Raw genomic sequence first — 70961 nt, 5'->3', positions numbered from 1 at the left:
ACACCACAAACACCCAGCCCCAGCCTTCTCACCCTCGGGCTCGGCCTCCGTGGGCTCTGGCTCCTGGATCACACTCACTGAGTGAATGACTACTGGGGACAGTGGCCTGGGCGGAATCAGCACCCTTCCCAGATTATCCTCTGTCCCTGCTCCTGGAGAGGAGGGCGTGTCCACCAGCTTCCTCTCAGTCTCATGAATGGTCTTCTGCAAAGACAGGGACCGGTAGCCGGCCCAGAGGCATCACAGCCCTGCCCTGCTGTCTTCACTGTCCTCCTGCCCAGGCCCCCTGCTGCTCCCAGATAAGACACAGACCTGTGCATGCACAGCCCTGCACCTGGGATGCAGTGACCCATCCCTGCAGGGCTCGGGATAAAACTTGGGCAGAAGGGCACAGCCCCCGCACACCCCGTCCCACCCAGCCAGGCTTGACCTGGGGTGTGAACATGACCTGCCCACTGGACATTGACCCCTCATCAGCCTGCTCCTGCTCGGAGTGGCCCCACCCTACAAGACCCCTCTTACACAGACACACACACACACACACACACACACACACACAGGGAGGCGACCTGGGGCTGCACAGTCAGATCAGAGTGTGTGGGGCTGGGCTGGCCGGCTCTGGGCCTCATGGTGTCACCTTTCGGTCCTTCCGGCCAAATGGCCAGAGGTGTCGGGGAGCCCTGACACGACATCCCCAGCGAGGGAAAGTGTTTGCAGGGCGCGCTTTCCTCAGCCTGCAGCCTCCGGACTTGGGGATGCAACACGCAAACATGTTCTTCGTTCGAGGATCTCCAACGAAATGAGCTGGGCAGGGGGCTGGCTCTGGAATGTGGGTGCCTGGTTACCTGGGTTCCAAATTCTGTTGGGGTCCGTTGTCAGGGAAGTGAGGTCACCACTGCCTGGGGCTCCCTTGCCCGACTTCCTTCTCCCACAAGAGCCCCCAAGGGCCCCCCTCCCCCAGCTGCTCAATGCTCACCCTTCCCCCCATGCCCCATCCATACAGTGACACCCACACAGCCCACCCACAGCCCCCGCAAGGCCTGGGTGCCGCCGGTGTCCCCGCTGTGAGGACGCAGAGCTGGGTTCAGACCGGGCTTCTGCTCGTGACCAGGGCCGTGACTCTGGACAGACCCTGTGCCTCTCAGGGACTCCCCAGTCTCCCCATCTGCACAGTGGGGTGTTCTGGCTTCTACTTCTAGGGACACCATCAGGGGTAGGACCTCTACATACATTCCGTACCTGCTATCACAGGAGGCTGGGGCACACACTTGGCAATGCGAGGATGAGCCAGGGGCTGGGCGGGGCATGGAACACAGCTCAGAGCGGCTGGGTCTGCTCTGGGGTCCAGGCAAAGCCACCCCTTTGTCCCAGGCCCCGTGGGAAGGTTGCAATGAACGGATTCCGACCTTGTCCTCTCACGACACAGACTTCCAGGGGCTCCCATTAGGTTGAGGCTCAGGTCCCTGGAACTCGTCTGCATCCATGTGCGGGGCAGTCTCCACAGTGGCTCCCGGGCATTCCCGAATCCTGGTCACACATCCCTGTGGAATCCCTTCCCCTCTAGGGTGGATGGCCTGTGTGACTGCGCTCTAAGGAAGAGAATGGAGCAAAATGATGGGATCCCATTTCCAAGCTGATGGAGGAAAGTCTGTGACTTCTCCTGGTTCCCTCTCTCCTGTGTTCAGTCTCTGTCTCTGTCTCTGAGTGTCTCACAGCAGCAGGATCTGCGGGCTCCGGGGACGATGTGAGAAACCCTCAGAAGTCTCCCTTGTCCCTGTTTCCCTTTCCTGTCCTGGTGCTCAGTTCCTTCCTAAGGCCTCCTCACCATGCCCAGAGCACTGACTCTGGAACCTCCTCCAAATGGGAACCCTGAGGCTGCACCTAGGAGGGTCCTGACCTTGGTCCCCTGAACAGTGGTCAGTGCTCTGCCACGTTCTGCATACCCAGGTCCTCAGCCCCCCAAGCCCCCAGGCTTCCCTCTGCTCAGAAGGGCCTCGAGGGAGTACAAAGCATTTTCCCAGGACTGGGAGCACAGTGGGTCAGGGACGGAGATCCAAGGCCAACAGGCTCTTCTACAAGCCTGTGGGATCCTGGGGACAGCCTGTCTCTACAGCCCAATTGACCGTAGAGTAAGCTGAGCTCCCTCTGCAATAGGGGGTGTGTGTCTCTTCCTGCTTCCAGGTGCCCAGGGAGGTGATGGACACCGGACCCCAGACCCTGTCCTCTCCCAGTGCCCTGGCAACCCTCCTGGGCCCCTTGGGGACCCCCTGACCATCAGTCTGGCGTGTCTCTCCTCCCCATGCTATGGATCTGGGGTATGGCCAGGAGTCCTGATGCCCCTGCCCCATGGCCCTGCTGTCTCCGACCTCTTTCTTCTTTCCCCCTTGTCACCCACCTCGCTCCCAGGGTGTCCTTCCCTTCTGACCCCCAGCTGGGCAGTCAGAGTGGTGTGTGTGTGTGTGTGTGTGTGTGTGTGTGTGTGTGTGCACAGGTGCACATGCCTCTACCTGCCTGGGGATGCCCAAGGTCATGTCCCCACATGGGATGGAGTGGGGCTATCCCCAAGGATCTGAGGGGCTCTCTCATCCCCAAAGCAAACCTCATGGGTGGGTTGATGCTGGCCTAGGACTGGAGAGCAGCCCTGCTCCTTGGACTCTGCACCCCTCATTTGTCCTGGGCCAGTCCCTGCCTCTCTGGACCTCAGGTTCCCAACTGTCCCTGAGGGTTGGGCATGGAAATGCTTGAATGTGGCCACTCTTCTGGGGTAGGTGGAGGACAGGTGCACCAGGCACACAGGCCTCCCCACTGAGAGGGTCAGGTGTGCACAGGGGACCTGCACACAGCATGTGTATCATGACCCCGCCCTGTGTCGGACATGCACAAGACCCATGGCTCCACACCTGACTGGTCCCCCATGTTCCCTCACCACCGCCAAGTGCTCTGTGGCCCAAAGTCTGCTGAGCTCCAGAACCATGCCCACCCCAGGCAGCAATTCTCAGGGTGCAAGACCAGGTGAGCTGGACATCTGGGGACGCAAAGGTCACTGAATACCCCCCGCCCCACCCAGCTGGCCTGGAATGCAGACTCCTTCCCAGGGTCTAGCTAAGTGCATGGCTGGGCCAGGGGACCTGGTGGTAGCAATGGAGGCTGACTCAGGGCAGGGAGAAGATCTGTCCGCCCCTTCCCCTTCTCCTCTCCTCATTCTCCCTCATCTTCCTGGCAGGACCCGGGACAGAGGTCCAGCCTGCCCCTGGCTGCAGCCCTGGCTAGAGTCAGAGGGGTGGGAAGGAGGCCAGGGAGGAGGCGCCCACCACCAGGATGCCCGAGTGTGAGGGTGTTGTTACCGTAATGAGGGACCCCGTGGGCATTCAGGGATTTCAGCCATTTTCAGACATGAGCTGGGGCCCCAGGACTTGGCCCCTACCCCCACCCCCCACGAGGCCCTGCATCCTCCCCAGCCCAGTCCTTGACAGCAGCCAGTCCTCCCTCCAGCCCCAGGAAATCCAGCTGCTTGGGGAGCTGCAAAATCATTACAAGCTGGAGCCCGAGCAGCCCTATGGGGCCTGGTTCCGGGTCCTGGAGCCCCACAGTGAGGAGAGGTGAGGCCAGGCAGGAATGGGGAGAGGGCAGAGTGGATTCTCCTTGAGGACCATGGCTCCCTGGTCAGCACAGACCCTGTTGCATGCTGGCCCCTAGGGCACCCAGATTCCAGCTCCCGGGCAGGCCTGGGAGGGAGACCAGAGTGTGGCTCCTGCTAGCTCAGACGTGTTGCTCTGTCCTGTAGCTACCGCCTGTCCCGCCAGCTGGACTCCCCCTCCTAGTCGGCCAGCAACACCTTCAGAGCCAAGAAGAACAGGCCCTTATCAAACTCAGGGGCAAGTGAGTGGCTGGGCAGGCGGGGAGGGCTCACTCTGGGTTCAGGGAGTCTCTGGGTGGGCTAGCGGGGGCTTGGGAGGGCTGGCCTCCAGCTTCTCTGCAGAGCAGCCCTGTGAGTGGAGCCATTTGCCTCCCCTTTCTGGGCCTCGCTCTCCTCCTGTGTGCAATGGGGTGATGCTGAATGATCATTCCCATGGCAGGAACATGTGGGGTGCTGGTGATTGACCTACGCTGGGCACAGAGCCTGGATTGCAGACTGCTGTGGGGGATGGTGAGCAGGGTCACCAGTGAGCACCCCTCCTTCCAAAAGCAATCTAGCCCCTCCATGCAGCTGCCAGGCCCCTGGCTGGGAGCCCAGGAGCAGTGGCAGACCACACTTCTGACACGAGGTCCATGGGTGGCTGTTCTTCAGGAGTGGGGACACAGTGGGGAGCCCTGGGAGCACGAGGCCAGCCCCTCCCTCTGAGGGAAGGAGAGCAAGGAAGACTTTCCCTGGGGTCCCGCAAGGCCACGTAAGAGGGGAGGAGGCTGCCCCCATGCCCAGACTGCCCTTCCCCAGCACCCACTTACCTAGTGGGGAGGGGCAGGTGTCCTTGCTGCACACAGTAAATCTGGACTTGAAGAGTACATGGATATTCTGCTTCGGTTAGAACCTGAGCATTGTGGGGGGGGGGGGTTGGTTCTTTCACTTGCTGGGCTGATGAGACACACACACTCTCCAGGACTCCTCCTCGAATGAAGAACTCTTGCAGGGTCCCGGGTGTCCTGGACCTGGGGAGGGGAGAGGGGCATGTCCTCCCAAAGACGGGATGGTTTCGGGTCGTGATCCTGGGCCAGGGCCAGAGACAGCCCCTCACTGCTCCCGACTGTAAGGCTGAGGGGATCTTTCTCAGGCACAGCGATGCCCACTGAACGTGGCATCAGAAAGGACACACACCTGGACCAGGTTCTGCCCCAAGACAGTGACTGCCTTCCCCAGCTCTGGAGGAAAAGGGACATCCTCTGCTTCTGTGGGCGGGGGTCCTCTGTCCCACTAGCAGGCACTGGACGGTTTCTAGTCTGCCTCTGGAAATGCACCAGCACTGAGTGGGCCAATCACTGTCCACACACGAACATGGACAATGTGCTAAGGAAATGCCGGAGGTGATCCTGTGCTAATGGCCTGTGGGCTGGCGGGGCTGGAGGCTTCAGTGCCCTCCAGGGGCTGCGGGCCTCCTTTCCCTGGACGGGAACCCTCCTGGAGTCTTGTCTCTGCCCTCAGGACTCCCTTCCTGCTGGCTTCAGGACGGAGGGAGAGACTGTGGTGTGGCTGGGAAGGCTCCCCCCCCACCCCGGCCTCCTTCCTTCCACACACATCACTGCTCCCCAAGAAGCAGGGGCTGCTGCTCCCGCCTGCCCCGCACATGGCTGGTGTAAGGCACACATTCCCTCCAAGGTCCAGCTGCTCTGGCTCCGTCACATACACGGTGCCCACGGCTGCCTGGCTGGGCCACGAGTCCCAGGAGAGCTCTCCTTTCCTGGGATCAGGGTTCCTATTCCTGGAGAGAAAGAAGTACCATCTGTCCTCTGTGGGAGAAGGTGAATTCCTGGGCCAGGTGGCCCTCAGGTGCCTGAGGACATGGTGGCCCCAACAGCTCACCTGGAGAGAAGGGTGTCAGGCACCCCTGTCTGGGAGAACAGTGGGCAGCACGCATCCCAGGCCGCAGGTGTACTCATCACCTAGCATGCTCGTCCTCGGACTCACCCCCGGGAACTCTGGCCCAGTGTTTTGTTTGTATTTTCAGGAGTGTTCAGCACAGCAGTGGTGGAGAGAGCAGGGAACGGAACAACACTAATGCCCAAGGAGACGAATGGTGGCTCAGTCGGTTAAGCCACTGACTCTTGATTTCAGCTCTGGATGTCATATCATGGTCGTGGGATCGAGCCCCACATAGGGTCTGTGTTCAGTGCAGCATGGGCTCACGATTCTCCTTCCACCTCCTGCCTCTCTTGTCACTCTCATGCCATGTGCGCTCTCTCTCTAAAATAAATAAAATCCTTATTAGAAAATGAAATCTTACAGAATGTACTTTTAAAAAATTGTAAAAAATCATAACATTAATTTTGCCATTAAATTTCTAATTTAAATTTTAGTTAACATACAGTGCAATATTGGTTTCTGGGGTGCAATTCTGTGATTCATCATTTAATAGGACACCCAGTGCTTACACAGCAAGTGCCCTCCTTAATCCCCATCACCCATCTAGCCCCTCCCCCACCCCCTCTCTCCAGGGACCCTCAGTTTGTCCTCTATCATGAAGATTCTCTTATGGTTTGTTTCCTTCTCTCCTTTTTTTTCTTTTCCCTGTTCCCACATGTTCATCTATTTTCTTTCTTAAATTCCACATATGAGTGGGATCATATGGTATTTGTCTTTCTCTGACGGGCCTTTGACTGTCTGCACCCATTAAATCACAGCTTCCCCCTTTTCCCCCTTCCCTGAATCTCCTGGTTACTACCAGTCTAGCTTCTATTTCTGGAAATATGGCTACTTTGGAGAGCTCCCAGCTGTGGATTCCTACAGTATGTGTCTTTCTGTGAGGGCTTATTTCACGGAGCCTCGTGTCCTCAAGGTTCATGCATGTTGTAGCAGGTGTCAGGATTTCCTTCCTCGGTAAGACTCAGTGATATTTCATTGATGCATGGACCACATTTGGTTTATCCACTTATCCGTTGGTGGACATTTGAGTTGCTTCTGCCATTTGGCCGTTTGTCTATTGTGAAGAGTGCTGCTGTGACATGGGTGTGCAAATATCTCTTCCAGAACCTGCTTTCTAGTTCTTTTGAATATATACCCAGAGGTGGGATTGCTGGATCATACTGTACCTGCATTTTTAGTTTTTGAGATGCTTCGATACTGTTTTCCATAGTGGTACACCATTTTACAATCACACCAGCGGTGCACAAAAGTTCCACTTTCTCCACATCTTTGTCAACATTGGGTGTTTTCTGTTTCTGGTTGTCTTTTTTTTCCCAGTAGCCATCAGAATGAATGTAGATGATATCTCTGTGGTTTGGTTTAGTCTTCTCTGCTTATTAATCATATTGAGCATATTTTTTTATGCTTGTCAATTAGATATGTCAATTCAAGTCCTTTGCCCATTTTTAAATCAAGTCATTTGATTGTTTTGTTATTATGCTGTACAAGATCTTTATTTATTCTGGATATTAACTCACCATCAGATATATGATTTGCAAATATTTTCTCCCATTCTGTAGGTTGTTTTTTCACCTGTTGTGTCCTGTGATTCACAACAGTTTTTTACTTTGATGTAGTCCTATTTGCCTTTTATTGTTGTTGTTGCTGTGTTTTTGGTGTCCTAAGAAATCATTGTCCTATCCAGTGTCATGAAGCTTTTCCCCTATGTCTTCTTATGGGAGATGGACAGTTTTAGGACTTTCATTGAGGTCTTTGATCCATTTTTTAGTCATTTCTGTAAGAGGTGAAATGGAAGGGTCCATCTTTGTTCTTTTACATTGGGATATCCAGTTTCCCAACACAGTTTTTTTTTACATTTAAATTTATTTAAATCCATCTACTTAACATAAATAATGTATTATTATTTTCAGAGGTAGAGTTCAGTGATTCATCAGATGTGTATAACACCCAGTGCTCATTACATCACGTGCCCTCCTTAATGCCCATCACCCATTACTTCATCTACCCCCCTTCAGCAACTTTCAGTTTGTTTCCTATGATTAAGAGTCTCTTATGGTTTGTCTCCATCTCTGATTTTGTCTTGTTTTCTTTTTCCCTCCCTTCCTCAATGATCCTCTCTTTTGTTTCTTAAGTTCCATATATGAGTGAAATCATATGATAATTGTCTTCCTCTGATTGACTTATTTCACTTGGCATAATCCCCTCCAGTTCCAACCATGTCGATGCAAATGGTAGTATTCATCCTTTCTTATGGCTGAGTAATATTCCATTGTATATATGAACCACATCTTCTTTATTCATTCATCTGTTGAAGGACATCTCGGCCCCTTCTACAGTTTGGCTATTGTGGACATTGCTGCTATGAACATTGGGGTGCATGTGCCCCTTCTTTTCACTACATCTGTATCTTTGGGATAAATACCTGATAGTGCAATTGCTGGGTCATAGGGTGGCTCTATTTTTAACTTCTTGAGTAACCTCCACACTGTTTTCCAGAGTGGCTATACCAGCTTGCATTCCTACCTTGCATACCAGTGTAAGAGGAGGGTTCCCATTTCTCCACATCCTCTCCAACATTTGCTCTTCCCTGTCTTGTTTATTTTGGTCATTCTAACTGGTGCGAGGTGGTATCTCATGTGGTTTTGATTTGTATTTCCCTGACGGCTAGTGATGTTGAACATTTTTTCATGTGTCTGTTAGCCATTTGTATGTCTTCTTTGGAGAAGTGTCTGTGTATGTCTTCTGTCCAAAATTTTTTTTTACAGATTTATTTATTTGAGAGAGAGAGAGAAGGGGCAGAGGGAGGGGAGAGAATCCTCAAGAAGACTCCTCGCTTGATTGTGGAGGCTGTCACAGGGTGGCGATCAATCTCAGGAAACTGAGATCATGACCTCAGTGGAAATCAAGAGTTGGGCACCTGACTGACTGAGCCACCCAGGCACCCCACGAATAGATTTTTAAGTAATCTCTACACCCACATGGGGCTGGAAAACCTGGGATTAAGAGTCACAGGCTCTACTGACTGAGCCAGCTGAGCGCTCTTAGGAAGCATGAATTAAGATGAATAGATCGGGCATGGAGCTCTGCTATGAGTTTGTCACCGGCACGATATAAGACACCTTTAGTATTTTATTGCTTTGTGCTCAAGGGTTTCTCTCTCAGGACTTAGGCATTCTGGGACAACTTGGGGCATGTGGAAATTAATACTGCCATCCTGCTGTCCTGCACTATGCTGTAACTGAATCCAGAACATCCCAACATGAGCCATGATATCTTCCTTCTAATTTTGCAGTGTGCCTGTGACAAAAATATATACATGACAGAGAAGACATGAAGACCTATCATAGGTTCGTGTTGATTTGATTACAAGAGGATTCACCAAACCCCCTATTTTGGTGTCTTTTTTGTTTGAGGCCACCAAGCTTTTCCACTCTAAGCATTATGTCTTAATAAAAGTCAGGAGGGATGAGAGGCTGAGGCTGACCTCTTTGACAATGGCGTGGATTATTTTTTAACACCTTTCTCCTCTTTTAGACAAAATTATTTTCCACAGTAATTGTGAAATGAAACAATTCCATTTCATGCCTACTCTTACTAAACAAAAATAGTACCACTTGGAATCTGCCCTCCTTTTCACTGTTTTAAATTTTAAACACAAATAAATAGTCCAAGTAGACAGAGGTAAAATAACTCAATTTACGTCTTTTGTCTTTACATCCTCAGTGCTGTCATTGCTTCCTTTGAATCTCCTGTTTCAACGCAAAGATAAGTAGTTTGCCCATGAAGGGGCCTTATAATTGGAAAGGGGTACACTTGGCTGAGTCAGGAGTTGAGGGGCCTGCTGTATCACTGGAATTTCCAGAACTGAAATTATCTGTAGAATATGATGTTTCTTAAAAACAAGTTATAAAAAATGCTAATTTGCTAATATCTATGTTGAAAGCCAATGGTAACCATAACATTTGTTTAGATTTAGAAATTAAACAAACAAAATATTTTTTCTGGAAAGGAATATTTTATCACTGATGTTTAGAGTTGCTGGTTGAGTGATTAATAAAGAGAAGTTGGCTTTTGGTTGATCACTTTTTAATTTAATTTAATTTTAATTTTAATTTAATTTAATTTAATTTAATTTGTTTTTGATGTAGTGTTCAATGGTTCATTAGTTGCGTATAACACCCAGTGCTCATCTCAAGATGTGCCCTCCTTAATACCCATCACCCGGTTACCCCATCTCCCCACCCCCTCCCTTCTGTAATCCTCAGTTTGTTTCCCGGAGTCCAGAGTCTTTCATGGTTTGTATCCCTCTTCTGTCCCTTTCTTGACTGGATTATTTGTTCTTTGGGTGTTGAGTTTGTTAAGTTGTTTATAGATCTTGGATACTAGCCCTTTGTCTGTTTTGTCATTTGCAAATATCTTCTCCCATTCCATGGGTTGCCTCTTAGTTTTGTTGACTGTTTCCTTTGCCAAGCAGAAGCTTTTTAACTTGATGAAGTCCCAAGAGTCCATTTTTGCTCTTGTATCCCTTGCCTTAAGAGACGTGTGTTGCAAGAAGTTGCTGCAGCTGATGTCAAAGAGGTTACTGCCTGTGCTCTCTAGGATTTTGTTGGATTCCTGTCTCACATTTAGATATTTCATCCATTTTGAGTTTATCTTTGCGTATGGTGTAAGAGAACGGTCCAGTTTCATTCTTCTGCATGTGGCTGTCCAATTTTCCCAGCACCACTTATTGAAGAGACTGTCTTTCTTCCATTGGATATTCTTTCCTGCTTTGTCAAAGATTAGTTTGACCATAGAGTTAAGGATCCATTTCTGGCTTCTCTATTCTGTTCCATTGATCTATGTGTCTGTTTTTGTGCTAGTACCGTACTGTCTTGATACTCACAGCTTTGTAATGTAGCTTGAAGTCAGGCATTGTGATGCCTCCAGCTTTGGTTTTCTTTTTCAACATTCCTCTGGAGATTCAGGGTCTTTTCTGATTCCATACAAATCTTAGGATTGGTTGTTCCAGCTCTGTGAAAAATGTTGATGGTATTTTGATAGGGATTGCATTGAATGTGTAGATTGCTCTGGGCAGCATAGACATTTTAACAATGTTTATTCTTCCAATCTATGAGCATGGAATGTTTTTCCATCTCTTCGTGTCTTCCTCAACTTCTTTCATAAGTGTTCTGTAGTTTCTAGAGTACAGATCCTTTACCTCTTTGGCTAGGTTTATTCCTAGTTATCTTATGATTTTTGTTGCTATTGTAAACAGAATTGATTCCCTAATTACTCTTTCTTCAGTCTCATTGTTAGTGTATAGAAATGCAGCTGATTTCTGTGCATTGATTTGTATCCCACCACATTACTGAATTCCTGTATGAGTTCTAGCAATTTTGGGGTGGAGTCTTTTGGGTTTTCTGCATAAAGTATCATGTCATCTGTGAAGAGAGAGACTTTGACTTCTTCTTTGCCAATTCGAATGCCTTTTATTTCTTCTTGTTGTCTGATTGCTGAGGCTAAGACTTGTAGTACTATGTTGAACAATAGTGGTGAGAGTGGGCACCCCTGTCATTTTCCTGACCTTATGGGAAAAGCTCTCAGTTCTTCCACATTGAGAACGATATTTGCTGTGGGCTTTTTAGAGATGGATTTTATGATGTTGAGGTATGTTCTCTCTATCCCTATAGTTTGAAGAGTTTTAATCAAGAAAGGATGCTGCATTTTGTCAAATGCTTTTCTTCATTAATTGAGAGGATCATGTGGTTCTTTTTTTTTTATTAATGTGCTCTATCACGTTGATTGATTTGTGAATGTTGAACCACCTTGCATCCCAGAAATAAATCCCACCTGGTCGTGGTGAATAATTTTTTTAATGTATTATTGGATCCTGTTGGCTAGGATCTTGTTGAGAATTTTGCCATCCATTTCATCAAGGATATTGGTCTGTAATTCTCCTTTTTGATGGGGTCTTTGCCTGGTTTTGGGATAAAGGTAATGCTGCCTCATAGACCAAGTTTGGAAGTTTTCCTTCTGTTTCTATTTTTTGAAACAGCTTCAGGAGAATAGGTATTAATTCTTCTGTAAATGTTTGGTAGAATTCCCCTGGGAAGCTATCTGTCCCTGGACTCTTTTTTGGGGGGCGGGGGTTGGTTACCGCTTCAAATTTCCTTGCTGGTTATTGGTCTGTTAAGATTTTCTATCTCTTCCTGTTTCAGTCTTGTTTGTTTTTAAGTTTCCAGGAATGCACCCATTTCTTCCAGATTGCCTAATTTGTTGGCATATACTTGCTAATAATACATTCTAACAATTGTCTGTATTTCCTTGGTATTGTTTGTGATCTGTCCCCTTTCATTCATGATTTTATTAATTTGGGTCCTTTCCCTTTCTTTTGGATAAGTCGGGCCAGAGGTTTATCGATCTTATTAATTCTTTCAAAGAACCAGCTTCTAGTTTCGTTGATCTGTTCCACTGTTCTTCTGGTTTATATTCCATTGATTTCTGCTCTGATATTTATTATTTCTCTTCTTCTGCTTGGTTTAGACTATATTTGCTGTTCTTTCTCCAGGTCCTTTAGGTATACGGTTAGCTTGTGTATTTGGGATTTTTCTAATTTTTTGAGAGTATTGCTATATACTTCCCTCTTAGGACCGCCTTTGCTCTATCCCATAGGTTTTGAACTGATGTGTTTTCATCCTTTTTAATTTGCATGAATTGTTTAAGTTCTTTAATGTCCTGGTTGCCCCATTCATTCTTTAGCAGGATGCTCTTTAACCTCCAAGTGCTCGAGTTTCTTCCAAATTTCTTCTTGTGTTTGAGTTCCAGTTTCAAAGCATTGTGGTCTGAAAGTATGCAGAGAATAATCTCAATCTTTTGGTATCGGTTGAGACCTGATTCGTGACCCAGTATCTGATCTATTCTGGAGAAAGTTCCATGTGCATTCAAGAAGAATGAGTATTCTGTTGATTTAAGATGGAATGTTCTGTATATATCTGTGAAGTCCATCTGGTCCAGTGCGTCATTCAAAGCCCTTATTTCTTTGTTGATCTTCTGTGTAGATGATCTGTTCAGCTGTGAGAGAGGTGTTGAAGTCTCCTACTATTAATGTATGGTTATCAATATGTTTCTTTACTTGGTATTAATTCATTTATACAATTGGCTGCTCCCATGTCCGGGGCATAGATATTCACCCCTTTGTTAGATCATCTTGTTGGATAGACCCTTTATGATATAGTGTCCATCTTCATTCCTTACTACAGTCTTTGGTTTAAAATCTAATTTGTTTGATAGGATTGTTACTCCAGCTTTCTTTTGAGGTCCATTAGCATGATAAATTGTTCTTCACCCCCTCACTTTCAATCTAGAAGTGTCTTTATGTCTAAAATGAGTCTGTTGTAGACAGCATATGGATGGGTCTTGCTTTTTTATCCAACCTGATACCCTGTGTCTTTTGGTTTAAGCATTTAGCCCATTTGCATTCAGAGTAACTATCGAAAGATATTAATTTAGTGCCATTGTATTGCCTGTAAAGTCCTTGTTTCTGTAGATTGTCTCTGTTACTTTCTGGTCTATATTACTCTTGGGGTATCTCTTCACTTACAGAATCCCCCTTAAGATTCCTTGCAGGTCTGGCTTGGTGGTCACATAATCTTTCAGTTTCTGTTTGTCCTGGAGGCTCTTTATCTCTCCTTCCATTCTGAATGACAGCCTTGCTGGATACACTATTCTTGGCTGCATGTTCTTCTCATTTAGTACCCTGAATATACCTTGCCAGCCCTCTCTTGCCTGACGGGTTTCTATGGATAGGTCTGATGTTATTCTGATGTTCCTCCCTCCACACATAAGGATCCTCCTCTCCCTAGCTGCTCTCAGGACAGCTTCTTTGGCTGTAAGATTTGCAAGCTTCACTATTATATGTTGGGGTGTTGATCTATTGTTATTGATTTTGGGAGGGGTCCTCTTTGGCTCTTTGACTTGAATGCTTGTTTCCTTCCCCAGATTAGGAAAATTCTCAGCTATGATTTGCTCAAATATACCTTCTAGCTCTCTCTTTCTCTCCACCCCCTCTGGGATCCCAGAAATTCTGACGTTGGTTTGTTTCAAGGCATCATTAAATTCTTGAAGGCTTTCTTCATGGGCTATTAGTTGTCGTTCTCTCTTTTCCTCAACTTCCTTCCTTTCTATCAGTCTGTCCTCTAGATCACTTACTCTCTCTTTTGCCTCATTGACACTAGCTCTTAGAGCATCCAATTTAACATTTTTAAGTTCAGCCTGATTAGATCTCATTTCCACCCTTTGAGATTCTGTATTGTCATTTATGCTCTTTTCAAGCTTAGCTATTAACTTTATAATTGCTATCCTGAATGCTATCTCTGACATCTTGTATCCATATCCATTAGCTCTGTGGCAGAGAACATTGCCTCTGGTTCTTTCCTTTGTTGTGAATTCTTCCTTTTAGTCATTCTGCCCAGGGAAGGATGGGTGAGAGAATGAACAGAGTCCAAAATATCATCCACAACCCAAGCAGAATGCACCCTAGAAAAAAATCTGAATTGGTTGGAAGCCACCACAGAAAAGCAAACAGCCAAAGTGAAAGAAAACTATAAAAAAAAGGTGGAGGAGGAGAGACTATAATCTCACTGGGTGGACAAAGCAGGGTGATCCACTTGTTCCTGATTGAATTTTGGTCTCTGTGTTAGAAGACACTACATCCCAAAATTGCAAAGAAAGCAAAACATATATATAATTGAATAGAGTGAAAAAAGAACTAGAACGAAGCATATATCTATAAAATATAGATGTGAAATAATAAAAGTTAGAAAGGACTTAAAAACATAAGTTGGCAAAATAAGAATATAATTGAAATGGGGAAAAGGTAAAAAAAAAAAAAAAGAAGAAGACATGGAAAATTTTAGACTGAAGGATAAACGAGTTGTGAGGAAGCATCTGGACCTCAATATAACATTTTCCCTTGGTGCTGGAGTTTTACAGTGTTGTGGAATCCATAAGCTTGTCTTTCACCTGTTCATCCAGTCCACCCTCTGGGGGAGGGGCCTGCTGTGCTGCTTTTTGGGTGTCTTTGCCTGGGCGTAGTTGCCCCACCCTTGTCAGGTGGATGGGCTGAAGGTGAGCTGGTTGTGTGTGTGGATTTTGTTCCCTGGAAGCTTTCCACCATTTTCTGAGGGTCAGGGCAAAAATGGCTGTGCCTGGATCTCTGGCCCAGAGCCACAAGATCATGGTCCCCCCCCCCTTCAATAAACCCTCCAGGTGAAAGGGTCTCCCCTTCTATGTGCACCAAAGTTTGCAGACTCCCATGGTTTGTGTCCACTTCAATCTTCCCTGGGGGAGTCCCAGGGACCATCACTGCACTTTGTGTCTTTGGAACTGTGAGTGGTTGTGGGCTCATGTGAGCACCCTGCTCTGCAGCCGTTTTGCCCCTCCCAGAGGATGGTAAACAGCCCACAAGTTCCAGTCCTTTTCAGAGTGGTCAGGCAGAGAGTGGTCTCCCTACTGGCCCATCTTGCAGTTTATGATGACCAGAGCTTAGAGTCCCTTCTGGACTCGCTGACCATAACCAGTTTCTCTGCTCCACTTTTTGGGCACTGTATTTGTTCAGGCACCCCTGTTCTTTCTGTATCTTCTGGGATCCTGAGACTACAATGGCCCACCTAGAATTCTGTCCTTTTCATCCCCTGAGCCCCTTTCAGGAAGGGATATTTCTCACCGGAGCAGATTTCTAAGGGTTTTCATTTGCTCTCTATTGTTATATCACTTTTTGATAGCCAGCTGATGGAGACTCCCTCCCCCTTCTGTTTATCTTCCAATATCTCCCCACAGATTCATGCCTCTGCACATCCTACCTTGCAAAAAACCAGTCGCTTTTCTGCTTGTAGAGATCCAGACATATTTTCTTACCTCTCAGGCTGATTTTGTGGGTATTCAGAATGATTTGATAGATATCAAGCTAAATTCAAGTGACCAGATGAAACGAGGTCCCCTACTCTTCCACCATCTTGCCTCCCTCTCTACTGTTATGTTTAGAGTCCCTTGTACCATGTGAGGTCACAGCCACTGAATTTGGGGGTTAGGATGTGCACACTTTGGGAGACCATTATTCTGCTACCACATGTCTAACTGTATTTATTTATGCCTTCTCTCACAGCTGTGCCCTGAGAGACATGCACAAAGAGGAGAGGTCGTCTATTTGGGCCACTAGGTTCTGAGGAATCCAAATGAGAGACCACCTGACTTGTGTTGTTGGTGTAAGAGCCCCACTATTAGTCATCTCCCTTCTATTCCTTTCCACACTTTGTATTCTAAATGCCCTTATCTGATTTGTCTCTTCTCGTTTAGAGTCCATCAGGCTACAGATGGTCCTGTCTATGCAGCCACAAATGGAGACAGCCCCTACTGACTTCTACCGAGCACATTTGGACAGACCTCTGTGGATGAAACCCTGACTGCCATTCTTCAACAAGGCCCCCAACCAGCAGGAAGCGGTTAGACCAGTCATCACCCCCTTTCCCTACCGGCAGTTAGGGTCACTTCTTCAGAGGGGGAAAGTTAGGAGTTAGTTGGACAGTTAGGTAGTCAGGGTCAGGGTCCGCAACAAGAAAATATGGAGTCAGGACAGTTAAAATAAAATAGCACTGATATCCTATTCTGCAGCTTAGGACAACCCTGACATTCTGCTCTGCAGCCTTTGCAGGAATGACTTCTGCACAAAGCCCTAAAATAAGACAATTAACCACAAAAGCATTTGTCCATATCACGGACAAGGGGCATTTAAGATCTAAGCCCACAGATGTCAGAAAATAAAAACCCATCAGCATGTGGACATGAACCTAATAGGGAGACAGATATGTGACCAAAGCCCTGGTTGGCACAACTCAGCACACCCTGCTCGCTTAAGAAAGTTCCACAAAAGAGCTTATAAAAACCCCTAAACGTAGAAACTCCGGGTGCAACCCACTTGGGTCCCCTCCCTCTCTGGGAGCTTTGTACTCTTGCTCAATAAACTTTGCTTTGATGCCCACCACCCTTCGTCTGGTCTACCTCTTCATTCTTGGAAGCAGCATGACCAAGAACCCGGGCACTGAGGGGACACAAATCCTGTAACACCATGATGGAGAACATTCAACATCATGAAGGGATCTGTAGATTTATCAGAGATTGTCGGTTTAAATATGGACTAGACAATCATTTGACAGTGCTGTTATTTCACTCAACAAGCTTTCACTGAGGACCTAAGCTGGACTGTCTACTAAGACTATGTAAAACCAATGTACTGGGTTTTTCTAGTCATAGACACATAAATGACAGTGACGTGATGTATAATGTGATATTCATTAGACATATTCATATCTGTGTGTGACCAAGAGAATCTAAATAAATGTATTTCTTAAGAAAAAATAATAAAGAATCATAAAAAAGTGAAGGGCCAATATATTGACACCCTTGTTAAGGAACCTGGATAGAACCTCAGATGGCCTCTATCCAACTCCATATCTTTCTCTTCCCTTTGATGGTGACTTTGTTATAATCTGCATTTTGATATCATTTTTAGTTGTGACTATAATTTTTGACTGTAACTCTAGCCTTATCACCCATATGTGAGTTCATAAACAACTATTTGTTTGTCCTGTGTTTGAACTTATGTAGGAAGATCTAGTCCTTTGTAACTTGCATCATTTCCTCAGCACTTCTGTGTGAGAAATATTGTTTCAGTGTAAGGCGGCAGCAGGGCACGTGGCATGGATGCAAAGTGTTAGTAGCAGCTCATTCCCTCTCTCTTCGGGACACCCAGAGTCCAGTGTCTTTGCCAGTTCTCCCTGTAACTCTCAGGATGGAATCTAACTGGTATGGGAATAACTGAGAAAATTCAAATGGAAGAAGGTGTGTAGCAGGAAGTAGGTGATCTCTTCAGGCTAAATATGATAAATGAAGCCGGAACTTACCAATCTATGAGAAACGGCTAGAACCACCCAACGACTTCCTTCCATTTTTCGGTAGTGATGATTTTAACTATCCTGGTAAGGACAAAACCATTTGGAGCTTAAATGCAAAGGCTAGTTGACTTTAAGTAAACCATGTATGTTTTATTAAAAAGAGATAATTTTTGAAATTGTTTGAGCACATCATTAAAACCTATGGATATAACCTGAAGAGTGTTTTAGAGGATTTGAGATTTTTGTCACCGTTCACCACATTAGAAGTTTGGTAGAATTTGGTTGTCTTCCTCTGTATTCATGCTAAAGATTAGAATGTGCCTAATTATTAGCTCCGTGATCCCATAGCAGTTGGTTATGAATGAAATTAAGAATTCATTAGGTCAACTGGGTGGTGTAGTCGGTTAAGTATCCCTCTCCTGGTTTCACCTCAGGTCATGATCTCAGGGTCATGAGATCGAGCCCTGCTTAGGTCTGGGTGCTCAGTGCAGCTTGAGATTCTCCCTCCCTCTTCCTGCCCCTCCTGCTTGTGCTCTCTCTCTCTCTTCTCTCTAAAATAAATAAATCTTTTTTAGAAATAAGAATTTATTCACATATTTACATTTAAAATTAAGGAACCGATTGCACTCTTACTTATCTATATGTAAATATTTGTGCGCTTGTGAGGACAAAATCTTAAGTGTTCTGTAAAACCTCTGGGTCATTCACAGCTGAGACTAAGTTAGCTGGGGACTTGTAGGCAGCTAGTTGTCCACTGTCCACAATATGAAAAGATAAAAGAGACAGATGAGGTCTCCTCTGGCTTGTCCTTGATCCTCATTCTCCCTGAGGATGGCCATCTCTGGACAGCTCTGTGGCAGGGACTCATTCACAGTGTGGGGCATCTGTTCCCCAGAGACATCAGCCAGGGAAATGGATTTGGTTCTCTGTGCCAGCCCAGCCACAGCTGAGGTCACAGCCCCCTCTCGTGGGCTCATAAGGGTCTCACTGTCACCAGGCAGGTCACTGTATTTGGGAAACCACCGTGAGAGTTTGCAATTGCCTTCATCTCCAACCTCCTGGAGGCAAAGTGCAGGTCTCTGGTACCATGTGAAGTCATGTGAAGTCATCATGAGAAAGTGTCCTTTTGCTTAAGAAAAACATGGGTAGGGCTTCTGGGTGGCTCAGCCAGTTAAGCGTCTGCCTTCTGTTCAGGTCATGATCCCAGGGTTCTGGCATCGAGCCTGGGCTCCCTGCTCAGCAGGAAAGGAGGTAGGGAAATAGCTTAGAACCCACAGAGAATGTGAATAAAGGGGAGTGAAATGGAATTCAGTCTGTGTGTTGCTTTAGGAATGGGAAGTTAGTTTCTTCTCAATTGTGATTGTTCTTGAAATGGAAAAGCTGTATTTTTTTTAAAACTTTATTTTTATTTTTTTCCAATAATAATTTTTTGTTATGTTATGTTAGTCACCATACAGTACATCCTTAGTTTTTGATGTAGTGTTCCATGCTTCATTATTTGGGTATAACACCCAGTGCTCCATGCAATATGTGCCCTCCTTAATACTCATCACCGGCCTATCCCAATCCCCCACCCCTCCCCTCTGAAGCCCTCAGTTTGTTTCCCAGAGTCAATAGTCTCTCATGCTTCATTCCCCCTTCTGTTTAGGGTCCATTGTCTAAAGGGACAGACAGTGGAAGTTCACCAAATATAGAACGAAATTTAATTGTTCATTATAGATGCCGCCAAGTAGTTCCCAGACATTTCATTCTACTGTAGTAATTCATTATACCTGGGCAGGTGCACATGGAAGACAATTGATGCATGCATAGTGGTAATAAACACGCCCCTCAGTAGTAGAATAATAGAGGATGCATATGTGTAAAATTATTCGACTACAACTTCCATGCTTTCCCTTTGGTTCCTTATTATCCGTGAAATTGGACAATTTTTGTTTTCTAGGCTTAAAACTCATTGTCAGTATTTAGAGTTTTTCAATGCTGATCTTCTCCTGTATGAGTTACCAAAAACCTAAAATATGTATGAACTTTAAAAAATGCTATATTGAAAATTACAGCAGGGAAGTTCCATTTTGTGAATATTGTGTCAATGGATCTCTATTTTGACATCAGTGTTCATTAGAAATGATGACATTTCATGTGAGTATAAATATCAATGTGAAAAAGAAAAGGTAGGAAGAACCTTGAATGTTTAAGTAATTGGTGAAATGACAGGTGTGTGTGTGTGTGTGTGTGTGTGTGTGTGCGCTTGTGTGTGTGTAATTGATTTTCAGTGAATGGTTCAGCTTCTTGTAGGGCCTCCGAGAGAGCCCAGGTGAACCTTTCAAGTAGTTGGTATCTGTTTTCAGAACATGGAATCTCTTAGTCCAATAGTCAATCAGGCAAGCTTTGAGGTCTTGAAGAGTTTCAGTCCTCAGCGATGGTGTCGCAGACCCTTGTGAGCAAACCCTAGGGTATGCTCAGAGCCCTCATTAGCTGGTACCAACGTGTGACGATTTCAGACAGCATTTCCCAAAGAAGTACCTCTTGAGTCTCTGTCCTTGTCAGTTCCCTACACTTCCTTACACTAGTTATGTGATCAGTGTGTTTCAGGATAATACCCACATGTGATTTTTGCTCTTTCCTACCAGTCCTATCTGTTTCTCATCTTCTTCTTTTATGGTAGGGGTTGGGAAGCAACCTGTGTGGTGTAGGAAGGGGTGTGGTAGTTGTCTGCCTTCAGAGGATGAAATGATGCCTAGAAATTGTACTGTAGTTTGAGGTCCTCAGCCCTAACTTAGGTCAATTGTCCATCCTCTGAGTGTAAGGAATTCCGTCACTTTACTTGGATGCTCGTCTATTCTCCAAGTTGTCCTCAGTAATAAGGATGTCATCCATCTAGGGAATACTGGTTTGTGTGTATGTTTTTGTTTTAGGAAAGGCCTGGTTGTTCCTGAAAATCATACTGTTCAGTACTCTTTCCTGTGCTTGTTGGCTCTCAGTAAATCTTTTGTGAAGTATTCATTTTTTAAATAGACGGTCTTTTTATGGTTGATGAGTAGGAATTCTTTATTGACAAGTCTTTGTCAGTGTGTGTATTGCAAATCTTTACTTCCCAGCCTGCGGCTCACCTTTTCATTTTCTTAATGGTCATGAGATAAGGAGAAATGTCACATTTTTATGAAGTCCCACTGAACTCTTTTAAATGGTTAGTGCCCCCTGTGTCCTACCCCAAGATTGACATGTTCTACTTTTTCTTTCAGAAACTGTCCAATGTGAAGCTACAATCCATCTCAAATTTCTAAATTCCATTTTTAATAATAGGGTATTTATAGACTATTTTGGATTTTCTATGTATACAATCGTATTATCTGTGAATAGTCACAATTATCCCCTCAATTCTTATACTTTCTGTTTCTCTTGCCTTACAACACTGGTAGATTCTCCGATGCAATGTTGAATAGCGCAGCATTGTTTGAAGATTTAATATACCTTTCTCAATATCTGATAGAAAAAGCAGACAAAACATTGGTAACAAATGTGACCTAATTGACATATATGGAACATTCCATAATAAGTGCAGAATACATTATTTTTAAGTGGTCACAGACTATTTACCCAAATAGACGATATGTTGGGCCATGAATCAAGTCTACAAATTTTAAAACTGAAATTAACTAGATTATATTCTTAGACCACAGGGGAATTGAGCCACAGTCATAGCGAAAAGAAAACCAGGAAGTCCCTGCATGTTTACAAATTAAATGTAACTTTGCTACATATCCTAAAGGTCAGAGAGGGAATCTCAATGGAAATTCTGAACCTTTTCTACATCAGGACTCATGGACAATGCCACTTTATTTGTGAAGAGCATTATAATAACCTAGACAGGAGTTGAGCCTTAAGTCAGAGTTCTGCCTGCCCCAGCCACACCTGGCAGATTTGCCTATGGTCCCCTCCCCAGCTGTCCTTTCTGGCGGCCCTGAGCTAAGGGGGTCAACATGGCCATATGGAAATGAGAAGCTCCCCACTCCTAGTGATGACGGTGCCCTCTCCCCAGCTGCCCTTTCTGGTGGCCCTGAGCTAAGGGGGTCAACATGGCCATATGGAAATGGGAAGCTCCCCACTCCCAGTGATGTGTTGTATTGTCCTCACCAGTCCAACAACATGATTTCTGAGTGAAATATGACACAATAGTGACTTCTTGACCTTCTTTCAGGTTTGAAAATCATCTGTAAGTCATCTATTAGAAATATGGATTCAGGGGCGCCTGGGTGGCACAGCGGTTAAGCGCCTGCCTTCGGCTCAGGGCGTGATCCCGGCGTTATGGGATCGAGCCCCACGTCAGGCTCCTCCACTGTGAGCCTGCTTCTTCCTCTCCCACTCCCCCTGCTTGTGTTCCCTCTCTCACTGGCTGTCTCTATCTCTGTCAAATAAATAAATAAAAAATCTTAAAAAAAAAAAGAAATATGGATTCAATATGTGTTCTTTCTTCTGGAAAAGAAATAGACCCAATAGCAATTATGGCTTCCTGAGCACCTGCTCTTAGGAGACATCATACTGGCTCTTTGTAGCATTCTCCCTCTTCTCAACTAGGATGTAGATATTATTAGGCACATTTTCAGATGGTTAGACAGGGACTCAGATGATACGAGTCACAGAGGATTTTAGTGTCAGAAACCTAAGTGGAATCCCCATAGTGACTCCAAATCCCTTGTTCTTCCATACAGGGTACTATTTCCCTCTTATCTCTGGTCTTCTCGATCTGGAAACCTAACAAGTATCAGGATTTTCTTGTCGTGTGGCCAACTGGAACGACTTCAGCTGGCCTTTTCACCTCTGCCCATGGTGATCATGAAGATCATTATCTCAGTGGAGGACCTCCAGGTGAGATACTCAAAGTTCCCTAGGAATAGAGACAGTATAGTATTTTTCTGGAATTAAAGTCACTGAAATGAGCTATCTTTTTCAGTTGATTCAGGCTCTGGTATGTTCAGAGGGTGCTGTAAGACAGGTCTGAAATAGTATTTAAAAACACTCAGCTCAGCCTCTTCTACAAAGTGAGCTAATGCTTATAAACATGGCTAAAATATTCCCTTACCTGTGATTATTTACTTCCCAGCCATCGCAGTGTTTATATGGTATGATGTGACTTAGATTAGTCAACATTTGCAGAGAAAGAACTTAGTGCATCCAGGGGGCACTTCATGTTGAAATTAGTTTGTGACAACGAGCTACTGTGTTTTATTCTGCAGTCCAAGGGAATGGTGCCAGACATCTCTAAGGCGTCTAGCAGTTCTACAATTCTGATTTTAAGTGGTCTGTGTGCTTCAGAGATTTGGGCAGGAGAAGGGCAGGAGTCCAGAGACTGTGAACACTTCTGTTACCTGTGCTGACCATGGAGCAGGTAGCCTTCCGTGGGCATCATTTTGATTTCTTGGTACTCTTGTGAAAGGTGCTTTTGTCTCAAATTCCTCCATTTAGTAGTAAGTATAATGATAAAAGTAATTTTTATCTTATATCATCTGTGGGCCCTGATCCTGGGCTCCCAGGGAAGCTATCCTTTAACATGTTACCCAGCTCAAAATGACTGGACAAAACCTCAAAGCATGGGCCCTATTTCTGCCCCAAGCACATGTTGTACATCTGCTTCGAGAAGAAAACAATAACCAAAAATGCCAACATAAAGGTAAGAAAAAATAAAGAACCTCTTTGGCTCCCATAAGATTAAAGCCATACTGACATGCACATACTGAAAACATAAGAAAAAGTCTGTCACTTTCTGGAATCTTCTTCCTCATCATGCTGTGTAACTGTGTACATAACAGAAAACAGAACAAATATATAGCCCTGCCCCAAATGTTCCTTCCCCGGAGCACTCCCTTCTTTGTGAACATTGTGTCTCCCAGGCAGCTGTCCTTACTCGGGTTTGAATAAAACTCTCTTCCTTTCTCTCTAAACTGTTTTAAAAAGTTCATTCATGTAGTCAACAATAACAATGTTTTCTATTTAAGTGAAAAAATAAATGTTCCTGGTTCACAACAGCAACAGCACAGAAGGGCGGCTGTTCTCCATCCTGGACGCTTTCCTGCAGAACCAAGCATGTGTATATAGATTCCAGGACAAATGGGGTCATCCTAGAAGGATGCGTTGAAGGTCTGAGAAGCACTAGCCACTCCATGGGTGAGACCAGAAGGTGAAGCTCTTCCGCTTACATCATTTCTTTTTGGGTCTTAAAGTTGCCTTGGAAATGCATGAAACCACTGCATTTCCTAAAGCCCAAGCCTTGGAGGATCTGAGAGCAGCTGACCTTGCCTGGAACCAGGTACACCCCAGCAGGGAGGGCTGGTGCAGAAAGGGAAGGGGCAGGGTTCTGAGGGTGGTCTGCAGCTAGAGGGGTCCCCAGAAGGGGCCAGGTGTACGTGCGGGGCCAGCCCAGGACCCCACCCACGCCTGCACCAGGTGTTGGGGCGAGGAGGTGCCTCGCAGGGTTGCGGGCAGGAGGGCTGGTTGCCCGGCATCCAAGCGGCTTGGGCACCACTGTCCCTGACCAATCACCGTGTGGGGGTGGAGCTACGTCTCAGTGGGCGGTCCCGGAGCTTCCCAGGGTGGCAGACCTGGGGCAGAAGAAGGGGCACTGGGAGAGAGAGAGTTGCCCTGCGGAGTTCCCAGCTGGTGAGTGAGAGCTCTGCGCTGGGGTGGGGGTCTGGGGGGTAGGGTGCGCCTCAGGTGGGAGGCGGGGTTCTGGAAGGGCTCGTGGAGAGGGTTCATCGTGGGGACTCAGGTGAGTTTTCTTTTTCCCTTTAAAGTCTCTTCTGCCCGATGTCCGTCAACTGGCCGTATTCCCCATACCCGTGAACTCCAGGGCGCCCGCTCACCTGAGCTTTTGTGGGATGGGTTGCAGAATTTCAGGGTTTCCTGTGTTCCCCGGGAAGAGTGCGGGTAAGGACCTCACACAGTGGGGTGTCCCCCGGTTCTCTGACACAGTGCAGGTGATGCACCTTGAGCAGTACCCCGAGTTCAGCAGGGTGTGCCCTGTTCCCCCAGGCACAGGTGTGGCAGTAGCAAGCCCCAGAGCCATCCCCCAACTTCAGCATTATGCCCCGTGTATCCCCCAGGTTGGTGGTAATTGGCTCTTAGAATCGTACTGGAAGGTCCTCCAGGTTCCTGCTGCCCCAGACACAGGTGTGGCGATAATAAGCCCCAGAACGGTCCCCTAACTTCAGCATTGTGCCCCGTGTCCCCAGGGGTTGGTGGTAATGAGCTGTCAGGATCATGCAGGAGGGTCCTCCAGGTTCCTGCTGCCCCAGGCACAGGTGTGGTGGCAACAAGCCCCAGCTCCATCCCCCAGCCTCAACATTGTACCCTGTGCCCCCCCCCCCGCCCCGTGCCCAGGGGTTGGTGGTATTTGGCTGTTAGAATCATGCTGGAAGGTCCCCCAGGTGGGGCCCTGGAGGCAGGCGTAACCCAGACCCCACTCTAGTTGTATTTGGAAAGATGAGTTGAGGGTTTCTTTGGAAGAGTAATTCCACTTTCCAGAAAAGGCAAGGTCATTGGTCTATTTAGAATGAAGATAATTACTAGTAAAAAACAAGTATGTGTTGCCCCTTCGCCCAGAAACCGAAGCAGGTGTGCAGGCTATACGTTAGAGATGCCTTCTTCTCCCCAGCTGACAGCACTTCTCTACTCTGGCTCCACGAGACCCGAGGTTTTGAACGTCAGCATCTGAGTCAGTGAGGCAGCTTGTCACAGGACACCAGCGTTCAGAGAAGGCACACGTACGTTTGGCGAAATGTCCTATCTATGTCAGACTGGAGGTAAAACCTTTCATTTTCCCAAAACCTCCTGGGCTTTTCTGTTTTCTCTAGCTGAGCCATGAAGTAAAACTTAAGTAACTGTCAGCATTCTGGATTTGGTGCAAGAATTACTTAGTTTCCCTTAAGGTAGAACATTGCAGGGGATCACATTTTCTCTGTCCATTTATTGCTTACGAATGTATTTTGAACATCTGTTTCCTAGGAAATCTCTTTTATTAGAAAGGGAAGGTGAGATTCACTCCGTGTGTGTTGTAATGTCTAATTTGTTCCTTCATCTAACAGTGTTTATTCACTTGGGCCTAGGATATAGATGTGTGGCCAGCATCTAGAGTTAGGTGGCTTTTTGTCGTCAGATACAGACTTGGATGATGTCATTTGTCAAAGGTGATGTTTCATCATTGGTTAGTCTTTTCATCGAAAGAGTTACAATTAGGGTTGAGGGAAAATTCAAATTTATTCAAAGCAGCCTTTTACTGTTTAAAAGTTGAGCTTGACTTTCTAGTTTTACTAAACGTATCATCTCTATATTTTGAGGAGCTGTTTTCTCTGTAGTTTCTTCAGTGGTGGAGTCAGAAGGAGAGTCTGGGAATTCTTTTGGATAGAGGCATGCTGGTGGCTTCAAGGGGCTTGGCGTCAGGAGCCCTGGGGTGAATTATGCAACTGCTTGCCTGACCCTGGGTGCATCTCACAGAGGTTTTGTTTCCTCTTATGAAATTGCTGGCAGATAATGTTCTGCTTAAAGGGGAACCCTCCCATCCTGTTGGTGGGAATGCAAACTGGTGTAGCCACTTTGGAAAACAGTGTGGGGGTTCCTCAAAAAGTTAGACATTGAACAACCATATGATCCAGCAATTGCTCTCCTAGGTATTTAACCAAAGGATACAAAAATGCAGATTCGAAGGGGTACATGCCCCATGATGTTTATAGCAGCAATGTCCACAGTAGCCAAACTATGGAGAGAATCCCAAAGTCCATGCACTGATGAATGGATAAAGCAGATGTGGGATACATATATATATAATAGAATATGACCCAGCTTCAAAAAGAATGAAATCTTACCATTTGCAAGGATGTGGATGGATCTAGAGTGTATTAAGCTAAGCAACATCAGTGAGGAAAGACAAATATCTTATGATCTCACTCATGTGGAATTTCAGAAAGAAAACAGATGAACAGAGTCGAGGGGTGATGAGAGAGGCAAACAAAGAAATAGACTCAACCTTGGAGAACAAACTGAGGGTTGCTGCAGGGCAGGGGTGTGGGGGGAAGAGTTAAATGGGTGAGGGGTATTAAGGAGGGCACTTGTGATGAGCGCTGGGTATTGTATGCAGATGAGGAATCACTAAATCCTACCCCTGAAGCGAATATTCCATGGCATGTGAACTAACTGGAATTTAAGTAAGAGAAGAAAGGAAAAAGTGTTCTGCTTCATGAAGAGTGAGGTAAAAATGTCATGATTTGGGCTGTACTATTCTGTAGATGATAGTTGTAAAACACCCTGTTGTAGGATACGCTAGTTTCTTATCGCATAAGGAGTCTCAGAAAGTTGCAATGAAAGATCCAGATCTCAGAGCACGTTCATGTTCCACTGATATGTACCAGTTTGCACAGGTAGGAAGGAAGGTGCAGAGAAATGCAACAGAAGGGGAAAGTAGGTGTGAACCTTTCATTAGTTAGCGTTATAGCTTTCTCATGAAAGCCTTGCGCCAGTGTGATTTTGGAAGAAGAGGGGGAATCCTGGAGCTTTGCAGCAGACCGGGGAGTTCCAGGTCTGGGTAAAGCTGACAGGGGTCCCAGAAGAGAGCTGAGTGCATTCTTCAGCACGGTGTGGAAGGGCGGGCTCCAGGGGTGGCTGTGGGTCTCCTGTGTGAGAGTTGTGACAGGTGAGGGCTGTGAGCAAGTTCCTGGCTGAGGACAAGTGAGGCACAGGCAGAGAGCTGGCAGAGAACCTTCTTCTGGGCCACCAGCCTCACCCAACACACACAGCCTCATCGTCTGTCCCTGTCACTCCAATTCAGACTTCTCAGAAGGTGAGAACATATCAAGAACATTCTAAACAGAAGGGAAAGCATGTGCAAAGGCCCTGGGGCAGGACAATTCCAGGTATGTCCAGGAGCAGCAAGAAGTCCCTGTGCCCACAGGAGACAGCTTAGGACATGACCTCAGGGAGGTGACAGAGGGTGACAGAAAGCCATTACAGGGCTGTAACCCCATGAGACTCTGTTTCAGTGGGCCATCCTGGCTCCAGTGTTCAGAACAGATGACAGAGGGTTGAGGATGGCAAGTCAGGTCAATGATGAAGCTTTTCCAGGAACTCAGCCAAGAGATGGGCTCCAGTGTGAACCAGACAGGTACCTTGGAAGGAGTGGTTAGACCTATTCTGGATACATTTTGAAGATGGAGCTCACAGGATTTGCTGATGGGTTAGATATTAGGAGCAGGAGAAAGGAGCAACTGGGGTAACTCCCAGCTGTCATGGGTTGTCCTGAGCGAAGGGAAGGAGAAGGTTTCTGGGGGTAGGAGGTAGTCTGTGTTCCACATGCTGAGGAAGGTGCCTTTCCCGGTGGATCTGCTGAAGTTTGTGTCCGGGAGAACCTTTCACATCTCCTCCCTCAGCAACATTCAAGTGCAAGTATCCCCCACTTTTTAAACGTTCACAGTAAGACACTTGGCTTTCTTGAGAGATCTACGTTATTACCCGGCTTCCGTAACAGGAAGAGACCTGAAGAGGATTTCCCTCTTATGAAAAAAGTCGAACAGTGAGAAACATGTTCAGCATCTGTTTTGGGGAGAAGCACGACAGAGGCGGCGTGCACCCCAACCAGCTCCTTCCGCTGGGAACCGCTCTCCGCATCCAGCCACCAGCACTTTGAATTGTGTCTGTGAGCCTCTGCTGTGCTTTATCTCCATTTATTTTCATCATCCATTAGGAAGTTGTGTCCTGAGGCCTAAGAAAAGCCAAAGAGAAGGAATTTTGGAGTCTGAGCACGCGCTCTAATTTTTCTGTATAAATTAATGGTAGTTCCTTCTTTATACCATTTCTGCTGTGCAAGGTTTCCCAGGAGCACTGTACTTTCAAAGAGCAGGGAAACCTATACCCCATGCTGCGGGGTTAGTTTTAGTCTCCATGCTGGACAGAACATTTCATGACTGTCGGATTTTCTCACTCAAACATTGAGACTTTGACCACCTTCACCCGTTTCTACCACCCCATCCCCGAATCTGGCACCTACCAATCTGCTCTCAGTATCTATACGTTCAGTATTTGTTTAGTCCTCGTGGAATGTACATGAGAGCATCTGGTATTTGTCTTTCTGTGTCTGAGTTACTTGGCATAAGGCCCCCAAGGTCTGTGTTTCCATGTCTGGTTCTTGTGAATAATGCTGCAGTGAACGTGGGAGTGCATCTGTCTTTTTGAGGCAGTATTTTTGTGTTCTCCGAATCAATACTCAGTAGAGCCATTACTGGGTCATGGGGTAGTTGTATTTATTTTTTCAGGAACCTCCATACCGTTTGTCACAGTGGCTGCACCAATTTCCATTCCCACCAACAGCGCACAGTGTCTCCTCGTCTGCACACCCTTGACCCCACCTGGTGTCTGTCTCTGGGACAATTGCTGTTCCAACAGTTGTGAGGGGATAGGCGATTGTGGGTTTGACTGATGTTTCCCTGACGATGATTAGTGATGTCGAACAACTTTTTCTGTCTCTTGGCACCTGTGTGCCATCTTTGGAAAGTATCTATTCACATATTCTCCCCATTTTTTTTTTAAGATTTTATTTATTTATTTGATAGAGAGAGAGACAGCCAGTGAGAGAGGGAACACAAGCAGGGGGAGTGGGAGAGGAAGAAGCAGGATCCCAGTGGAGGAGCCTGATGTGGGACTTGATCCCAGAACTCCAGGATCACGCCCTGAGCCGAAGGCAGACGCTTAATGACTGAGCCATCCAGGCGCCCCTCTCCCCATTTTTATACAGTTTTTTTTGTTTTGATTTGTATGAGTGTTGTGTGTATTTTGGATATTAGCCTCTTCTCACACAAATGATTGCAGATACTTTTTCTTATTGGGTCAGTGGCCTTTTAAGTTTTTGATGGTTTCTTTTGCCGTGTGGAAGATTTCAGTTTGATGCTGTTCCACTTGTTTAGTTTTGCTTTTGTTGCCTTTGCATTTGGTGTCCGATCTAAAGACTCTTTGCCGAAACCAACATCGAGAAAATTAGTACCTGTGTCTTCTTGGAGGTTTATGGATTCAGGTCTTATGTTCAAATCATTCATCCATTAAAAATTCTGTGTGTGGTGTAAGAAAGTGACCCAGTTATATTCTTCTGCATTTAGTGCCCAGTTTGCCTGTTACCGCTCACTGAAGAGACAGTCCTTCCCTCATGGCATATCTTCTGCTGCTGTGTCATAAGTTAGGACCATCTACGTGTGGGTTCGTTTCTGAGCTTTCTGTTCTGTTCCACTGACCTGGTGTCTGTGTTTTTGCCAGTACCATCCTGTTTTGATGACTACAGCTTTGTAATCTAGCTTGAAATCCAGGAGTGTGTTGACTGCAGCTTTCTTTCTCCAGGTTGCTTTGGGTATTTGGGGTCTTTTGTGATTCCATACAAGTTTTAGGACCGTCTTCTATTTCCTCGAATAATGCCACTGGAATTCAGATAGGGATTTCATCACATCTGTCGATTGCTTTGGGTACGATGGACATGTTCACATAATTAACTCTTCCAGTTAAGGAGCATGGCGTATGCTTCCATTTGTTTGTGTCGCCTTCCAAATCTTTGACCCATACATTCTGCCCCCCTCGACACACATGTTTTTCATTTCTTTTCTGCCATGTGTTGAGTGTACCATGTCTTTCTCATTCTTGGTTACTTTTATTCCTCAATTTTTTTTCTTAATGCAATTGTAAATGGCATTGCTTTCTTAATTTCTCTTTGTGAAAGTGTGTCATCAGTATATAGAAATGCAAGAAGGTGGGTCATCTGGGTGGCTCCATCGGTGAAGCGTCTGCCTTCGGCTCAGGTCATGAACCCAAAGTCCTAGGATCGAGCTCCGCATTGGGCTCCCCACTTAGCGATGGTCTGTTTCTGTCTTTGCCTGCCACTCCCCCTGCTCATGCTTTTTCTCTCCCTGTCAAATAAATAAATAAAATCTGAAAAAAAATGCAACAGGTCTCTGTATGTTGACTTTATATCCTACAGCTTTTCTGAATTTCTTTATTCTAACAGTTTTTTTTTTGTGGAATCTTTAGGGATTTCATGTCATTTGCAAATAGTGACAGTTTTCCTGTATGGATTTCATATCTTTCTCTTTCTTAAAAATTATGTTAGTCACCCTACAGTACTTCATTAGTTTTTGATGTAGTGTTCCATGATGCATTGTTTGCATATAACACCTAGTGCTCATTACAGCACGTGCCATCCTTAATACCCATCACCAGGATAACCCGTCCCCCTACCCCCTCCCTTTCTGCAACCCTCTGTTTGTTTCCCAGCATCCATAGTCTCTCATGGTTCATCTCCCCCTCCGATTCCCCCCTTTCACTTTTCCCTTCCTTCTCCTAATGTCATCCATGTTATTCCTTCCGTTCCACATAGGAGTGAAACCATATGATCATTGTGTTTCTCTGTTTGACTTATTTCACTTAGCATAATCCCCTCCTGGTCCATCCATGTTGATGCAGATGGTGGGTATTCATCCTTTTTGATGGCTGAGTAATATTCCATTGTATAGATGAACCACATCTTCTTTGTCCATTCATCTGTTGAAGGACATTTTGGCTCCTTCCACAGTTTGGCTGTTGTGGACATTGCTGCTGTGAACATTGGGATACAGGTGCCCCTTCTTTTCACTACTCTGTGTCTATGGGGTAAATACCCAGTAGTGCAATAGCTGGGTCATAAGGTAGCTCTGTTTTTAATGTCTTGAGGAGCCGCCACACTGTTTTCCAAAGTGGCTGTACGAGCTTGCATTCTCACCAATAGTGTAAGAGGGTTCCCCTTTCTCCACATCCTCTCCAACATTTTTTGTTTCCTGCCTTGTTAATTTTAACCATTCTAACTGGTGTAAGGTGGTATCTCATTGTAGTTTTGATTTGTATTTCCCTGATGGCAAGTGATGTGGAGTATTGTTTCATGTGTCTGTTGGCCATTTGTATGTCTTCTCTGGAGAAGTATCTCTTTGTGTCTTTTGCCCATTTCCTGGGTGTTGAGTTTGAGAAGTTCTGTATAGATCTTGGAAACCAGCCCTTTATCTGTAATATCATTTGCCAATATCTTCTGCGATTCTGTAGGTTGCCTTTTAGTTTTGTTGATTGTTTGCTTTGCCGTGCAGAAGATTTTCATGTTGATGAAGTCCCCATAGTTCATTTTTGCTTTTATTTCCTTTGCTTTTAGAGACGTGTCTTGCAAGAAGTTGTGTCCAAGGTCGAAGAGTTTGCTGCTTGTGTTCTTTTGATTTTGATGTGAGACAGGAATCCGTTATCTTTCTTTCGTGATTGTATTCGAGTCCTCTGTCTTTCTTGGTGAGTCTAGCTAAGTTTGTCAGTTTTGTTTATCTTTCCAAAAAAGGTGTTTCTTATTTTCATTGAATTTTTTGTCTTTTTAGTCTCCATTGGATTTATTTACACATTCCTTTTTGTTATTTCCTTATTTCTACTAATTTGGGGCTTTGCTTTTTTTTTTTTTCCTACTTCTTTAGGTAAAATTAGGTTGTTTATTGGAGAGCATTCTTATGGATTGACGAAGACCTGAATTTCTATGAACGTCCCCCTTAGAGCTACTTTTGCTGCATCCCATAAGTTTTTGTAGGTTCTCTTTTTCATTAGTGTCAAGGTACTTCCAAAATTTCTTTTGATTTCTTCTTTGACTGTTGGTTGTTCAGTAGCATGTTGTTAAATGTCCACATGCTTTGTTAAGATTTTTTATTTATGTATTTGACAGAGAGTGAGAAAGCGAGAGAGGGAATGCAAGCAGGGGCGTGGGAGAGGGAGAAGCGGGCTTCCCGCTGAGCAAGGAGCCTGATTTGGGGCTAGATCCCAGGATCCTGGGATCACGACCTGAGCTGAAGGCAGATCTTTAATGACTGAGCCACCCAGGCCCCCCAATCTCCACCTATTTTTGACTGTCCCATTTTTTTCTTGAGACTGATTTCTAGTTTCTTATCATTGTGTTTGGACAAGATTTGAACCAGAAGGTGAAGAGAGCATTCAGATTAAAGAACTGTTTCCTGGGGGTTTTTCTGAGGGCAGACCATGAGTTCAGTGGGACGGAGGAAGGTTTTGTGAGATGGGAGGGGGGTCAGCCCTTGTTAGAATTACTGCCTACTACCATGCAGGCTGTGTACCACTGTTCACCCTGTAGTCCTGATGGACTTGTGCTTCATTAGAAATACTTTCTAGGAGGTGCAGGGGTAGCCTTCTCTAAAAGAAAGGTGCCATGTGGGTTCATGGCATGACAACACGTCAGCAACCAGGATGTATGATATTGTGGGGGATCAGACCAGGCTTTCTGTGGGAAGTGACAGGAATAGGGCATGGTGAGCTTCATGACCCTAGGCGAGGTCCTGAGTGACCCACTGGGTGTTGGGGTCTGTGGATCTGTCTCATCAGGTGCTGTGGAATTCAGCGACACCCTCCTGTCTGCGGAGTTGTGTGGAGACAGGTAGACATCAGTCTCTGGCCAGGCATGATGGTCGCACTGGACCACCACCAGAGGGGCAGCGTGCAGGGGAGCCACTGCTTGGTTTCCAGGAAAACTGACCAGGGCCTGTGACCATGATTCCTAGCAGCTGCAAGGGGAGAGGAGGCCGGGGGTGGTGCACACTTCCTAGGGCTGTGGTCAGGACTGGTCTGGAGCCCACTGAAGTCAGCCACACCTGGCACAGAAGGCACCCAGTCAGTGTAGCTGTGGGCACTGCTCCCATGGCACTTTCGTGCCGGCTCCATGCTGCCACCTCCTGCTTTTCATCATCATCTTCAAGGTCATGTGCCTCTGCTCTTGCCCCATGGCCTCGGGGTATTGCCCGTCCTCCACCTGGCCCTCGTCCCTGGTGCCCTGTGCAGTCCGATGCCAGGGTAGCCTTCTCGAGATCCATCTCTGGCCCTGTCAGTCCCCTGATGGAACACTTCCATGGATCCCCCATGAGGCGAGGATGATGTCCTGCCCTGGAAGGGGGCTGCAGGTCCCAAATCAGGAGAGCCACGTCTCCCTTTTCAGCGTGGCCTGCCCTCCCCTCAGTCTTCCTCAGGGAAGCTCTCCCCGCTTCCTGAGATGACAGCTCTGAACTTAAAAATGAATGTTATTTTACATATCTCTATGCCTTAGTTCATCCGCGGCATGTCTTTCAAACCCGTTAGTGGATTATTTAGAAGTTCTGAAGGGCTGTCTGCTCAAGGAGGGGATGACCTGGGTGGGGCAGCTTTCCCTCTCATCTCCCTCAGCATGTCCCTGAGTCCTGGAGCCAGCAGTCCCACTGAGGATTGAGGGACCCGAGCCAGCCCATCCTGAGCCCAGGCTGTGTCAGCTGTATAGACTGATGTGTGCTGGAGCGGTGGGCAGCTGGCATGGTCCAGGGGAAGGCAGTGTCTCCTCATTCCTTCCCTCCCTTCCTCCCAGAGGTAGCTCAGAGCAGCCTCCAACCCCTGCATCTCCAGATCCCTTGACCTGTGTCTCCTGTGTTCAGCTGGTGACCTTGGAGTTTTACATGGATTCTACCTCCCATACCCTCTCCCGTAGCGGTTCCTGGATCACGGGAGGGGTCGTACCCTTGTCATTATTTGGTCCTCTTCCTGTCCCACACCAAGCCCACCCACCTTTGCATCTTCCATGTATGTGCTTGGAAGGAAGCCCATCCACAGGGAACCTATTAGCCAAATGGATCCAGGTAATGACCATTGAAGTAGAGATCCAGGATCCATAATAAACCTGCTCTGAAACCTGTCCCAAAGTCTGTGACTCTCTCACACTGAAACAGAAACAATAATAGCTTTCTGGACTGTGAAGTGACATGTGTCTCTACTTCCAATCTTGAATGCATAGGTGCTGAGCCTGGACAGAAAAGGACCATGGCTCCCGTGGGCTGGGACCCACAGTAAGAACTCAGTGAAATCTGAATTCGAGGCATAGAGTGAATAATTATTGTAGAGTGAATCCTCCCAAGTAGGGCTTATGCACATTGCACAGCAGAAGCTTTTTCAAAGAGGATCCTGAAAGAAAATCTTTTTTAAAAATTTATTTTAATTCCAGTAGAGCTAACATACAGTGTTACATTCGTTTCAGGTGTACAATAGAGTGATTCAGTAATTCTATATATTACTCAGTGGTCATCAAGAAAAGTGTCCTCTTAATCCGCTTCATCTATTTCACTCATCCCTCCATCCACCTCCTCTCTGGTAACCATCCATTTGTTCTCTCTTGTTAAGAGTTTGTATTTTGGTGTGTCTCCTTTTTCTCTTTTATTTATTTATTTTTGTTTGTTTCTTAAATTCCCCATAAGAGTGACATCGTATGGTATTTGTCTTTCTCGGACTGACTGATTTCAGTTAGGATAATACTCTCTAGCTCCATCCATGTGGCTGCAAATGGCAAGGTTTCATTCTTTTTCAAGCCGAGTAAGACTCCACTCTGTGTGTGTGTGTGTGCGTGTGTGTGTGAATACACACATCTATCATCTCATTTGTCAATTTTTCTACAGACACTTGGGTTGCTTCCATATTGTGATATTGTAAATAATGGTGCAAGAAACATAGGGGTGCACGTACCCTTTTAAGTTACTGTTTTCCTAGTCTTTGGGTAAATACCAGTAGAGTGATTGTTGGATCGTAGGGTAGTTCTATATTTAATTTTTTGAGGAACCTTCATACTGTTTTCCACGGTGGCCACCACAGTTTGCATTCCCACCCACAGTTCGTGAGGATTCCCCTTTATCCACATCCTCCCAACACCTGCTCTTTCTTGTGCTTTTGATGTTAGCCATTCTGGCAGGTGTGAGGTGATACCTCATTGTCCTTTGGATTTACATTTTCCTGATGATGGGTGATGGTGAACATCTTTTCACGGGACTGTTGGCCATTTGTATTTCTTCTTTGGAGAAATGTCTGTTCATGTCTTCTGCCTATTTTTTAACTGGATTATTTGTTTTTTTGGGGTCGAGTAGTATCAGTTCTATATGTTTTGGACACTATCCCTTTATTGAGTATGATCTTTGCAAATATCTTCTCCCTTTGAGTAGGTTGTCTTATTATTACGTTTTCATTGTTCTTCTGCCATGTGGAAACTTTTTATTTTGCTGTATTCCCAATAGTTTATTTTTGCTTTCATTTCCTTTGCCTCAGGAGACAGTCTAGAAAAACGTTGGTAAGTCCATGTCAAGAAGTTACTGTCTTCCCTCCTGTAGGATTTTTATGGATTCAGGTCTCATATTGAGGTCTTGAAACTGTTTTGTGTTTGTATTGTGTAAGAAAGCAGTCTAATTTCATTCTTTTGTGCGTAGCTGTCCAGTTTTCCCAACACCATTTGTTGTAGAGACTGTCCTTTTCCCTTTTGATATCGTTGCCTGCTTTGTGGAAGATTCATGGACCACATAATTGTGGGTTTCTGTCTGAACTTGTATCCTGTTCCTTTGGTCGCTGTGTCTATTTTTGTGCCGTACTCTCTTGTTAGGATGACTGCAGCTTTGTAGTATAACCTGAAATCTGAAATTGTGAGTCCTCCAGCTTTGTTTTTCTTTTCCACATTGCACTGGCTGTTCAGTATCTTTAGTGGTTCCATATAAATGTTTAGGATTGTTTATTCGAGGTCTTTTATTTTTTAATTTAAATTTAATCAGCCAACTTACAGTACATCATTCGTTTCAGATGTAGTCATCAATAAATCATCAGTCGTGTGTAACACCCAGTGCTAATTGTATCGTGTGGCCTCCTTAATGTCCCTCACCCAGTTACCCCCCCCAACTTCTCCTCCAACAATCATCAGTTTGTTGCGATAGTTAAGAGTCTATCATGGTTTTTCTCCCTCTCTGATGACTTCCCATTCTATTCTCCCTTCCTTCCCCTATGGTCTTCTTCCCTGTTTCTGATATTCCACATAGGAGTGAAAGCATATGATCATTGTCTTTCTCTCATTGACTTATTTCCCTCAGCATAATACCCTCCAGCTCCACCCAGGTTGGTGTGATGGTAAGTATTCATCCTTTCTGATGTCTGAGTAATATTCCATTATATATATATGATCCACATCTTCTTTATCCATTCATCTATCCATGCTCATCTGCACTCCTTCCACACTTTGTCTATTATGGATATTGCTGCTATGAACACTGGGGTGCATGTGTCCCATCTTTTCACTACATCCGTATCTTTGGGGTAAATACCCAGTAGTGCAATTGCTGGGACATAGGGTAGCTTTATTTATAACTTCTTGAGGAAACTCTGTACCATTTTCAAGAGTGGCTGTACTGGACTGCATTCGCACAGGGGTGTAAGAGGGTTACCCTTTCTCCACATCCTCTCCAACATTTATAGTTTAATGTCTTCTTATTTTTAGATATTTGGCCTCATGTGATATGGCATCTGTAGGGGTTTAGATTTGCATTTCCCTGAAGCCAAGTGATATGAAGCATTTATGCATGTATCTCTTGGTCACCAGTACGTCATCATCAGTGAAATGATTTCCTATTTTAATCCATCTCAAGGTCTAAAGCTGGGTAAGGCACTGAAGCTGGATGATGCCATCGGTTGGAATCGTGGAGAATTTTAAACGATCTCTGTGGAGAACAAGTTTAAAGGTCAGTGTGAAGCTACTAATTGGATCTGGGGAGATCTCTGAAAGTGGGGGTTCCCTGGGATGGGCTGAGGGGGGCCCTCTGATTTTCCTGCTATGAATCCTTGCTGCAGCCCCAAACGGATGGTTTCCTGCTGTGGGGCAGACTGAGTCCTCTAGTCGTGCAGAGGTGAGCCCAATGCCTGGTGCATTGGAGGCAGGCAAAGGGGGAGGGGACCCTTAGCAGAAGACCCAGGGTTAGGTTAGGCCTCAAGAGACAGCAGGTCTGAACTTCCCAGTGCTCAAAGAACTCCCAGGCTGACTGAGATGAGGGCACAAGGGCAGGTGAGTGTGAGCCTTGAGGTTTCACCTGGGAGGGCCCACAAATGTTGGGGTTCACCAGAAGGGGCCCTTAAGGGGTGCCCCAATTCTCTTGCCCTGAATGCTCTGTTGTGCCCCAAAACGGTACGGTTTCCTGTGGGGTGCAGGCTGAGTCCTACGGTGGGGCTTGGGTGTCCCCAATCCCCCGGAGTTGGGTGCCAGGACCCTGGGGAGGGGCCCCTCTGTGGCCAACCTAGGGTAAGGGTTAGGGTCCAGGAGCCTGGCAGGGCCTATCTGCAGGCTGTGTGGCGAGCTCCACGGAGGCCTGAGATGAGGGCGTGGGGGAGGGTGAGCATGGGCCTCAGGGTTGGGGCACGGGGGACCGTCGAAGGTCGGGACGGGCTCCGGGGGCCTCCCCAAGTTCTCATGCCCTGTATGCTCCGTAGTGCCCCAAGGGGCACGGTTTCCTGCGGGGTGGCAGACTGAGTCCTGTGGTGGGGTTCCGGTGTCCCGAATCCCTGCGGCTGCGGCTCCAGGCTCTTGGGGAGGGGCCCCTCCACAGATGAACTAGAGTTAGGGTTGGGGCCCAGGAGCCCCGCAGGCCGAATCTGCCTGCTATGTGGTGAACTCCGCCACGGGCTGAGGTGAGGGCGTGGGGTGGGGTGAGCATGGGCTTCAGGGTTGGGGCTTGGGGATTGCCGAAGTTCGCCGGGGGCCCTCCTGGTTCACCCGCCCTGAATGCTCTAAGGCCTCCCAAGGGGCACGGTTTCCTGCAGGGTGGCAGGCTTTGTCCTGCAGTGGGGCTCAGGTGTCCCCAGTCCCCGGGGCTGCAGTGCCAGGACCCTGGGGAGGGGCCCTCCGCGGCCGACCTAGGGTCAGGGTTAGACCCCAGGAGCCCGGCAGGCCTGATCTGCCAGCTGTGCTGCGAGCTCGGTGGCGGGCTGAGGGGAGGGCACAGGGCAGGGTGAGCATGGGCCTCAGGGTTGGGGCGTAGGGGGCCGCCGAGGATTGCTGGGGGCTCAGGGGGGCCCTCCCGGTTCTCCTGCACGGGATGCTCTGTGGGACCCCAAGGGGCACGGTTTCCTGCAGGGTGGCAGGCTGAGTCCCACGGTGGGGCTCAGCTGTCCTCAATCCCTGGGGTTAGGGTTTAGGGGTAAGTGGTTAGGGGTTAGGGTTAGGGTTTAGGGTTAGGGTAAGGGTAGGGTTAGGGTTTAGAGTTCGGGTTAGGGGTTCAGGGTTTGGGGTTAGGGCTAGGGTTAGGTGTTAGGGTTTGGGGTTTCGGGTCAGGGGTCAGGGTTTATGCCTCATGGACTCACTTTCCCCTCCTCCATGTCTCTGGGCCACTACATTGGACAGGAATTACCCAGAGTCACACATGAGTCATGGCCTGAGTTGGAGTGTTTTTCTTCTCTCCCTCAGTCTGGGCTCTAACAGAAGAAGAGTGGGATATCCCTGTGGGCACTGATTGTTTGAAACACAACTGCACTCCAGTCAAGGGCTGTGCAGAGCTTATACCGGTTCCTGATCCCACTCTGCCTGGGCTGCCCCCGGTTCCAGCACAGCCCTGACCCACGAGAGCATACAGCAGACATGTATGGATCCATACAGGACCGGGTGCAGAGGCCTACCTGCTCCTGTATACAGCCTTCTTGTGGGGCTGGTGGGGCCCTCTTGCAACTGGCTGGATCCTTGGTCCTATCTGAGTGATCAGCAGTAGACAGTCAGGTCTCAGAAAGGGCAACCTTTGGCCTCCAACCATCCAGGCAGGCATCTATGGCCCTCCAGCTCAGGCCAGTCTGGATCTTGACCACCCCCAGCAGGTTACTGAGCTGACTGTGCTCCTGGCAATGTAATAGGTCCATGGGCAGTGTAGACAGCGCCATGGGATGTTTCCATTCCTAATATTTGTGTGCTTGAGACAAGCACCTCCTCCCTCACAGCCTCTGAGCCTGCTAAGAGCGGTAATAATCCTCCAAATACAGAGTGTGGCTCTGGGTACAACAGCCATACAACAGACTGGCCTGGCAGTCCTTTGGCCTCCAGTTATAATGCAAATATTTGCCATGCATACTTGTTAGGAATCAAGGATACAGGGGGGCGCCTGGGTGGCTCAGTCGTTAAGCATCTGCCTTTGGCTCAGGGTGCGATCCTGGCGTTCTGGGATCAAGCCCCATATCAGGCTCCTCTGCTGGAAGCCTGCTTCTTCCTCTCCCACTCCCCCTGCCTGTGTTCCCTCTCTTGCTGGCTGTCTCTCTCTCTGTCAAATAAATAAATAAAATCTTAAAAAAAAAAAAAAAGGAATCAAGGATATAGGAACAACTGTGTGTCCCAGCAGGCAGTATCTCACTGAGACTGCATGCATGACCCAGGGTCTGTGGCCTTTGAACAGCCTGCCAAGTGTGGATTCTGTGCTGTGGGATAATCCTTGAGCCTCCCACTGCTTCATTGAGCAATAATTTCCTCACCATCCACACATTTGGTCTCTGCTCTTTGTAAAAGAGAGAGAAGAGACTGGAAAATGAGCTAGTTTGTTCTTTGGGGATGGGTGATTAATGTGGGGGCAGGTGTCACTCTGGGGCTCCCTCCTCCCAGGGACACGAGTGAGGTCTGTGTGCCTTCCAGTCTCTGAGACGAGAGGACCCAGTGCCCAGGGCAGGAGTCTTGTTTCCCACCAACAGCAAAGTTGCTTTTTCAGCAAGTGGAAGAGCGTCTTGCCATCATGGGAGAACGGTAGGAGCACTGGATGGGCAGCTGCAGCCCTGACCCTAAGTGACCCCTTCCTTCCCTGGGCTTCAGGTCCCACAGCCGTGCAGTCCGCCACCAGTGATGTGGAACAGCAGGAGCACTGGACGGGCACCTGCAGCCCCTGACCCTAAGTGACCCCTTCCTTCCCTGGGCTTCAGATCCCACAGCCGTGCAGTCCGCCACCAGTGATGTGGAATCTGCTGCTTTCCCAGCCTGGCATCCATTCTCACGTCCAAGTCCAGCATCTCAGCTTGCCTTTGGGAACCACATCTCACCTGCCTCCCATCCACAGTTCCAGAGGGAAGACCCCACTCTCCACCCACCTCAGAGATGGGCGTATGATCCAAGTCTACCCAACCCCATGCTCTGTTCTCTGGGTGCTCTAATGGCTTCAAGGATGAGAGTGTGACCCAAGCCGGGCCAAAGACACTGAAAGTCATGACTTTACATGGAACCCAAGGGAAAGAGAAACCCTTCCCAGTAGAACGGATGGTGAGTGGGTGTCAGCCTGGAGTTATGGGAGGCCCCAGATGCAGTGAGAGACTGTGCCTGGGAATGGGGCCACCCCAGAGCACTTAGCAGAATGATTGTCAGCCTCTGGACCTGCCAGTCCAAAACCACTGTTAACTTGTCTCTTGCAAGTATTAAGATATTTCTACCATTAAAATATATTAACTTCTTTTACTTCAGTAAGTGTGTCCAGTCCCTTGCCATCCAGAGTGCTAGGTGACACATCAGGATTGACCATCCCTGAGACTCCCCGTGCACGTGTCCTCACTGGGAGGAGCATGGCTGGGGGAGAGGAAGACAGTGAGTGACGTCAGGTCTCAGCGGAGCTCCAGAATAGTTCTGTCCCTGTTCCTTCTCTGCCCCAGAGAGGAAAACCCCAGAACAGTGAGAGGAGAATCAGCACGAGGAAGAGGCCCTGGACAGCTAATTGGTCTGCTTGTTTTTTCCTTATTTTAGGGTCTATTTTGTTAATGTGCATTTTTATTAGGAAATCACCCATTTCCTCTAGGTTTTCAGTCTGATGTAAGAGGTTTCTCTTATTTAACCTTTAAATTTGTCATAAATTGTCACAATTAATGAACAAATGTTGATACGTTATTATTTACTGAAGTCCACACATATCCAGGTTCCCTCTGTTCTACCTTTTCTGGTTCCAGGATCCCATGAGGGCACCCCGTGACATGTGGTCGTCATGTCTCTTTAGGCTCTGCTTGGCTGTGACTTGTCTTGTTTTGATCACCTGGATGGTGTTGAGAAGGACTGGTCAGGCGTTTTGTACATAGACCTGTACATAGACGGGATTTACTTGTTTTTCTCATGGTTAGACGGGGGCTGTGGTTTTCAGGGAAGCGGATCACAGAGGTAAAGTGCTCTGTCATCACTGTACAGCAAGGAACACTTGTCACTGTCTGTGTTAACCTTGGTCACCTGGCTGAGGCTGTGTTGGTCGGGCTTCCCCACCATGAAGTTACTTTCCCAGGTGCCTATGGTGTGTCCTTGTGAGCAGGAAGACACTGTGCAGAGCCCACACACTTTAGGAGAGGGGAGTCCGCTGCACCTCCTTGATGGGTAGCTGAGGGTCTGTCTATATTTATTATTTGGAATTCTGTTAGAAGAGGTCTATTCAACCCCAATTGTAAAAACCTGTGTAATCTGTTAATAAAAAATACAACTGAGCAATTTAAAAGATCACTTTGCCTTACTGAACAATTCATGAATTGGACAGCATCCCATCTAGCAAATAGAAAGGACCTCCTTTGAGCTGCACGGAAGGAAAGGCTTTTAAAAGCAGACAGGGAATTGAAAAAAGGAAATCGTTAGCAAACAATGCATTGTTTAAGGCAGGGTTGCCCTCCTAAGGGGAACAGAAGGGGCCATTCAGTACATATTCCTGGTTGACTGGTTAAAGTTTACATGGAGGTGGGGGTGTGTGAAACTGCAGTTGGGTTAGGCGGTAAGACCTCGTTTGCTGACCTGGGTCTCTTAATGTTAAGTGACTGCATTTGGGGCCTGTGGTTTCTTTTTAACAAATCATTTATTTTTTACCAGTGCTTTCCATTGTCTCCTGTTTTCTGTGGACATCATTCCATCTTTGTGGGGTTTTCTGTGGTACTTCTTTACTTTCTGATACTTCAAGATTATCCTGGCTCCTATATTTACAGTCTCAGTCCTACTATTAGCAATATCTTAGAAGAGCTCTGGCTCCTTTTATTAGAGAATGGTATTAAAGTCTTGCCTGTGGGAACTGAATGTGCTCAGCAGACAATGGAAGGCAATACATGCATGTGTTCCAACCAATGTAAACACACCTAATTAAAGATGTCCATGTGGTACTGTCTGTATCTGTACTGAGCCGAAGAGGAGTTCATGCTGATGTCTCCAACCTGGTTGTATTGTGATATTCTTCCTTGGCTGATCTGTAGCTTTCTACTCCAACAGTGACAAACTGGCTCTCACCACCTGCCGTGTATTTAATTCACTGCCCCATTCCAGATTACAGATGGGGAGTTTTCAGATCTGTTAGCTACCACCCTGATGGGAAAGAGCTTTTTCCTTTAGTCTACAGATTCCACTCGTTTCCAAAGTTTACTTAGGTCAGCATCTTCTGCCATACAGCCTGCAGTGGGTGTTTTTCATACATTTCCAGTACAGTTAGAGTCTTTGTCATTTTCTGTATCCCACTGAAGGGGTAGAAGAAATTTTGCTCATTTCAAGGTTCTTTCAGTTGGATTGGGAATTATACATTGACATGAAACAGATTAACAGGAGGGAAAAAGCCCACAAAGTTTTTTTTTAAAAGATTTTATTTATTTATTTGACAGAGAGACAGCCAGCGAGAGAGGGAACACAAGCAGGGGGAGTGGGAGAGGAAGAAGCAGGCTCATGGCGGAGGAGCCCAATGTGGGGCTCAATCCCAGAACGCCGGGATCACGCCCTGAGCCGAAGGCAGACGCCCAACTGCTGAGCCCACAAAGTTTAATCATGTACACATGATTAAATGACGAAGGCAGGCAGGTTTTATACTTTGTGGACAAAGAGAAAATAAATCTGTGAGAAATTCACAGAAGAAGGAAAACAACCTTGGGAGCTCAATTAGTAAGGAATTCTAAACAGAATTCAGGCTGGGGTAGTAAGTTAGTCAAAAGTAACAAGGGTTGTTTATGCAGCCTTCTGGGCTCTAAATTTCCCATCTCTGGTGATTAGGAAGTCTTTTCACCTCCTGGTACAGGGAGATCTTCATGTGCGGATAGATTTCCTGCTTCCAGGGGGACAGAGGAGGGTTTGAGTGTCCCTCTTACATAGGCTGTCTCTTAAGTAACTTTAATTTAAAATATCTATATGTCAAAGTGGCAGATTTGGGGCAGCCTGCCCTTGGCCCCTACACCACCCTGCGACACTCCCACATCCTAAGTAACTTTATTTCAGCAGCTTATGATTTACTTTTGGGGATGTAAACATGTTTGTTTGTGTTTTTTAAAGATTTTATTTTTAAGATTTTTATTTGTTTATTTATTTAACAGAGATAGAGACAGCCAGCGAGAGAGGGAACACAAGCAGGGGGAGTGGGAGAGGAAGAAGCAGGCTCATAGCAGAGGAGCCTGATGTGGGGCTCGATCCCACAACACCGGGATCATGCCCTAAGCCGAAGGCAGATGCTTAACCGCTGTGCCACCCAGGTGCCGCAAAGATTTTATTTTTAAATAACCTCCACACCCAACATGGGGCTTGAACTCACAACCCCTAGATCAATAGTTGCATGCTCCACCGACTGAGCCAGCCAGGTGCCCCAAAATGTTTGGGTTTTGACAAATGAGTAATGGCAGGTATAAATCATTAAAATATGATGGAATTCACCCCCTGATCATTTTATCACCTCTAGTTTTGCCTTTTCCAGAATCTCCTACAAATGGGGTCACTCAGTATGTAACTTTTTCAGACTGGATTCTTTGACTTAGAGAAATACGTGTAAAGTTCATCCATGTCATTGTGTGAGGGTGATGGTTCATTTCTTTTTATTGCTGAATAGATTAACAGGAGAAAAACAAGTCAAGGTTTAATATCATTCAAATGTCCTGTATTCATGGGAGATACCCAGGAAAACGGAGTAACCCCTTGAAGTGACCCAGCCCTCACTCTAAATGCCATCTTCAACTAAAGACCAAAAGATTTTAGGTGGTGGGAAGGCCAGTTAAGGGATGTTATCAGGTGAGCACAGTAAGTGAGGGAATGGTTGTTACACAGATTTAAGTCTGTGCTTTTTCTTTCAGTAAGAGTTTCTTGAGATTTAGTCATTCTGTTCCTGATACAGAGGGAGACAGGCCTACCAATGGAGCTTTCCTTTATCAGCGTACCTTTCACTCACCAAACAGCAACTTCTACCCAGTTGTCAGAGATTCTCCCATGTCTGCTGTTTCTTAAAATTAATCCACCCAAATAACCCTTGTGCCAAAGAGGCACATTTTGCCTGGCATATTCTGCTTCCTTCACACGGATGCACTCAGTTTGCTTATGGATTCATTACCGGAAGGACATCCTGGCTTCGTTAAGTTTGTAACCACTATGAATAGAGCTGCTGTGCATAACTGCATGTTTTTGTTTGGAAATAGCTTTTCAAAGCTGTGGTCTAAATACCAGAAGTACAATTGTTGGACCTTAACGTGAGACTTATTTAGGTTTGGAGAAAATGGCCAAACTGTCTTCTGAAGGGACAGTTGCTGCCATTCCTCACCTTCCAGCAGTTGGTATTCTTGTTTCTGGAGTTCAGCATTTGGGATAGGTGTGCAGTGCTGTCTCACTGTTGTCTACACTTGTTCTTTCCTAATGATGACGTCGAGCATATTTTTTAAGCTTATTCTGTGTCTGCATATCTTCTTTGTCCAGGCATTTTCAGACCCTTACCCATTATCAGTTCGGATGTTTGTTTCCTTATTGTTCAGTTCTGATAGCTTTTTGTATATTTTGAATACAGATCTTTTACCAGATATATGTTTTGCAAATATTTCCTCCCAGTTTGTGGCTTGTCTTTTAGTTTCTGAGCAAGGTCTTTCACAGAGCAGAAGTTCTAATTTTAGGAAGTTCATGTTATCAGTTTTTTTTCTTTAGTGGATTGGCGTTTGGTGTTGTGTTAAAACTCATCACCAAACCCAAGGTCATGTAGATATTCTTTTATGTTTTCTTTTTGACAGTTTTACATTTTAAATTTATCTACAATGTTGAATGAATTTTGGTGTAAGTTGTAAAGCTTGTGCCTGCATTTCACTTAATTCTGTATGGTTTCTAATTAATTGTTTCTATTTCTGGAGATGTCGGGGGTAATTGGACTCCATTTCAGTTTGAATTTTTAAAATGTAATGGATTCAGCTGGACCCCAGAACGGACAGGTGCCTCCACTGAACTGAGCGCACCGCACCCTGCACCGCCCCCACCGCCCGCAGGGGGCGCCCGAGTCCCGCTCCGCGACCCAGGCGGGGCAAGCGCTTTCCAGGCGCTGGCAGGTGTTCCAAGTCCTCAGGACCATCTGTGCTGACGCCCCCCCTTCCCCGGCTTCGGGAGGACGTGGGGCCTCATCCACGGTCAGGAGCCCGGCCTCTCCACGACCTGCTGTGGAGACTAAGGGAGGACGTGGGTCTGTGTCCACACCGACAGGAGCCCGGCCTCCTCAGGACCCGCTGTGGAGACTAAGGGAGGACCTGGGGCCGCGTCCACGCGGACAGGACCCGCAGTGGAGGACGTGTTTCCACGTCCAGACCCACAGGACCCGCAGTGGAGGACCTGGGTGCGCGTCCACACCCACAGAACCCGAGTCTCCTCAGCACCCACCGCGGGAGGAGAAGGTGAGGAGAAGCCGCCTGAGCCGGGACTGCCGAGGGCTCCGTGCTCACAGGACCCCGCGGAGGAAGGGCGCGCTGTGTAGACGGTGGGGTTTCCGTGGTTTGTGTGCGGTGCCGTGGGGTCCCTGGCGGGGCTGTGCGCGGGGCTGTGGGGTCTCCCCTCTCTGGGCCCGGATCCGCTGGGCTGGTCCGCGGGTCCGTGTTTACGCGCACACGTATCCGGTTCCGGGGGCTCCGCAGGCAGTCTGCAGTCAGGGAGCCTCTGGCCGCCTACCTGGTGCTCGTGCTCCCCCGGCCTCGGCCCCGCAGGGTCCTCCCCGCGTCCACACCCGGTCCGGGCTGTCGGTTTGGCGTCTGGAGGTTCGGTAGCGACGGCGCGCGCTCTGCAGACAGACGGCTGTAGGGAGAGCAGGTGTTTTCACGGCGTCGGTTCTTCCTGAGCGCAGAGTGTCTTCCTGTCTCCGCCTGCCGCCCTCGACGTCTGTCGTCGGTGTCTCCTGGGTGTCCGTCTGTCGTCGGTGTCTCCGGGTGTCCGTCTGTCGTTGGTGTCTCCCGGGTGTCCGAGGGCAGGGCTGTCCGTCTCCCTCGACGTCTGTTGTTGGTGTCTCACAGGTGTCCGAGGGCAGGGCTGTCCGTCTCCCTCGACGTCTGTCGTCGGTGTCTCCCGGGTGTCCGAGGGCAGGGCTGTCCGTCTCCCTCGACGTCTGTCGTCGGTGTCTCATGGGTGTCCGAGGGCAGGGCTGTCCGTCTCCCTCGACGTCTGTCGTCGGTGTCTCCGGGTGTCCGAGGGCAGGGCTGTCCGTCTCCCTCGACGTCTGTTGTTGGTATCTCATGGGTGTTGGAGAGCAGGGCTGTCCGTCTGCCTGGATGTCTGTCATCGGTGTCTCCCGGGTGTCCGCGAGCAGGGCTGTCCCCTGATCAGTATTTCATGGAGGAGGAGGAGGAAGTTGGGAGGGTCATTCTGGAGAAAAGCGGGGTTCGGGGTGATGGAGTGTTCTCACCCACTGAGCTGCAGGGGTGGTGACTTCTTGGAGGAGGTAAAACCCGCGTCTTCCCCTTTGGGGCCTGTGACTCATGAGTCTCTGCTGTGGGGCTTCTAATGTGGGGTCTGTAATTGACAGTTGTTCCTGTGACTGACACTGAGCGGTTGGCTTCCCCGCCCAGCGCCCCTTCTGGCGACCCCAGTCCACTTGACTGAGCCTTCCCTTCATGCATTTTCACAGTTCTAACCAGTTTTTGGTGGAGTGTGTGGAAAATTCAAATTCCAGATCCCGCTGCTTCTCTTGCACCCGAGACACAGGGGCCCCCGATGTCATCCTCCCACGAGTCTCTTGCTAACCTGTGGCCTCCTACACTGGTGAGTGGCCTCTCCGCAGTGGGCGAACCGGGTCTGGGAGGACTTGGCCTCCATCAGGAAGCTTGATGTGGGCTCTGCTCCTGTGACCTGGTGCTGACCTGGTTGTTTGTAAGAGTACTTGACTCTGCGGTGATTTCAAGGTGCAGTGAACCTGTCACAGCAGCACAAATACGCTTTATCTCTACACTCGGACTCCCCAGCTGTCGTTTCTTTACCACACGGGATACTTCAGTGCGTTTTACCCCGAACAGGGACACGCTCCCGCGGAACCACCACATAGCCCTGAATGAGGAAATCATCACGGTTTCCATATTATAATCCAGACCACAGGTCCACTTGAACTGTCGCCACCTGCCCCACTGTCTGAAATGTCCTGCTCCATTCGGATCCAGTTTTCTTCTTCCGGAACTGCTCCCGAGACTTTCCCATATTTGCACAACCCTGATGGATTTAAGGAGCACAGATGGCTCCAATCTGGGTGGCCTCTCTGGATGGCTTATGTCGCTTGGGATGTTTTCAGTGTCCGTCCACGTGGTGACATGCATCAGTCCTTCATGTTTTCACTGTGACTAAACATAAATAACGTTTACCACTTAAAACATTTCAGGTTCACAGTTCTCTGGCCTTAGGTGAGTTCACATGGTTGTACACCATTCTCTAGAACTTTTCTTTCTCCCCGAGGGAGACTGCATGCGTGAAACACCAACTCCCTATTCCCCTTTCCTCTCAGCCCTGAAGCCACGTTCAACTTTCTGTCTCTAGACACCTCATACAGGTGGAATCACACAGTGTCTGTCCTTCTGTGAAAGCCAGCATCCTGTCCTTGTTGCTGATTTCAGAGTAGAGCTGTCACTCTTCAGACTTGAGCATGGTGTTTGCTATAGATTTATTGAAAAAGATTACCCCTTATTCCTGCTTTCAGGAGTGTTTATATCAGCAACAGACATTGGATTTTGGTTAGAACCTTTTCTGCATCAATTAATATGACCACATGTTTTTATTTAAAAATTTATTGTGGAGTATAACATTGCTTGTTTTCCGTATATTGAACAACCTTTGAGATGTTTGTGAAGAGACACTTATGATGTACAATATATTTAAGAGCTCTTGGTTTTGCAATTTTTCTGATCAGGCTTCTTACATCTATTTTAAGACAGGTGTAGGGATGTATTTGCTGATTTTGTGATGATTTCATTGGGGCTGGTATTAGTGGTTAGGATTGGTGTTACGGGTTGTTAGGGTTATGGTTGGGTTAGGGTTAGGGGTCTCCCTGTCCTCTTCTGCACAGAGCCCATTCTCCTCCAGTAACCAGAGTGATCTTTTCGACACATAACATTTGGGCCTCTCTGTGGTCTGCTCCCCTCCTGCCCATCCTTTCCAGCCTCACCTCTCCCATCACAGCCTGCCCCTCTGTGGGCCACCCAGGGGTATGATTGTCCCACATGTGCCTCAGGCCTGAGTCCAAGACTTTGCATTCACTGTGCCCTCTGCCACGAGCACTCTTCTCTCCCCCTGCTTCATGTTTGGCTTGTTTCCCTGTTGGCTGGGCCCCGAATTGCCCCCTGATAACCTGACTCATGTCTGCTGGTTGAGCGTGCCTGTCTGCTATTCAAATGTAGTGCCTGCCTTCCCGATGTGAGCAATTTGCTAACCTGCCCGTGATGGGGCAGGTGTAAGGACGTAGCCTTAGTGTCTGCATAAAAAATCAGTCTCAGAGGGGCTCACCACACTTGCCTGATGATGGGGGAGCTGCTCTCCCTATGGTGGGGAGCAGGTAGTCCCCTCAAAGGGGGACCAGTCATGTGAGGCGGTTGGACAAGACTCCCAACTTCTTGTCTGGGGAGATGTAGACCTGGACCTGGGAGCTTACACCCTTGGATTCAAGGCTGGGGCCTAAGCGAGCTCCTTCTTCTTCCAGAGGTCCTCTTTCCCCTTCCCTGACCATGGGCTGGACCTGATTCCTGACCTGGGGAAGTTCGAGGGTGACCCCTCCTAGGAATACCAGGGGTACTGAGGACCTTGTCAGCAGGATGCCCAGTAGCCTTCAAGGGAGGACCCTACAGGAGGTGGAGACAGCTCTGTGGGGGCCGGTGACATCCCACGCAAAACAAAATGGGGCCGGTGGCCGGCCCTGCTGGTTCTACCCAGACTGTAGGGCATAGAAACAAGGGCTGTGCCCCAAGGTGCTCCTCTCCTGACAGGCGGGGACAGAACTGGGGGTTTGCCCGGGAGCTCAGCACAGGGGGAGTGTTCCTGGCTCCAGCATGCTAGAGCCCATGTGGGGCTGCATGGGCTTCCAACCTCTTAAGCCTTAGGCACCCCTTTGTAAGATGGGGTGCTGACGGCCCCCATCTCTGGGAGCAGAAGGTAGGGAGTCCGCATGGGCAGACTCACTCAGGAGAGGCCAGGAGAGTGGCTATTGCTTAAAGCAGCCCAGGGCCTGTCCCCTTGAAGAAAGTACACAGGTCTATGGCCCTCAGCTTCGGGGTCCTGCTGCCAGCCTCTGGCAGTGACCCTCCTCTCACCCTGTCCCCTGTCCCCGTAGCTATGTGGTCTTCCTGGAGCTTGTCCTGCAGACGGCAAAGAAGCACTTCATGGTGGGACACAGGGTCACCTACTATGTCTTCACTGACCAGCTGGCTGCTGTGCCCCGTGTGCCCCTCTGTGAGGGCCGGAGGGCGGTGGTCCTTATGGTGGACACAGTGTCACCTAGTACGTCTTCAGCGATCAGCCAGCTGCCGTACCCGTGTGCCCCTCCGTGAGGGCCAGTGGGTGGTGGTCCTCAAGGTCCGTGGTGCCTTATGGCGGACACAGGGTCACCTAGTACGTCTTCACCAACCACCAGCTGCCGGGCCTGTGTGCCTCTCTGGGAAGGCCGGAGGGTGGTGGTCCTCAGGGTCTGCAGCGCCCCGCTCTGGCAGGATGTGTCCATGCAGCACATGGCGATGATCAGCCGCTTCTGTGAGCAGCGCTTCCTCTGTGAGGTGGACGACCTGGTGTGCGCGGATGTGGACATGAAGTTCCATGACCACGTGGGTATGGAGATCCTGTCCCCCCCCCTTTGTCACCTTGTACCCCAGTTTCTACTGGGTGGCCAATGAGAACTTCAGCAACGCGCGCCGGCCACAGTCCCAGGCCCACATCCCCAGGCACCAGGGCAACTTTTACTATATGGGGGCCTTTGTTGGGGGGTCAGTGGTGGAGGTTCACTGATTGACATTGGCCTGTCACGAGGCAATGGGGGTCGACCTGGCCAATGGGATGGAGGCCATGTGGCCTGACAAGAGCCACCTGAACCGCAAGCCCACCAAGCCCCAGAGGCCACGTGGGACCTGAGGCTGCTGGGCTGCCCTCCCCCAACTCGGGTCATGAAGATGCTGAGATTCGGGCAGTGCCCAAGAATCACCAGGACATCCAGAACGCATGAGGGGCTTGCCCTGTCTCCGTCAGGGTGGCCTCTCTGAGCGGAGCCATAAGAGCAGATTCCTTCTTCTGTCCTCTTAACTGTGGAGTCCAGCACTGCCCGCTCGGGCATGTCCAGGGCCCCTAGCTGCCCCCATGCACAGGAGGCCTGCCTGGGGCACAAGTTCCTTTCCTTGTGGTCAGTGCATTTCGATGATTTCTGGGTCATTTGCAGCTGCGAACGGCTCCAGTTTTACATCGAATGTTTTTCTGTGTCAATGCTGAGCAACCATCTTTAAAAAGAACAATTGAGGGAAAAGGTTTTCTCCCTGGTTCTAAACAGACACTGCCTGGTGGGCTGGGAATGGCCCTGCAGCAGCCCTGGAGCCAGAACGGGCCCTGGCTGGGTCTTCCTCCCAGTCCCTGCACCTCGCAGCAGCCATGGGCCTTCAGGGTCAGGGGTGTGCCGAGCCACCTCTCTGACCGCCAGAGGCTGTGACCGCTAGCACGGCCTCCAGGAGCATGGAGCCCTCTGGGTTATTTCTGGTTCCTGCCTTGGTTTTAAATGGCTATCTCTGTGCTGGTGTTTGTGAGATGTGGGCACTGGCTCTGTCTGGATGCGCGTCCTGTTGGGATCCCTCAGTGCCCACTGGAGGGTTTGCACTTGTGGACTCTCTCTGCACTATGTGTTAGCAAGCATTCACTGAGTGCCTACTGTGAGCTCGGTCACCAACAAGGGGCAGAGCGTGAGAGCGAGAACCAAGATACAGGGTCCCTGCTCCAGGGCCCTCCTGGGACTCGCGATGGCCCCGTCCTCCTGACTCACTACTTTCCTATTGTGGTGTAGTGGACATATGACTGATCCCGTTAAGCACGTTTCAGGGTACAATTCAGTGGCAATACGTACATTCACTGCTCTGCACCTGCCACCTCCATCCATCGCCACAACTTCATTGTCATCCCAAACTGAACCTCTACCCACGAGACCCTAACCCCCATTCCCCCTCCCCAGCCCCGGCACCCAGCAGCTCCTTCCACCTCTGTGAATTGGAGTGCTCTCCGTCCCTCACGAGTGGGGTCCTCCAGTATCTGTCCTTTAGGGACTGGCTTATTTCACATAACACAGTGGCCTAAGGTCTGTCCCCATGAGCCTGGACCTGACCCACTTTTCCCCCAAAGCAGTGGCTCAGCCCTCTCCTCTCTAAGCTGAGCCTCCTCTTCTCCCCTCTGCTCCCCTCATCTTCCTTCTCAGCCTGAAGATGATCCCAGACAATCTGCAGCTTTGAAGACCTGTTCAGTGCAGATGCCGGACACACACCCCCGGGGCCTCGGGCCTCACCTACCCCATCTGTCCATGTCAGGTGCCTGCCCCCCACCCCCAGCCGGCCACCTGCACCTTCCACAGGTGTCCCCATCTCAGAAGAGGGAAACACCAAGTCCAGACCCTTGGAGACCTCAGTGACTTCTTGCTTACCACCAACTGTAGTGAGGTGGCTACTGGAGGGCATTCGATGTCCTAAACGTTTAAAGGCATATGTGAGTCTCTGCTGCCCAGGGCAATGGGTAACAGTTGGGGCAAACAGAAACCAAACAGATTCACTGGAAGAAAGGCTGAGTGATGAGGAGCGTTAGGGAATAGGGTCTGGAAGCTCTGACTGTCCCCACCTGACCTTCAGATGCTCCCCAGTTCCTCCTGTGCCTCTGGTGTCTTCCTGGAACCCTGACCTGGCTGTTTTCAGACAGCTCGCCCAGTGGTACCCTCACTTTCTGGGGGGGGGTTGCTGAAATCCGCAGTGTGTCCTGCTGCCCCGCCTGGATCACATCGTCTGGGCCATCTGAGGACCCAAGACTGTGGGTCTGTGGCCTGGAGGGATTCTGAGCAGAGCTGGTGGGATGGGAGGGCTGCAAGGCACAGAGACAGGTTTCCAGAAAGCTACAAAGCTATCTTCCTACAGTTTTTGAATCAAAGCCTTGAGATCTTTAAAATGCCAGCAGTGTTACAGCATGGGCCAGAAAAACAAATGTCCCTGTGCACCCAACACCACCTGAACTATTGGCCATTTCTTGTCACTTGAGCTGAGTACAAAGGATTGGGAGTGGGGGCTTGAGGGAGGGGTCCTGGGCCAGAAAACAAATGTCCCTGTGCACCCAACACCACCTGAACTATTGGCCATTTCTTGTCACTTGAGCTGAGTACAAAGGATTGGGAGTGGGGGCTTGAGGGAGGGGTCCTGGGCCAGACTTTGTGTTTCGGGGATAAAGGCCATCCAATCTCGTGCTGGGCCTGAGGCAGGGGCCTGTGTGGAGACCCCAGCTGCAGCCACTGCTGTCTGCTGATGCCCCCTCAGCCCTCCCCAGTGCACCTGCTGCTGAGGGAGCACCTGCCCCCTCCTCCCTGGGGAGGGCTCTCGCCTGCACCAGCGGTGCCTCCCCCCTGCAAGTCACTGCCAGCCTGCAGCCTGGGAGTGTGGATACCCTGATGGCGTCCAGTCCTGGGGACAGAGCCAGTGCAGGTGGGACCTGGTCTCCCAGCAGGCCTGAGCACCAGGCCGCCACGGTGCTCGCTCTCCTTCTTCAGGCTCACTATGCCATGCCCTCCCTCAGGCCCCCTGGGCCCAAGTCCTCCTCTGCTTGGGAACCACCCTCGGCCCGTTCTCTACACGCTGGGACTGGGAGTGGGTCATCTGGACCTTCTAGACTCACGCTTCAGTGCCTGTGACATGGGCAGTCTGGCCTCACAGACTGCTCAGAGGAGACCCAGTGCAGGAAGATGCAGCCCGCTGCAAGGGGAGATGCCAAGTGACCCAGAGTGAGCACTAAGGCCTTGCACAAAGCACGGGGCTCGTGGGGCCCAGCACAGGATGCGGGCACCTAGCCACGGGTCACGGGAAATCCCGGTGAGGGTGGCCCTGGTGGGGAGGCCACAGAGGGTTCCAGAAGAGGCAGGCGACAAGGAAGACAACAGGACAGAGCTTCCCAAGGATGTCGATGGAAGAGTCAGAGGATCACAGAGGCCTTGGGAAGACTTGGAGGCCCTGGAGATGTTGGTTAAGTGCTGTCATTTGGTCAGAAAAGGTCTGTCACAAACCCCCATCAAGACTGGATGATTTACTCTTCGTTGGTTCTAGGAATCAGTGCGTACCTGCCATGAGAACTCACATTGCGTTAAGTCTAGGATATACTTTCTTTTCAAGACTAGATTTTTCTAGAGGAAATACTGAGAGTGGGTCTCTCCATTCTTTTCTTTGTGCAACTGGTCTCTGTTTTCAGGAGCAGATTCCTGGTGCTCATCACTCTTGCTCACCCTCAGGACTGGCCCCTGTCACCACCCACAGTGGATGTGACTGCATGGGTTGGGGGGGTGCTCACTGATGAAGCCCCAGTGCTCAGTACACAGCAGGGACCCCAGATCCTCTGCTGAATGAAGGAAGATATGAGGGAGGATGGGACTGAGGGAAAGAGGGAGGGAGGGAGGATGGAAGGGGTGGAGGAGCAGGAAAGAGGCGGGGGTAATGAATGACGGAGTGAATAATGATGTAGGAAGGGAGGGAGTGAAACCACGGAAGTAGGGTCCCTACATCAGGAGCCATTATTTGGGGTGAGGTCCGTGGGCATCATAGCCCGGGCCCTGGATGGTGGCTCAGGGCACGTCCAACTGTCCTCCCAGTGCTGACCGTCCTTCTCCTCGGACCTGCTGTCATCCTGGATCCTCTCCATCTCCTCCTCAGACAATTCTGAATGTTCCCAGGAGCAGGGTGGCAGGAGGGGAGTCTCAGGAGGGGCTTCCCAGATCTTGTGCCCAGAGGAAGCTGTGACAGTAGCTACAGGGCATCCTTTCATGAGGATTGGGACCGAGGATCCCATCCATCTCCTTGGGCATTAGCGTTGGTGCATAGCCTGCTCTCTCCACCGCCGCTGTGATGAACACTCCTGAAAATACAACTGAAACACTGGGCCAGAGTTTCCAGGGGTGAGTCCGAGGACGAGCATGCTAGGTGGTGGGTGCACCTGCAGCCTGGGATGGGTGCCGCTCACTGTTCTCCCAGACGGGTGCCTGTCACCCTTCTCTCCAGGGGACCTGCGGGGGACTTCTGTGTCCTCACATTCTCCCCAGGGCTGCTGGTTCCCTGACCAGAAACCTGCTGATCTGAACGTGACCAGTGCTGCCTCCATAGGGTTTCCTTTGCCAGAGTCCTTCCCCGGGAGCTCCCGCATCTCTGACACATACTCCCCACGTGCCTATCCTCCCCCTTGGACTTGCATGTGTTTGGTCTCTGTCCCTGTGGAACCCAGTGACTTGGAGTGTGGTTTGGACCAGAGGCAGGGGAAACCTTTCTCTGGCCTTGGGTTGTGAGCAATGCTTTTGCCCATTGTGGTGTGTCTACTAGCTTTCTGCATTTCCCTGGTTTCTGTGGGGGTCACAGGAAGAGCCAGCTGTTTCCTGTCTGAGGTCAGGCTGTGGTGTCCCAGCAGGAGCAGGGGTCTCGGCCCTGAGATTGTGCCCATAAGTCCTGAAGTGGTCTCTGTGATTATGTCTGATCTGTAATCCATCGGGGATTTCAGTATCGAATAAGGGAAATGCTATGTCAGATAAACACAGAAAAAAAGAGTCCCCTTTGAAAATAGGTGGGCAGGCACGAAGGTACCTATTGTGATTCCACTTACAGAAACATCCGGAACAGGTAAAGAAACAGAGAGAGCAGCTTAGGGGTTTTGAGGGTCTGGGCTGGGGGAGAAATGGGCAGGGAGGGCTTCTGGTTCAGGGACCCCTTTGGGGAAGGAGATATTCTGCAGCAATGTTCTCTGGTGGGGTGGCACAACATTGTGAATATACTCAATGTGCATGACATGTTCAATTGAAAACAAGTAATTTTACTTAAAACAAATAATAAACAGTATACAGAACATGAAAAGATAAAGTAACAGTCAATATGTACCAGAGAGAAAGAACATAGGGGGAGGGGATGAAACATTCTGGCGGGATGTCGGGTTCGGGTGAAGGAACTAAGGGTAATTGCACAAGGAGCTCTCCCTGCAGGGCTGTGGGCTCTGGATGTGGCTCTGGGAGCCCTGCAAAAGCAGGAGTAGGGGCAGGGGTTGGGATAGGGGCAGGGACAGGAGCAGGGACAGGTGCAAGAGCAGGGACAGGAGCAAGGGGAGGGACAGGGTCAGCAGCAGTGGCAGGTGCAGGATCCAGGGCAGGAGCTGGGTCCAGGGCAAGAACAGGAGCACAGGCAGGGGCAGGGGGAAGGGGCAGCAGTTCTGGGAGGGGAGGGGGCAGGATCTGGGGCAGGAGCTGGGTCTGGGGCAGGAACCAGAGCACAGGCAGGGGCAGGGGCAGGAGCTGGGCCAGGAGCTGGGTCTGGGGCAGGAGCTGGGTCCAGGGCAGGAACCAGAGCACAGGCAGGGGCAGGGGAAGGGGCAGGAGCTGGGTCCAGGGCAGGAACGAGAGCACAGGCAGGGGCAGGGAAAGGGGCAGCAGTTCTGGCAGGGGAAGGGGCAGGAGTAGGGGCAGGAGCTGGTTCTGGGGCAGGAACAGGAGCACAGGCAGGGACAGGGGAAGGGTCAGCGGCTCTGGCAGGGGCAGAGGAAGGGGTAGCAGTTCTGGCAGGGGAAGGGGCAGGAGTTGGGGCAGGAGCTGGGTCCAGGGCAGGAACCAGAGCACAGGCAGGGGCAGGGGAAGGGGCAGGAGCTGGGCCAGGAGCTGGGTCTGGGGCAGGAGCTGGGTCCAGGGCAGGAACCAGAGCACAGGCAGGGGCAGGGGAAGGGGCAGGAGCTGGGCCAGGAGCTGGTTCTGGGGCAGGAGCTGGGTCCAGGGCAGGAACCAGAGCACAGGCAGGGGCAGGGAAAGGGGCAGCAGTTCTGGCAGGGGAAGGGGCAGGAGTAGGGGCAGGAGCTGGTTCTGGGGCAGGAACAGGAGCACAGGCAGGGACAGAGGAAGGGTCGGCGGCTCTGGCAGGGGCAGAGGAAGGGGTAGCAGTTCTGGCAGGGGAAGGGGCAGGAGTTGGGGCAGGAGCTGGGTCCAGGGCAGGAACCAGAGCACAGGCAGGGGCAGGAGAAGGGGCAGGAGCTGGGCCAGGAGCTGGGTCTGGGGCAGGAGCTGGGTCCAGGGCAGGAACCAGAGCACAGGCAGGGGCAGGGAAAGGGGCAGCAGTTCTGGCAGGGGAAGGGGCAGGAGTAGGGGCAGGAGCTGGTTCTGGGGCAGGAACAGGAGCACAGGCAGAGACAGGGGAAGGGTCAGCGGCTCTGGCAGGGGCAGAGGAAGGGGTAGCAGTTCTGGCAGGGGAAGGGGCAGGAGTTGGGGCAGGAGCTGGGTCCAGGGCAGGAACCAGAGCACAGGCAGGGGCAGGGAAAGGGGCAGGAGCTGGGCCAGGAGCTGGGTCTGGGGCAGGAGCTGGGTCCAGGGCAGGAACCAGAGCACAGACAGGGGCAGGGAAAGGGTCAGCGGCTCTGGCAGGGGCAGGGGAAGGGGCAGCAGTTCTGGCAGGGGAAGGGGCAGGAGTTGGGGCAAGAGCTGGGTCTGGGGCAGGAACAGGAGCACAGGCAGAGACAGGGGAAGGGTCAGCGGCTCTGGCAGGGGCAGGGGAAGGGGCAGCAGTTCTGGCAGGGGAGGGGGCAAGAGTTGGGGCATGAGCTTGTTCTGGGGCAGTAATGGCAGCACAGGCAGGGGAAGGGGCAGCTGCTCTGGCAGGGATAGAGGAAGGGGCAGGAGCAGGGGCAAGAGCTGGAGGGTAGGAACAGGAGCACAGGCAGGGGCAAGGGCAGTGGCTCTGGCAGGCACAGGGACAGTAGCTGGGTCTGGGGCAGCAACAGGAGCACAGGCAGAGCAAGGGGTAGGGGCAGGAGTTTCATCCTTTGCAGGATCAGGAGCACAGACAAGGGCAGGGGCAGGAGCAGGGGCAGGATTTGGGGCAGGGGCAAGAAAAGGAGCACAGATAGGGGCAGGTGTGGGGGCAGGAGCAGTGCCGGGCTCAGGGGCAGGCTCTCCGTCGGCAGGGTCTCCAGCAGGCTCTTCCTGCACAGCTTCAGGCTCTCCGTGGGCAGGTGCCAGGTCACCCGCTGGCTCCTGGTCTCCTGCTGAAGTTGCTGCAGGCACCACCCCTCCCTCTGGAGCTGCCCATGAACTTGGAGCCGGCTCTAGTTCCTCAGATGGTGGAGCAGCTGTGAGAGGAGAAAAGCTCACCCATGTGTCTGCCTCTCGTGGCCTTTGCAGAGACAGAACCCAGCCCAGGGGCTCCCAGAGAAGCTGCAGCCAGGAAGGAACCCTGACCAGGACGTGTCCCCGACTGCAGTCCACCCACTGGGTGCTCTGAGCCTGGTCCTTGCTCCTGGACCCACACCAGCCTCTGGGGGCTCCTCCCTGTGGGGCCAGCACTGACCCATCCCCACACACCACACACACCCAGCCCCAGCCTTCTCACCCTCGGGCTCGGCCTCCGTGGGCTCTGGCTCCTGGATCACACTCACTGAGTGAATGACTACTGGGGACAGTGGCCTGGGCGGAGTCAGAACCCTTCCCAGGAGATCCCCTGTCCCTGCTCCTGGAGAGGAGGGCGTGTCCACCAGCTTCCTCTCAGTCTCATCCACGGTCTTCTGCAAAGACAGGGACCGGTAGCCGGCCCAGAGGCATCACAGCCCTGCCCGGCTGTCTTCACTGTCCTCCTGCCCAGGCCCCCTGCTGCTCCCAGATAAGACACAGACCTGTGCGTGCACAGCCCTGCACCTGGGATGCAGTGACCCATCCCTGCAGGGCTCGGGATAAACCTTGGGCAGAAGGGCGTAGCCCCCGCACACCCTGTCCCACCCAGCCAGGCTTGACCTGGGGTGTGAACATGACCTGCCCACTGAACATTGACCTTGGAGTGGCCCCACCCTACAAGACCCCTCTTACACACACACACACACACACACACACACACACACACACACACACACACACGGAGGGGACCTGGGGCTGCACAGTCGGATCAGAGCGTGTGGGGCTGGGCTGGCCGGCTCTGGGCCTCATGGTGTCACCTTTCGGTCCTTCCTGCCAAATGGCCAGAGGCGTCGGGGAGCCCTGACACGACATCCCCAGCGAGGGGAAGTATTTGCAGGGCGTGCTTTCCTCAGCCTGCAGCCTCCGGACTTGGGGATGCAACACGCAAACATGTTCTTCGTTCGAGGATCTCCAACGAAATGAGCTGGGCAGGGGGCTGGCTCTGGAATGTGGGTGCCTGGTTACCCGAGTTCCAAATTCTGTTGGGGTCCGTTGTCAGGGAAGTGAGGTCAGCACTGCCTGGGGCTCCCTTGCCCGACTGCCTTCTCCTACAAGAGCCCCCGAGGGCCCCCCTCCCCCAGCTGCTCTATGCTCACCCTCCCCCCCCATGGCCCATCCATACAGTGACACCCACACAGCCCACCCACAGCCCCCAGGGGGCCTGGGTGCAGCCAGTGTCCCCGCTGTGAGGACGCAGAGCTGGGTTCAGACCGGGCTCCTGCTCGTGACCAGGGCCGTGACCCTGGACAGACCCTGTGCCTCTCAGGGCCTCCCCAGGCTCCCCATCTGCACAGTGGGGTGTTCTGGCTTCTACTTCTAGGGACACCATCAGGGGTAGGACCTCTACATACATTCCGTACCTGCTATCACAGGAGGCTGGGGCACACACCTGGGAATGCAAGGATGAGCCAGGGGCTGGGCGGGGCATGGAACACAGCTCAGAGGGGCTGGGTCTGCTCTGGGGTCCAGGCAAAGCCACCCCTTTGTTCCAGGCTCCGTGGGAAGGTTGCAATGAACTGATTCCAACCTTATCCCCTGGTGACACAGACTTCCAGGGGCTCCCATTAAGTTGAGGCTCAGGTCCCCGGGCCTTGTCTGTGCCCATGTGCGGGGCAGTCTCCACAGTGGTTCCCGGGCATTCCTGAATCCTGGTCACATATCCCTGGGGAGTCCCCTCCCCTCCAGGGTGGATGGCCTGTGTGACTGCGCTCTAAGGAAGAGAATGGAGCAAAAGGATGGGATGTCATTTCCAAGCTGATGGAGGAAAGTCTGTGACTTCTCCTGGTTTCCTCTCTCCTGTGTTCAGTCTCTGTCTCTGTCTCTGAGTGTCTCACAGGAGCAGGATCTGAGGGCTCCGGGGACGATGTGAGAAACCCTCAGAAGTCTCCCTCGTCCCTGTTTCCCTTTCCTGTCCTGGTGCTCAGTTCCTTCCTAAGGCCTCCTCACCATGCCCAGAGCACTGACTCTGGAACCTCTTCCAAATGGGAACCCTGAGGCTGCACCAAGGAGGGTCCTGACCTTGGTCCCCCGACCAGTGGTCCAGTGCTCTGCCACATTCTGCATACCCAGGTCCTCAGCCCCCCAAGCCCCCAGGCTGCCCTCTGCTCAGAAGGACCTCGAGGGAGTACAAAGCATTTTCCCAGGACTGGGAGCACAGTGGGTCAGGGACGGAGATCCAAGGCCAGCAGGCTCTTCTACAAGCCTGTGGGATCCTGGAGACACCCATCTCTACAGCCCAATTGATAGAAGAGTAAGCTGAGGACTTTTGTGCCTTAGCCCCCTCCACACTAGTGGGGGGTTTCTGTTCCTACTTCCAGGTGCCCAGGGAGGTGATGGACACCGGACCCCAGACCCTGTCCTCTCCCAGTGCCCTGGCAACCCTCCTGGGCCCCTTGGGGACCCCCTGACTATCAGCCTGACGTGTATCCCCTCGCCATGCTGTGGATCTGGGGTATGGCCAGGAGTCCTGATGCCCCTGCCCCATGGCCCAGCTGCTCCGACCTCTTTCTTCTTTTTGTCACCCACCTTGCTCCCAGGGTGTCCTCCCCTTCTGACCCCCAGCTGGGCAGTCAGAGTATATGTGTGTGTGTGTGTGTGTGTGTGTGTGTGTGTGTGTGTGTCTGCGCACACAGGTACACATGCCTCTACCTGCCTGGGGATGCCCAAGGTCATGTCCCCACATGGGACGGGGTGGGGAGCTATCCCCAAGGATCTGAGGGGCTCTCATCCCCAAAGCAAACCTCATGGGTAGGTTGATGCTGGCCTAGGATTGGAGAGCAGCCCTGCTCCTTGGACTCTGCACCCCTCATTTGTCCTGGGCCAGTCCCTGCCTCTCTGGACCCCAGGTTCCCAACTGTCCCTGAGGGTTGGGCATGGAAATGCTTGAATGTGGCCGCTCTTCTGGGGTAGGTGGAGGACAGGTGCACCAGTCACACAGGCCTCCCCACTGAGAGGGTTAGGTGTTCACAGGGGACCTGCACACAGCATGTGTATCATGACCCAGTCCTGCTGTGGACGTGCACAAGACCCATGGCTCCACACCTGACTGGTCCCTCATGTTCCCTCACCACCGCCAAGTGCTCTGTGGCCCCAGAGTCCGCTGAGCCCCAGAACCATGCCCACGCTGGGCAGCAAGTCTCAGGGTGCAAGGCCAGGTGGGTTGGATATCTGGGGATGCAAAGGTCACTGAATATCCCCCACCCCACCCAGCTGGCCTGGAATGCAGACTCCCTCCCAGGGTCTAGCTAAGTGCATGGCTGGGCCAGGGGACCTGGTGGCAGCAATGGAGGCTGACTCAGGGCAGGGAGAAGATCGGTCCATCCCTTCCCCTTCTCTTCTTCTCATTCTGCCTCATCTTCCTGGCAGGACCCGGGACAGAGGTCCAGCCTGCCCCTGGCTGCAGCCCTGGCTAGAGTCAGAGGGGCAGGAAGGAGGCCAGGGAGGAGGGGCCCACCACCAGGGTGCCTGAGTGTGAGGGTGTTGTTACTCTAATGAGGGACCCCGTGGGCATTCAGGGATTTCAGCCCTTTTTGGATATGAGCAATGGCCCCAGGACTTGCCCCCTGCCCCATCCTACCCGCCCCCCCCACGAGGCCCTGCATCCTCCCCAGCCCAGTCCTTGTCTGCCGCCAGTCCTCCCTCCAGCCCCAGGAAATCCAGCTGCTCTGGAGGCTGCAAAATCGTTACAAGCTGGATACCGAGCAGCCCTATGGGGCCTGGTTCTGGGTCTCAGAGCCCCACAGTGAGGAGAGGTGAGGACGGGCAAGAGCAGGGAGAGGACAGAGTGGACTCTCCCTGAAGGCCACGGCTCCCTGGTCAGCAGAGACTGTTGCATGCTGGCCCCTAGGGCACCCAGATTCCAGCTCCCGGGCAGGCTCTGGGACGGAGACCAGAGTGTGGCTCCTGCTAGCTCAGACGTGTCTCTCTGTCCTGTAGCTACAGCCTGTCTCTCCTGCTGGACTCCCCCTCCTAGTCGACCAGCAACACCTTCAGAGCCAAGAAGAACAGGCCCTCATCAAACTCAGGGACCAGTGAGTGGCTGGGCAGGCAGGGGAGGGCTCACTCTGGGCTCAGGGAGTCTCTGGGTGGGCTAGTGGGGGCTTGGGAGGGCTGGGCTTCCAGCTTCTCTGCAGAGCAGCCCTGTGACTGGAGCCATTTGCCTCCCCTCTCTGGGGCCCGCTCTCCTCCTCTGTGCAATGGGGTGATGCTGAATGATTGCTCCCATAGCAGGAACATGTGGGGTGCTGGTGATTGACCTACGCTGGGCACAGAGCCTGGATTGCAGACCACTGTGGGGGATGGTGAGTGGGGTCACCAGTGAGCACCCCTCCCCCCAAAAGCAATCTAGGCCTTCCACGCAGCCGCCAGGCCCCTGGCTGGGAGCCCAGGAGCAGTGGCAGACCACACTCCTGACACGAGGTCCATGGGTGGCTCTTCCTCAGGAGTGGGGACACAGTGGGGAGCCCTGGGAGCACGAGGCCAGCCCCTCCCTCTGAGGGAAGGAGAGCAAGGAAGACTTTCCCTGGGGTCCCCCAAGGCCACGTAAGAGGGGAGGAGGCTGTCCCCATGCCCAGACAGCCCTTCCCCAGCACCCACTTACCTAGTGGGGAGGGGCAGGTGTCCTTGCTACACACAGTAAATCTGGACTTGAAGAGTACATGGAAATTCTGCTTCGGTTAGAACCTGAGCATTGTGGGGGGGGGGTTGGTTCTTTCACTTGCTGGGCTGACGAGACACACATGCTCTCCAGGACTCTGCCTCGAATGAAGAGCTCTTGCAGGGTCCCGGGCGTCCTGAACCTGGGGAGGGGAGAGGGGCATGTCCTCCCAAAGGCAGGATGGTTTTGGGTTGTGATCCTGGGCCAGGGCCAGAGACAGCCCCTCACTGCTTCCGACTCTAAGGCTGAGGGGGCCTTTCTCAGGCACAACGATGCCCACTGAACGCGGGGACTTCAGAAAGGACACACACCTGGACCAGGTCCTGCCCCGGGACAGTGGCTGCCTTCCCCAGCTCTGGAGGAAAAGGGACATCCTTGGCTTCTTTGGGTGGGGGTCCTCTGTCCCACTAGCAGGCACTGGACGGTTTCTAGTCTGCCTCTGGAAATGCACCAGCACTGAGTGGGCCAATCACTGTCCACACACGAACATGGACAATGTGCTAAGGAAATGCTGGAGGTGATCCTGTGCAAATGGCCTGCGGGCTGGTGGGGCTGGAGGCTTCAATGCCTTCCAGGGGCTGCAGGTCCCCTTTCCCTGGATGGGAATCCTCCTGGAGTCTCATCTCCGCCCTCGGGGCTCCCTTCCTGCTGGCTTCAGTACGGAGGGAGAGACTGTGGTGTGGCTGGGAAGGCTCCGCCCCTGCCTCCTTCCATCTGCACACATCACTGCTCCCCAGGAAGCAGGGGCTGCTGCTCCCACCTGCCCTGCACACGGCTGGTGTAAGGCACACATTCCCTCCAAGGTCCAGCCTCTCTGGCTCCGTCACATACATGGTGCCCACGGCTGCCTGGCTGGGCCACGAGTCCCAGGAGAGCTCTCCTTTCCCGGGATCAGGGTTCCTATTCCTGGAGAGAAAGAAGTACCATCTGTTCTCTGTGGGAGAAGGTGAATTCCTGGGCCGGGTGGCCCTCAGGTGCCTGAGGACATGGTGGCCCCGACAGCTGCCCTGGAGAGAAGGGTGTCGGGCACCCCTGTCTGGGAGAACAGTGGGCAGTACCCATCCCAGGCCGCAGGTGCACCCATCACCTAGCATGCTTGTCCTCAGACTCACCCCCGGGAACTCTGGCCCAGTGTTTCGGCTGTATTTCCAGGAGTGTTCAGCACAGCAGTGGTGGAGAGAGCAGGGAACGGAACAACACTAATGCCCAAGGAGATGGATGGTGGCTCAGTCGGTTAAGCCACTGACTCTTGATTTCAGCTCTGGATGCCATCTCATGGTCGTGGGATCGAGCCCCACATAGGGTCTGTGTTCAGTGCAGCGTGGGCTCATGATTCTCCTTCCACCTCCTGACTCTCTTGTCACTCTCGTGCCATGCGCTCTCTCTCTCTAAAATAAATAAATAAAACCCTTATTAGAAAATGAAATCTTACAGAATGTACTTTTAAAAAATTGTAAAAAATCATAACATTAATTTTGCCATTAAATTTCTAATTTAAATTTTAGTTAACATACAGTGCAATATTGGTTTCTGGGGTGCAATTCTGTGATTCATCACTGAATACAACACCCAGTGCTTACACAGTAAGTGCCCTCCTTAATCCCCTTCACCCATCTAGCCCCTCCCCCACCCCCTCTCTCCAGGGATCCTCAGTTTGTTCTCTATCATGAAGATTCTCTTATGGTTTGTTTCCTTCTCTGCTTTTTTTCTTTTCCCTGTTCCCACATGTTCATCTATTTTCTTTCTTAAACTCCACATATGAGTGGGATCATATGGCATTTGTCTTTCTCTGATGGGCCTTTGAATGTCTGCACCCATTAAATCACAGCTTCCCCCTTTTCCCCCTTCCCTGAATCTCCTGGTTACTACCAGTCTAGCTTCTATTTCTGGCAATATGGCTACTTTGGAGAGCTCCCAGCTGTGGATTCCTACAGTATTTGTCTTTCTGTGAGGGCTTATTTCACGGGGCATCGTGTCCTCAAGGTTCATGCATGTTGTAGCAGGTGTCAGGACTTCCTTCCTTGGTAAGACTCAATGATATTTCATTGATGGATAGACCACATTTGGTTTATCCATTTATCCATTGGTGGACATTTGAGTTGCTTCTACCATTTGGCCGTTTGTCTATTGTGAAGAGTGCTGCTGTGACATGGGTGTGCAAATATCTCTTCCAGAACCTGCTTTCTAATTCTTTTGAATATATACCCAGAGGTGGGATTGCTGGATCATACTGTACCTGAATTTTTAGTTTTTGAGATGCTTCGATACTGTTTTCCATAGTGGTACACCATTTTACAATCACACCAGCAGTGCACAAAAGTTCCACTTTCTCCACATCTTTGCCAACATTTGGAGTTTTCTGTTTCTGGTTGTCTTTTTTTTTTTTTTTTTCAGTACCCATCAGAATGAATGTGAGCTGATAGCTCTGTGGTTTTGGTTTAATCTCCTCTGATTATTAGTCATATGAGTGTATTTTCATATGCTTGTTGGTCATTTGCATACATCTTTGCAGAAGTCAATTCAAGTCCTTTGCCCATTTTAAAATCATTTGTTTTGTTATTGTGCTGTATGAGTTCTTTTTTTTTTTAAAGATTTTATTTATTTATTTGACAGAGCAAGAGACAGCCAGTGAGAGAGGGAATACAAACAGGGGGAGTGGGAGAGGAAGAGCTGGCTCCCAGCGGAGGAGCTCGATGTGGGGCTCAATCCCAGAATGCCAGGATCATGCCCTGAGCTGAAGGCAGACGCCTAATGACTGAGCCATGCAGCACCCCATGAGTTCTTTATTTATTCTGGATATTAACTCACCATTAGATATATGATTTGCAAATACTTTCTCCCATTCTGTAGGTTTCCTTTTCATCTGTTGTGTCCTGTGATTCACAACAGTTTTTTACTTTCATGTAGTCCTCTTTGCCTTTTATTTTTGTTGTTGCTATGTTTTTGGTGTCCTATGTAAGAAATCATTGTCCTATCCAGTGTCATGAAGCTTTTCCCCTATGTTTTCTTATGGGAGACGAACAGTTTTAGGACTTTCATTGAGGTCTTTGATTCATTATTTAGTTCATTTCTGTAAAAGGTGAAATGGAAGAGTCCATCTTTGTTCTTTGACATGGGAATATCCAGCTTCCCAACACAATTTATTTTGTTAAATCGTATTTTATTTTATTTAAATTCAATTAACATATAGTATACTAGTAGTCTTAGAGGTAGAGTTTCAGTGATTCATCAGTCTTATATAACACCCAGTGCTCATTACACCCCATGCCATCCTTAATGCCCATCACCTAGTTACCCCATCCCCCCCACCCTTTCAGCAACCCTCAATTTATTTCCTATGGTTCACAGTCTCTTATGGTTTGTCTCCCTGTCTGATTTCATCTTGTTTTATTTTTCCCTCCCTTCCTCTATGATCCTCTGTTTCGTTTCTTTTTTTTTTTTTTAAAGATTTTATTTATTTATTTGACAGAGATAGAGACAGCCAGTGAGAGAGGGAACACAAGTAGGGGGAGTGGGAGAGGAAGAAGCAGGCTCACAGCGGAGGAGCCTGATGTGGGGCTCGATCCCATAACACCGGGATCATGCCCTGAGCCGAAGGCAGACGCTTAACCGCTGTGCCACCCAGGCGCCCCTCTTTTTTTCTTTTAAGATTTTATTTATTTATTTGTCAGAGAGAAAGAGAGAGAGAGAGAGCACAGCAGGGGGAATGTCAGGCAGAGGGAGAAGCAGACTCCCCGCTGAGCAAGGAGCTTGATGCGGGACTTGATCTCAGGATCCTGGGATCATGACCTGAGGTGAAGGCAGACACTTAACTGTCTGAGCCACCCAGGCATCCCCTCTGTTTTGTTTCTTAAATTCCACATATGAGTGAAATCATATGATAATTATCTTCCTCTGATTGACTTATTTTGCTTCGCATAACACCCTCTAGTTCCATCCATGCATTGTAAATGGTAAGTATTCATCCTTTCTGACGACTGAGTAATATTCCAGTGTATGTATATACACCACATCTTCTTTATCCATTCAACTGTCAATGGACATCTGGGCTCTTTCCATAGTTTGGCTATTGCGGACATTGCTGCTATAAACATTGGGGTGCAGGTGCCCCTTCAGATCACTACGTTTGTATTTGGGTGGTAAATATCTAGTAGTGCAATTGCTGGGTCATAGGGTAGCTCTAGTTTTAACTTTTTGAGGAACCTCCATACTGTTGTCCAGAGTGGCTTCACCAGCTTGCATTCCCACCAACAGTGTAGGAGGGTTCCTACGTCTGTCCCATTCCTGAGGATGTCCCACATCCTCGCCAACATCTGTCATTTCCTGACTTGTTCATTTTAGCCATTCTGACTGGTGTGAGGTGGTATCTTATGATTTGTATTTCCCTGATGGCAACCGATGTGGAAACATTTTCCATGAGTCTGTTGACTATTTGTATTTCTTCTTTGGGGAAATGTCTATTAATGTCTTCTGCCCATTTCTTGACTGGATTATTTGTTCTTTGGGTGTTGATTTGGTAAGTTCTTTATAGATCTTGGATAGTAGCCCTTTATCTGTTAAGAAATTTGTAAAAATCCCTATGATCCAGCCATTGCACTACTGGGTGTTTACCCCAAAGATACAGACGTAGTGAAGAGAAGGGCCATATGCACCCCAATGTTCATAGCAGCAATGTCCACAATAGCTAAATCGTGGAAGGAGCCGAGATGCCCTTCAACAGATGACTGGATTAAGAAGTTGTGGTCCATATATACAATGGAATATTACTCAGCAATCAGAAAGAATGAGTTCTCAACATTTGCTACAACATGGACGGCACTGGAGGAGATAATGCTTAGTGAAATAAGTCAAGCAGAGAAAGACAACTATCATATGATTTCTCTCATCTATGGAACATAAGAACTAGAATGATCAGTAGGGGAAGAAAGGGATAAAGAAAGGGGGGGTAATCAGAAGGGGGAATGAAACATGAGAGACTATGGACTATGAGAAACAAACTGAGGGCTACAGAGGGGAGGGGGGTGGGGGAATGGGATAGACCGGTGATGGGTAGTAAGGAGGGCACATATTGCATGGTGCACTGGGTGTTATACACAACTAATGAATCATCGAGCCTTACATCGAAAACCGGGGATGTACTGTATGGTGACTAACATAATATAATAAAAAATCATTATTAATAAAAAAAAAAAAAAAAAAAAAAAAAAAAAAGAAATTTGTAAAAATCTCCCGTCCTATAGGTTGTCTGTCGGTTTTGTCGACTATGTCCTTCGCTGTACAAAAGCTTTTTATCTTGATGAAGTCCCAATAATTCATTTTTGCCTTTGTTTCCTTTGCCTCTGGAGACATATCTAGCTAGAAGTCGCTGCAGCTGAGGTCAAAAAAGTTGCTGCCTGTGTTCTCCTCTAGGATTTTGATGGATTCCTGTCTCCCATTTAGGTCTTTCATCCATTTTGAGTTTATCTTTGTGGACAGTGTAAGAAAGTTCTCCAGTGCCATTCTTCTGCATGTGGCTGTCCAGTTTTCCCAGCACCATTTGTTGGAGAGACCATCTTTTTTTCCACTGGATATTCTTTCCGCTTTGTTGAAGATTCGTTGACCACAGACTTGAGGGTCCATTTCTGGGTTCTCTATTCTGTTCCATTGATCAATGTGTCAGTTTTTGAGACAGTACCATGCTGTCTTGATGATGACAGCTTTGTAATAGAGCTTGAAGTCCGGAATTGTGATGCCCCCAGCTTTCCTTTCTTTTTTCAACATTCCTTTGGCTGTTCGGGGTCTTTTCTGGTTCCATACAAATTTTAGGGTTGTTTGTTCCAGTTCTGCGAAAAATACTGGTGTTATTTTGATAGGGATTGCATTGAATGTGTAGATTGCTTTGGGTAGCAAAGACATTTTAACATTTTTTTTCCTCCAGTCAATGAGCATGGACTGTTTTTCCATTTCTTTGTGCCTTCCTCAATTGCTTTCATAAGTGATCTATACTTTTCTGAGTATAGATGTTTTACCTCTTTGGTTAGGTTTATTCCTGGGTATCCTATGGCTTTGGGTGCAATTTTAAATGGGATTGATTCCTTGATTTCTCAAGCTACTCGACCTTTCAATTGACCCAGTGGTAGTTGGGTTGTAGAGTTAGTGGAAGTTCCACATTATCCCTTGTTCCTTAGCCTACTGTTGTATTTGCTTTCCTGTGAAGCGGGTGCCATGATCTGATTTGATAATGATTGGGATACCATAGCAATGAATCCAGATTTCTAATGCTTTGATAATAGTGTTTAAAGCATTTTTTTCTGGCAAGAATAGGAGAACACTATTTTTGACCATGTGTCTATAATGGTACATGGGTATAGTTTATTCTTTGATACAGACAACGGTTGGTTATATTCAATTTGTATATTTTGGAAGAGTCTGTCAGCTTTGACTTTATGTGGGGTATTCATTAAAGATCTCTTGGCTTTAACTTTAGCAATTATGGCATTCTCTCTCTCTCAGTGAGTCGTTTGGTAACAGTATACATTTTGCTTCCTCTATGTTCTCTGTTATGCCAGCATGACCTCCTTGGTGATGTGCCCATGCAATGATCGTATTGATTGCCATATCTATGTGTTTCGGTTTCATATTCCATTATCCTTCTTATTCATGGATGGTTCCATTTTGAATTGTTTTCCTCTTCTGCCAAAAACCATTGGTTTTTTAAATGATGTTTTTAGGTATTTTGGCCTCACTCATTTTCCTAATGAGGTTCTCTGCCTGGTGTTTAATTTGGTTACTTTAGAGTTATCCTTCTTCTTTTTTTTTTTTTTAAAGATTTTATTTATTTATTGGACAGAGATAGAGACAGCCAGCGAGAGAGGGAACACCAGCAGGGGGAGTGGGAGAGGAAGAAGCAGGCTCATAGCAGAGGAGCCTGATGTGTGGCTCGATCCCATAACGCCAGGATCACGCCCTGAGCCGAAGGCAGACGCTTTAACCACTGTGCCACCCAGGCGCCCCTAGAGCTATCCTTCTGATGTACAGAAACATGCATGATGAAGATGGAAATGTCAGCCAGGGCTAATTTTTAAAGAAGATTTTATTTATTTGACAGAAAGAGACAGCCAGCGAGAGAGGGAACACAAGCAGGGGGAGTGGGAGAGGAAGAAGCAGGCTCCCAGAGGAGGAGGGAGCCCAATGCGGGGCTCAATCCCAGAACTCTGGGATCATGTCCTGAGCCGAAGGCAGATGCTTAACGACCGAGCCACCCAGGCGCCCCAGCCAGCGCTAATTTCTGCCATATGTTCTTAACTCCTATGTTCTTATTTTCTACTGGGCAGTCATTTTTCTGACCTATTTCCAACCACAATTTTGTGTCACTTGTTACTGCCATGAGTCTGAGAACAGATACACCTCATTCTGGTTTTCTTGAACAGATTCATCAATCACCAGTTTTCTAGCTATTTGTTTTGCATGTTGTGCTGACCCTCATTGGATGCGTAGGACTGTCTGTCTGTCTGTCCTACTCAGAAAAGTATCATTTCTGTAGTAGGACTTAAGGTCAGGAGTGGTTCTGCTTTGTTCATCTGGGATCTGCTTTTCCCACTCCAGAATAGCCTTTTGGAGTTTTTGTATCATTGATTCTTTTCTTTCTTTTCTCCCTTTCCTTTTCTTTCTTTCTTTCTTTCTTTCTTTCTTTCTTTCTTTCTTTCTTTCTTTCTTTCTTTCTCTTTCTTTTCTTTCTTTCTTTCTTTCTTTCTTTCTTTCTTTCTTTCTTTCTTTCTTTCTTCCTTCCTTCCTTCCTTCCTTCCTTCCTTCCTTCCTTCCTTCTTTCCTTTTCTTTTCTTTTCTTTTCTTTTCTTTTCTTTTCTTTTCTTTTCTTTTCTTTTCTTCTTTCTTTCTATTGATTTTCAGTGAATGGTCCAGGCTTTTGTAGGGCCTCTGAGTGAGCCCAGGTGAGCCTCCCAATTAGTTGGTATCTGTTCTCAGAACATGGGAATCTCTTAGTCCAGCAGTCAATCAGGTAAACTTTGAGGTCTTGAAGAGTTTCAGTCCTCAGAGACCATGTTGCAAACTCTTGTGAGTATAGGCATTCTAGGGTGTGCTCAGAGCCCTCATTAGCTGGTACCAATGTGTGACAATGTCAGACAGCATTTTCCAAAGTACCTCTTGAGTCTCTGTCCATGTCAGTTCCCTACACTTCCTTACACTAGTTATGTGATCAGTGTGTTTCAGGATAATCCCCACATGTGTTTTCTGCTATTTCCTATCAATCCTATCTCTTTCTGATCTTCTTCCTTTATGGTAGGGGTTGGTAAGCAACCTATGTGGCATATGACGTGGTGTGG

At 49.2% G+C, this 70961-nt stretch overlaps 2 long non-coding RNA genes and 1 pseudogene across 2 annotated transcripts; all 3 read left to right on the top strand.

The window, feature by feature from the left end:
• The first annotated feature begins 15169 nt into the window (after positions 1-15169).
• On the top strand, positions 15170-16595 carry LOC130544151 (uncharacterized). The gene is made up of 2 exons (XR_008960178.1): positions 15170-15819; positions 15911-16595. It is a non-coding gene; the product is annotated as an uncharacterized LOC130544151 (long non-coding RNA).
• A 6702-nt stretch (positions 16596-23297) lies between these two features.
• LOC130544149 (uncharacterized) lies at positions 23298-41822 on the top strand. The gene is made up of 4 exons (XR_008960177.1): positions 23298-24426; positions 25154-25262; positions 36993-37085; positions 40178-41822. It is a non-coding gene; the product is annotated as an uncharacterized LOC130544149 (long non-coding RNA).
• A 7241-nt stretch (positions 41823-49063) lies between these two features.
• Positions 49064-50750, top strand: LOC113266081 (histo-blood group ABO system transferase 2-like; annotated as a pseudogene).
• The last annotated feature ends 20211 nt before the right edge of the window (positions 50751-70961 follow it).

This window comes from Ursus arctos, unplaced genomic scaffold, assembly GCF_023065955.2.
Source record: "Ursus arctos isolate Adak ecotype North America unplaced genomic scaffold, UrsArc2.0 scaffold_19, whole genome shotgun sequence".
Lineage (NCBI taxonomy): Eukaryota > Metazoa > Chordata > Mammalia > Carnivora > Ursidae > Ursus > Ursus arctos.
Note: the sequence above shows the minus strand (reverse complement) of the source record. Positions and strands in the feature narration are given on the sequence as shown.